This window comes from Mus caroli, unplaced genomic scaffold (assembly GCF_978045245.1).
Source record: "Mus caroli unplaced genomic scaffold, Mus_caroli_1 scaffold_3, whole genome shotgun sequence".
Lineage (NCBI taxonomy): Eukaryota > Metazoa > Chordata > Mammalia > Rodentia > Muridae > Mus > Mus caroli.
Window position 1 is genome coordinate 76,936,393 of NW_028227258.1, and position 72,089 is coordinate 77,008,481.

Genomic DNA, 72,089 nt, shown 5'->3' on the forward strand with positions numbered 1-72,089 from the left:
GGGTAAGGGAAGGAAGTTCCACAGCAGCACGGGACACATGGGGACACTGGCCTGGTCCCCACGAGTTAGAGGATTACTGGAGTGGGTGAAGCACAAACCCAGTGAGTTGCAGATGAGCATGTATTGGTTGGAGTGACTGGTTGAACCAGCTGTGAGGTTCTGAGAAGCTGAGGTGGGAAAAGAGCAAGGGCCTTGTCCGTGCTTTGAGAGCTGGCAGGCTTGCATCTGTAAAGCTAATGGGACTTTCTTTTAAGGTCAACGAGAAGCCCTGAAAGATCTGGTTTTCCATTTGAGGTACAAGCTGTAGTGCTGCCCTACACCCCAACCCTGCTTCGGTCTTCAGTTGTTTTAAGAAGAGAAAGCCCAGAATCATGACTTACTGTGTCAGTGTGAAAAATGGGCTGGAAGTTTGAGCCTATAGATGCCTACAAGAGCTATGGGTCATTCTATGTCACAGTGACCCAAAGAGACAGAAGTCAGGAGTGTCACAGGGCAGCAGCCTCCAGGCTGGAACCCCGTTTCTCCTACTTGTAACTTGGCTGCAATTTGATTAGAGGGCTTGGCCATATATCAGCTTGTCCTGCCCGTGTGACACCTCAGAGTGCCTTGTCTCCTAGCTGATTTACCTCTCAACTAGACTGGATGTCCTTTGGGGACAAGAACCCTTTTGATAAATGTAACCGTTAGTCCTTGGTATAGTCCTGGACACAGATGAGCCTTGCTGGTGCTCTGAATGAATAAATGACCACATTTGCTATCTTACAAACCTTATAGTGACAAATCTTATCATCTTAATGCATGAGTCTTGCTGAAATCAAAGACCGTCTCAAGCACGTTCCTTTGGGCTTCTTTGCACTCGCATGCCAAACAAAGCCAGAAACCAGTCTCCATATAATGCCCGGCACAAGGGGTCCATAGGAAGTGGAAATTATGTTGTAATAATAAATCAGTCATAATATTAGTCAAGTTGTGATTGTAAATTAATTGTATGCAAATAGATGTGTGCACCCATGTTCTCCAGCATGCCTTTCTGTGCAGTGAATTAACCGGAGCACCTGGGATGCCTTCTTTCACTTCTTTCCACCTGGCTCTGCATCTAAGCTGGAGTTAGCTTTGTAAAGTCCATTTTTCTCTTCTTTAGACCTTCTGAAGGATTCATGCACCAAATAACTAAATTATAACTTGGTAGCTAAACAAATTATGCAAAATTACACTTCATGAATATTTTATCATTCTAAACCCTGAAGCCAGACTCCAGACAGTTTTATGTCTGCAGCAATCTGTATCATACTCCAATGAATTTGGCTAAAGACAAATGACTTCTTCCTAAGACCTAACTTCCCCACCCCCCCCTTGTTGAATTTTTCTTAAGGGATGCCTCAAAGGTTTTATTGTAAATAACAGCAGAAACCACACTCCACCTTTCTCTTAGCCTGATAAGTGGGAACTGGGTGCCTGGCTTAACTTAACCCTCTAATTCTGCATGGAATCACTTAAGGTAAGCAGTGGCCAAAATCTGGCTTCCCTGGAGCAAAATGAGAATGGACAGCGCCTGATTGACCATGGCACAACTGGTTTCATGATTTTTTTTTTTTTTTAGTTTTTTAGTTTTTTAGGTTTTGTTTGTTTGTTTGGTTTTATCTTAGAAATTGTCTTCTATGTTGAAATTGATTACAAAGTACATTTTTTCCCTCTAAATAATGAAGCATTAGTCACCCAGAGTTAAGAGCCTGGGAGGGTGGGGCAGCGGTGTGTGAGATCTCTGTTAAAATCAGAATTGCTCACACATGTTGAAATTGGTTTATTTCTCCTTCATTCTCTGTTAGCTTTGCTCGTTTCCGTGCCCTGATTCCTTGTTCTAAGAGAAAGAGTTTCTCACAAGGGTCCGTGGCTTTGTGTTCTCTAAGAAGCTAGCAGAAGAAAATGATGCCACTCTCATGGCTTCAAAATGGCCTGGAATTCAAGGAAGGGCAGATTGAGAGCAGAGTCCCTCCCTGCTTTGCCTAACTGCTTTGCAAGCTCAGAGAAGAAACAGAAGACTTCTACATATCCATCCAGAGAGACAGAGAATGACAAGAAACAGAAACAGATGGTTCTACTGTGGAAAACTCTAGAGGACATTGGCTGAATAACAGAAAACACAGAAAGGGATAAACGGATGGCGATGGAGTTGGGACAGTGGAATTCTTGGTGAGTGTGACTCCTCCCCCTCCTTCGGCTCTGTCAGTTCTGCTGGAAACACACAGAAACATATAGTTTTTATAAGGACACTGCTGACTCATGGGCCTTCAATAGAGGTTATGGAATCATTTTAGTCTAATCAGCAGCCTGAGTTTCCAAAGATAATGTTCCCATCTTTCCCAGAAAAAGGCAAAGAGAGAAAAAAAAAGAGCAAAAAGACTTGCTATCCTCAGGCACAGGGAGATCCCAACTGGCCCTGAGAAGCCAATATCCTGGGCACAAGCTCTAGAATGTGTCCTGGACTGGGTTACAGTAAAAATTAAAAAGCATCCACATAGGGTGCTATCCCTCACCACCCCGTCAAGCAAAGGACGTGAAAGAGTATGGAAAGTGTCAGCTCTTGGTGGAAAGATCGAGAAGCCAGACTGCTTATTAGCCGAATGACCGGTAATGAATGACTTCAGCCTGACTGTGCCTCTGCATTTTACTCTTAAGAAGGCTGTAAATATGCCTCCTTCCAGGGTTATTAGAAGATTGGGTGCAGAGCCATACCTCCCGGAATGAATGCACCTGCGCACGTCTTAGACAACTAAATTGATTAATGGCCTGAAGTTGGCCCCATCACTAAGGGGCTTTCCGGCAAGCCCCGCCCCCATGATTCTGTTCTTCCCAAGCTGCCCTGCAGATGCCTCCCCCAACCCCCACCCTACCCCGTGTGACACAGTTACATATCACCTCAGCACTCTTCCCTCCTCATTTCTTTCCCTTTCTCCATTTCTGAAACACGAATGGGAAGGTATGCCGGGAGAGCTTTACGTCAACTTGACACAAGCCAGAGTCATCTGAATGGAGGGAACCTCAATTGAGAAAATGTCTCCATAAGATTGAGGTGCTGGCAGGCCTGTAGGCATTTTCTTAATTGATGTGGGAGTGCTCAGCCCATTGTGAGTGAGGCCATCCCTGAGCTGGTGGTCCTGGGTGCTATAAGAAAGCAGGCTGAGACACAAGCTCTGGAGGTACTGGTTAGTTCATATTGTTGTTCCACCTATAGGGTTGCAGACCCCTTCAGCTCCTTGGGTGCTTTCTCTAGCTTCTCCATTGGGGGCCCTGTGTTCCATCCTATAGCTCTAGCTCCTCCATTGCAGGGCCAAGAAGTGGGAGTGGGTGGGTAGGGGAGCAGGGCGAGGGGAGGGTAGAGGGAACTTTCAGGATAACATTTAAAATGTAAATGAAAATATCTAATAAATTTTTGAAGAAAAAAAAAAGAAGAAGAAAAGAAAAGAAAGCAGGCTGAGCAAGCCAGTAAGCAACACCATTCCAGGGCTTCTGCATCAGTTCCTGCCTCCAGGTTCCTGTCCTGACTTCCTTTAATGATGGACTACAATATGGAAGTGTAAGCCAAATAAATCCTCTCATCTCCAATTTGCTTTTAGTCACGGTGTTTCATCAAGGCAATAGAAGCCCTAACTAGGACAGAAGGTATTCCACACAAGTGGCAAGGTCAATGGTCACTTTTAGACCATCTGCCACCACCCATGTGGCAGGTGTCAGTAGAAGAACCTCCCCACTATGTCCCTCTTGTGACAGAGGAACAATGCCTAAGAGGAAGGAATGGCTGCTTCTTTCACCAGACTTTCCTTGGCTCTTTGATCTTCACCTCAAAGGCTCACTGTCTTCTGTAACTTTACTAAATAAACCTGTCTGGTGCAACAGGGACGCCAGCCATGCCTTTGTGATCTGTGAGGAAAAGACACGCGTTTCTCCTCTACAAAGCATCCATACTGGGGAATGGGTGCCTAATAAGTCCTTCCTTTCCTAGGAGTATTTGCATTTTAATTGAGAATTCAAACAAAATGATTCCAGCAGTGCAATTTTAGGTTTCATTCAGCTAATAAGGGAGCCATGCCGGCTTTGTTTGTTTTGTCTATTTGCAAACAAGGAATCCTTCAGTGGGTCTTAAAATCCTGCAAATATGAGATTTTTTTTTTTAAAAAATGGCTAGCTGGGTGTATTAGTTGATTGCCTATTTGCTGTAATAAATGTGTGTGTGTGTGTGTGTGTGTGCCACACATAAGCAACCAAAGGAAGAAAGATCTGTTTTGGCCTACAGTTCCAGGGTACATTCCATCATGGCGGAGAAAACATGATGGCAGGAACAGGAAGGTAGCTGGTCACATTGCAGGGGCAGGGAGGCAGCAGAGAACCGTGAATGCCCTTTGCCCTTTTTACCCAGTGCAGGACCAGTCCCTTCCTATTGCAGTTAACCCATTCAACAAAATCCTACTCAGACCTGTCCAGAGGCCAACCTGATCTAGATAACCTTCAATGGCACCATCAGAAGCTCCCATCCAACCTAGGTGATTGCATGTGCTGTCAGTTATATAAAGTATGCCCAGGCCGCTATATCAAACAATGAGTTTATAGGAAACAGAACAGAGAAACATGATGGAGGATACTGAGGGAATGCTGCCCATATAACCCAGTGTCAGAACCTCAAAACGAACCAATGAGAGATTCTAAAATTAGCTACAAGGGAGAGGGGTGGGGCTGGAGAGATGGCTCAGCGGTTAAGAGCACTGACTGCTTTTCCAGAGGTCCTGAGTTCAATTCCTAGCAACCACATGATAGGTCACAACTATCTGTCATGGAGGATCCAATGCCCTCTTCTGGCATGTCTAAGAGAGCAACAGTGTACTCTTATACATACATATATATATATATATATATATATATATATATATATATATATATGCAACAGTGTACTCTTATACATACATATATATATATATATATATATATATATATATACTATATATATACTACACACACACACACATATTAATTAAACATTTATTTAACTAATCACAATGTGTGGACCACAGTTGAAGCCCAACTAAAACTAATACATTGTAAAACTGTTACATATGGGAGAATTGAAAAGTTAAGTGTCACTTTCACTTGATATATGATTACATCAAGGACAACTGTTAATTGACTAAGTGTGACAATGTTACAGTTGTTTCCAAAATAATCCTTTTATTTTAAATTAGTTAATTAATTTTTGGTTTTTCAAATGTTTTGTGGATTTATACATGGTCTGTTGTCCATATCTTCGATATGTGGTCTGAAATAGATACTAAGAGGTAATAGACACTCATTTTGTGAGTCTCCCTGGCTAGGCTGTGGTGCCTGGCTGTTTGGTCAAACAGCAAATAAAGCATTGCTGTGAAAGAACTTTTCAGATGAGGTTCTTGCTCAATGCAGGGGAGCCTGAGGCATGCAGCTATCATTCATAGCCCAAGCTGTCCTCATGTGGGCAGCTGAAAGCCGTTAGGACCAGAGGCTGGTGATAGAGAAGCAACTGTGGTCTAAGACAGTAGCAGAGAGACTCAGGCTGCTCTTCAGACCTGTACTAGTTGAACTTAGAACTTTGACCCATCCAGTATTACCTAGATTTCCAGTCTCCAGTGCTGTACTTACCAACTCAGAGGACAAAAGTCACAGGCCCCTGTATTACTCTCTTCTCCATGCTTGAGGCTTAAAAGGAGGAAAGGGAGTTTGGGGGGTCACAAGTTTCATAGACTTCAGCTCATGATTGGCAGGCCCAGTTGCTTTGGGGGCTCATGGTAAGAACTCTATCTCTCTTATCTCAACAGTGACTGTCACTAGCAACCTCTGTTGTAGTGACAGGACATTTCCCAACCCTCTTGTGCAACCCTGGGGGTCCCTGGTGTTATCTTATTTAACTGTAATCCCATCTAAGACAACCCAAAACCAACAATGATCTCACTTGTAAAAAGAGGGAGGGGACAAAAATGTCCTAGCTACTCTGGGCTGTAACTTGTGAGCCACCAGAACGGCATATATTTTGACACATTGAAGAGCAATTCTTCTTTGAGAAGCCCACACTCACCCTCTCTGGTGTGCCTCCTTATTTTCCTGTCTATTTCTAGTCTGCTTCCTATTGCTGTGATAAAACACTGTGACCAAAAGCAACTTGGGGAGCAAAGGTTTCATTTGGCTTTCACGGCCAGATCACAGTTCATTGTTTATGGACACCAAGGTAGGAATCCAAGCAGGCCAAAAAACTAGAGGCAGAAACTAAAGCAAAGACCATGGAGGGATGCTGTTTACTGGCTTGCTCCCCCCTGGCTTGCTCAACCTGCCTTCTTATTCAACCCAGGACCATCTATCCCACAGATGATTCTGCCCACAGCAGGCTGGGCTCCCAAACAATCATTAATCAAGAAAAATCCCCCCACAGGGTTTCCTATAGGGCAATCCGATGGAGGCCTTTTCTCAGATGAGGTTCCCTCTTCCCAGATGCCTCTGCTTGTGCCACACTGAACGGACTGCCCACATCTCTCTCTCTCTCTCTATTCTCAGAGGGTCCACTTCTGCTTTGTACCAGCTCACCAGGAACTCTCCTCACATGGTGTCGCCAAGGATCCAGCTTTGCCTGAATGGCAGTCTCTGAGAAAGAGCTTCTCCGGCTTCCCTGGGCCATAGTGTAGAGCTGAGCCTGCTCATCTGACCACAGTGTTAGTATTGGGCCGCTATTACTAAACAGATCTCCCTCCTTTGGTGACATTGTCATGCATTTTATTTTCTTTTAAAAAAAAAGTTTGTGTCTTTATCTCTTGTTTGATCACTGATCTGTCTCTTCTCTTCTAAAAGAAAAAGAAAGGGATGGACAGCTTTGGAGGTATTTTAATTATCATAATTTAAAAAATACTTGTGGCACATGCATGTTACCCATAAATAAGATACAGCATCATTACCAAGCCACTTGATAATTTGGCAAACATTTTCATATCCTTAGCACCCTGTGTGACTTACTTTGGAGGCTCCACCATGTTATCAGGGTTCTCTGTGCTGATACACATGACCCTCCTTCACCTGTCTTCTTACACCTCAACTGTGTCCCGTTGTGTGAATACAGCAGGCTCTACGGATCCTTGCCTCCTGCCACAGAAAGTTAAGCTATTTCCAATTTTACAGACGAGGGGGGATGAATAGCCTTGTGGTTTCCTTGCACCATCAAGAGCCTTTCTCAAAGACTTTTTCTTTTCAACCCCCACCTCCCCCTCTGTGCTCCATGCTCTGTCTCTCTGAGCTCTAGGGTGACATCTTGCAGCTGGCTCACACTCCACCATTGGTTACTGCCGATCTCTGCCTCCCCGGGCACAGTGGAGAGAAAGATAGAGTGGTTATTTAATGAGCCCAGGAAGGCGTCCCTCAGTGACTGACTGTCTCCTCCTGGGGTAACACTGTAAGAATGAGTTGGGGGAGCTTAGATATCTGAATAATTGCCCTGTCTAGACTCAACTGCCACCTCCCTGACGTTCTTGGCACTGTCCAAAAGAGGTCAGCATTAACGGAGCGCAGTTAAATATAGACATCGAGGAATAAAAGGCCTAATTAAGAACCAGGAAGTTGCTCTTGGGAAATTAGCAAAGTTTGCCAAGGCATCTTTAGGTGTGCCAAAGCCCAATTTGGCAGAGAAATGCTGATGAGAGACCCGAGCTGGGAGGTAAGAAGAACAGGCTCGTCCCCCCAGTTCACTAGGGCTGGCTGGCTGACTGGCTGGCAGTGCACCATGTCCCCCAGGCCACACTTGCTGTGATAGGCAAAGGGAAAGCGCAGCTCGGAAGCTGGAGGTGCCTTCCCCCAGTATCAAGCTTCCTCCCAATTATGAAGTTAGCAGAAGAAAAACAAACTCAAGCCTGGAAAAAAACTTTATCATTTGAGATACACTTTTTCTCCTTCAGACCTGGGAAGGACTCTCCGTGAATTCTCTCGGTGTTTCATTAGTGCTGTGTGATGAATTCCTCATGCTGATCTGGCTAGGTGGCCATGTGTCTAGGAGATTCACAGGGGTTAAAAATAAGCTTCAGTTAGGGCTATAGATGTACATAATATGAAGTCACCATTTGTATCAGGTCATGGAGGCTACAGGGCAGAATCCATAGCCGTTCTGAGCCATTGCCTTCAGTGAAGGTGTTCACGGTGACCTCTCCTGTAAAATGGGGTTATCTGCCTCCTAGGGTGCCTGGCCAGATCAATGGGGATAATGTACTGGAAAGCACTTTGACAAATACGAAGTGCAATTCAAATGGATTATTGACAGCCCTTTGTTAAGTGTTCGTTTGATTGCCGAATGTCCTTGAACGCAATGAAGCATCATTTCTTATAAACCGTTTTATAACTCAGACTTTTTTTTTCTTTTGCAAATTCTGAATGACCTTCCCTCCAATCAGTTCAGCTCTTGTGGTTTTCTTCTAAAGCCCAGCGAGTCGCTGCATGGAATCATGAGAAGTGGAGGAAAAGCTTTCCAAGTCACCTAGTGTGCCTCCCCCATCCCTGCATCCCCACAGACAATGCCTGTGCCCCTGGCTAAGAGGTTCTAACCAGAGAAACTTCTGTGGAGCAGCCCTGGACTGATAGGCTCCTCTCCCTAACCTGTTTGAATTCAGAGGGTCCAGAGCATTTCCACCTGCCAGCTCCAAGTTGCTGTCCATACTAGGAGTTGGCCTACCGTGGCCCTCAGGTTGAATCTAAACAGAATACTGTTTTATAGTCAGAAAGCTAAAATTGATGTCTCAATTTAAAATATGTTTACATTTTTAAGGTGTTAAGAACCTTTTACGCAGGGTGTGGTGGTGCACATCTTTAATCCCAGCACTTGGAAGACAGAGGCTGGAGGATCTCTATGGGTTTGAGGCCAGCCTGGTCTGCAAAGAGAATTACAGAACAGCTAAGGCTGTTACACAGAGAAACCCTGTCTCGAGCAAGAAAACCAACAAACCTTTTTTACATCTTAGGAAACTTTCATGACATGAAGCTACATTAGATCCAAATTTCAGTATCCATAAATGAAGTTTTATTGAGACTCAGTCACACCCAACTGTCTCCATGTTGTCTCTGACAGCTTTTGCTCTACAGTGTCAGAGCCCAGTAGAAACAGAACTTCCTCCACAGCCTGCAAGACCTGGTATTGACTGCCTGTATCCTTACAGAAAAACATTGCCAACCCCTACGTCAGAATTACAAAAGTAATCCTGAACCTCTGTGAAGTCTGAGCAATATCACTATGTCAACAGTTCTCCCTAACAAACCCTTGGAAGGGCCTTTTAGAGTCCAGTAGTTGTCGTGGGCACTAGAAGCATTTTAAAACAGCATTAGTAATACTAAGTGGTCCCAAACTTCAAGGATCCAGGACAGGTAGAGAGCAGTTACGATGTAAGCAGTACTTAAGACCATAGACCCCAGAGTCAGACTGCCGAGGCTTGGAGAACAGCTCTGTCCAAACAGCAACACCATGTTCATGAGACCTGCCTTGGTCTCAATTTGCTCTGTCTGAGAAGAGTAGTTGGGCATAGGACTCACCCAAAAGGACTGTTGCTGGACTAAGAGGCTGTGCAAGGGTCACACAAAGTATCGGTTGGGACAGAATGTTCAATGAACACCCTCATCATCATCATCATCTACACACAAAGAAGTATAATCAGCATTTCTAAGACTGTGGTGGAAGTCTGCGGGTGAAAGTAGAGATGCCCAGCAGGAAGCAGAGACATCAGTCTCTTAGGAGGAGTCTATGAAGAGCTTCATGAGTGAAAAGACCTTCTCTCTTCTCCACCACTGTCACCTTCAACTCCTCAAAACAAAAGACCTGAGGTCATCTTTGTTCCCTTTCTCCAGCAGTACCAAGTCACCTTCACCCTGCCCTGCACACAGCTTGTCTCTATCTACATCGGTTCCTCCCTATCTCTTTGCATCTCTGCTCTCCTGTAATCACCTCTCCCTGCTCTTGGGATTAATTCCCACTTCCTGAGTATGGTGGTTTGAATAAAATATGGAAGTGGTACTATTAAGAGGTGTGACCTTGTTGGGGTAGGCGTGGCTTTGTTGGAGGAAGTGCATCACTAGGAGGTGGATTTTGAGGTCTAAGGATCTCAGGCCACACCCAGTGTAACACTATTCCTGCTACCTGCAGATCAAGAGGTAGAACTCTCAGCTCCTTCTATAGCACCATGTCTGTCTGCAGGGCACCATGCTTCTCATCTCTCAACCTTCATACATTAACTGCCTTTCTTTCTAGAATATTCTTTCTTGCTCCTCATCCCCAGTCATCCTCAGTGGTAATGTCACTTTCTCAGGGACACACCCACCACCCACCCCATGGTCCTTGTGCTGAGCTGCTGCTCTCCCTGGGTTCTGGTACTTGTCACAATCTAGACTGATTATTACACATGACCTCCTGGTGTAAACTCCATGAAAGCAGAGATGTTTTTTTTACAAGTTTTTTGTCTTGACTGCTGATGGAGGCCCAGCTCTGAAAACAAAGCTGACACTTAAAAAACATGTGTTGAGTTCTCAGCCTGTGTGTTGTGACCCTGTTGGCATATCAGATACCTCGAATATAAGATATTTACATTGCAATTCGTAACAGTAGCAAAATTGCAGTTATGAAGTAATCAACCAACTAATTTTATAGTTGGGTCACCACAACATGAGGAACAGTGTTAAAAGGGTCACAGCATAGGAAGGTTGAGGGCTACTGATCTGGAGCAATGTCTAGCATGACATAGCTCCACACCTGCCTGCCCAGCTCCAGCATGTTTTAAACTATGAGTTACAACCCATTAATGAGCCAGGAAATCATTTCATGAATGATCTGGGCAAGCACTTTTAAATAGCTTTGATAAAGACCAGAATTAGACAGAATAGATTAGAATAGAACAGAATAGACCAAACCAAAGCCACTTCAACCCAACAATGGTAAGTGATTTTTCTGGAATGCTTGTTTCAGTAGCCTATGTGTGCTTATGTATAGTCTGGGTGGAGATGCAGCATGTAATTCTGACTGTAGGCAACAGTCAAGTCTGAAAGGCATGCTCCTGGAAATGCCTTTCCAGTTCCTGTCTTTCCAGTGTGGGAAGAGCGCTCCAGGGGTCTCTGAAGTTCGCCCTTCCTAGCTGAGTGCAGGGTCATACATTTGTTTCCTGAATGGTGGTAGATCCTGGATGTTTTTGCTGAGAACACTGGCTCCGCTCCTGTGGAAGAGCGGCCTCCAAGAAGTCATGGTTCCCAGCATCCTCTCCTGATGACTTTCTCCCACCATGGTTGAGTCTTAATGTGTTCCTGAAAATAAGACAGACAAAAAAATTGGGATGAGGAATTCTGCCTCCTCTTGCTAATCCATCAAATTATGCTAATGAGTCCAAATCCCTAGCTAATATCTTCAGACCAACTAAAAGCTAAGGGTTGTCTCCTCCTATTTTGGCTTCTGTCTGTCTCATGATGCTATTGTCTCAGATTAAGCTTCCTGCCACCCGGGTCTTGCTTACTCAAACAGCCAAGCTCTTCCATTCCTCCCTATCCGTATGGGCCTGGGGTCCTGTGGTTAACCTTACTCCAGGAGCTTCAGTTTGCTCAGTAAAATTGCTTCCTGTTTCAGTTGTGACCCTGGAAAAACCACGCTGGCTCTTCCTGACCTCAGCCCATGTCTTCCCCATCTGCCCTCTTTCTGCAGCGAGCCCATCAATGTAAGTAGACAGCGGTGGCTTGGGACACAGGTATTCTGAAGCTAAAATGCCAGCATCAGACTCCGTCTAGTCACGCAGGTGAGAAAGTTGTTTAAACATGTATCCTGACACACAGTGGACTTGTAATAAATACTAGAATAAAAACAATAATATAAAAAAATGTTTGGGCAAGACAATGAAGAAAGAGGTAGAAACCGTTAGAAATGCACTTCCTGCTGGAGATTGCCGATTATGGGTTCTCGTTAAGTACAGTCCTCCTCACAGACTCTTTCCACCCTCCGTTTTTGTTTTTTGTTTTGTTTTGTTTTGTTTTGTTTTTTAAATCATTCTTTCCCTCAGCAACAGCATCATGAGAGACTTCATGAAATCTACACATACAGTTCAGTTGACCTCTGGGGACCCTAGGCCAAAGGAGATCAAAGGAATAAAAGAAGAAACTGGGACCCACCCATGGTGGTTTGCCTTACAGGCTGTCCTGTTGTCCAGGGGGCTCATCAATTATCCAAACCATAACCTGTAGCACAACCAGCAAGACCACCTCTATGTAAATACCAGGGCCCAGCGCAGCCGCAAAAGCACCTCCTGCAGGAGGACCTAATTGAGGACTGCCTGAGAGACCAAGGATTGCTGGTGCGGACAATGCTGGCCAATCGGGAACTGCTGTTTAGAAGAGATGTTTTCTTGGGACCAATGGGGCAAGAGTGGAAGGTATTAAAGGAGCTTGCCGTGTTTCTCACTTGCTACCACAGTCTGTGTGGTTGACTCCGTGCCACCTCACTTCCAACCCCCAAGGGCAAGTAGGGTCAGGCAGTGATAGTTCAGGCAACAAGAACCAATTTCTACCCCAGGTGGACAACCAGCTTCCCTGCCTGTGATTCTAAGAGCAAAATCTGTGAGCTCAACTGCCTCTCCGTTTCTAAAAATAAGCAACTGTGCTCACCAGCGTTTCTTTTTCAGCTCCTCTTCCACTCTCTGAGATTCTTCCAATTTCAACCAGTAATGACTGCAGAATCTCATTTGCAAGTTGCCTGGGTACATAATTCATTCACTGCCGCACTCTGCACCCAACTGTGAGCTCACCCATGATGCCCCTTAAAGACTCCCTGGCCCATTGTCATTTACCAATGCCCTGTATTCCTAAATGCTGTTCCATTCCTCCGTGATTCTTGTTGGAGCAAACAGACAAAAGTACTTACCACAGGGCTCTGACTTCTCCATATAAAGAGTCTACCCGTTTGCCATCCACTCAAGCCCCGGTTGGCCTCTCCCTCCCCTAATCTTGCCTACGACCTGTTCTACTATCTTATTTTTGTGTTTTGCACGCTCAGCTTCTTTTATACTTTCATCCTCCTGACACTTCTCTTGTAACCATTCCTGGTCTCATGCTTTTTCTCGATTTTCTGCAGAGGTCTTTGTAAACTCTGCACTCATTAAGTCCATCACAGCTTCTTTAAACCCTTTGCAAATTCCCTCCCAGTCTCTCATCCCTCTAAAGAGCTTTGTACTGACAGGGGGTTCTTCCTCAGTGATGGCGCCTCGCTGGAGCACACAGTAGCCCTGGGTTCTCTCCAGACTTCCTGATAGTTGCCTTCCTTTATGGCTTACATCATTTGTGACAAATATGAAGCCCACAGTTGTGATTTTCCATTCCTTTTTGTGTTGGGACAGCAGTACACAACCAAAGCGTTGAGTAGCAAACCGACCACAGCGAGAAAAACCACGCAGCTACTTAGGAGCTCTCCATTTTGCCTGTGTAGAAGAATCTTTTGTGTATAGTAAAGTATTGCTGTTAAACCCCTGTTAACTCTTACTGAGCGCTGGTTTCTGTGCCAAGCAATCTCCTAGGCACATAGCATAGATACATAAGGGCTATCATCTCACTTAGTACCCCAGCACCACTTTCCAGTACGATCTATGATTAATTATATTATGAATTTCCATTTTGTAGATGAGGACATTAAGATGTTTAGGACTGATGCAGTGTTTGCATGCAGACAAAACAATGGCTGGAACATGGGACTGGAACATGGGTACCCCCTTGACCCAGGTCTTGACCCGCTGTGTCCTGGTGGAGGTCATCAATCCATGGTTTTCAATGCCACATACATATTGACATTAAATATCATCTCTGCTGCCTTCTATGACTTAGGACTTATAAATGTTGTCTTGGATTCTATAAATTCCTTAAATGCTTTCATAGTTCTGTCCCAAACCTCTGCTTTCTGTGTCTACCCCAAACCTCTGCTTTCTGTGTCTATCTCTATGATGGTTAGTGGTACCATCCTGCAGTTTGATTGTTTGTGTATTTGTGAGCTCCTGAATATCGGGGGCTATCATGTCACCTTTGAGGCTCTTATGGGAAGGAAGGAATAAATGAATGCTGTGTATTTATTTGCATTAGCTTTAGAATGCTGAGGAGACAAACTCTTAGGTGGAGGCAACAGCACTTCTTGTTGTCTATGGTACTTGAGACTGAACTCAGGACCTTGCACCTGGCAGGTAACCACTGAATCAACCAAGCTCTATCCCCAGCCCAAGGCACCGGTTTCACTCCAAGGACTACTTCACTGCAGGGCTTCCTTTCCCAGGTGGGCTGCCAGGTGGAGAGCCATACAACTCCATCGTGCCTACAGTTCCACATCAGGAGATTGTTTTCCTGCCTCCTGGTTTGTTTGCTTGTTTGTTTTCCTGCCTCCCAAGCTACCTAGACCTCAGTATCAGTCCTCCAAAGAAGAATGATTTCCTGGAACCTAGAACACGGTACACAAAGGCCATGAGCAGAAAAGCACCAGGACTTCCCAGAGGGTCCCAGAGCTGTCACTGTGCTTTTGATGGAGGTGTGGTTTCCATTAAGGCTGCCCTTGCATAGTACAAGGAAGGCTTCAGAGTTAGGCGCCTCCCAAAGCACTTTTGACTAAGATGTAGGTTGATAATCTTTGAATCAGACCTTCTTTAAAATTAAAAATCATTATCAAAACAACTTTTCAGGAAGTAATCTGAAAGGCCTTGTAAAATGTAAGAAATTAAACCAAATGGGGTCAGTTCTATATGTGGTGTGTGTGTGTGTGTGTGTGTGTGTGTGTGTGTGTGTGTGTGTGTGTCTGGGGGGGGGGAAGGTCTGTGTGTGTGTCTGTCTGTCTGTCTGTGTCTGTCTGTCTGTCTGTCTGTCTGTCTGTCTCTCTCTCTCTCTCTCTCTCTCTCTCTCTCTCTCTCTCTCTCTCTGTGTGTGTGTGTGTGTGTGTGTGTGTGTGTGTGTGTGTGTGTGTGTAGGAGAACCAAACTGGGTTGTACTTATCAGCAGAACACTGAGTCAGGTGAAGAGCCAGCTGTACCCCAAAGTGGCCACTTCTGAAAGCCAGAGCCTGTCTCTAACTTTAGCATGGCTCCTGCCCATCACTCTCCTATGTGTATTTCTGACTTCCCAGCTGTCCACACCCAGGGATGCCATCGTCTAAGTGTGTGTTTTAACCCTTACTTAGGCATTTTTTTTTTAAAGGCCTCCCTGGCCTTCATTGGTCTGAAGACTCTCGGAAACTCAGGGCTGCAATTTCAGCTCCCTCTGCCTCAGTTTCTGAAATTGACTACAGGTAGGAGAGGTGGGGGAGGAAGGAGTGATGGTTACATGAGCAATGGACTCTGCACTACTCATGGCTCCATTCCGTGCACCAGCCTGCCTGCCTTCCTTTCTCACTGGGATATTTTGAGGACCAATGAGGTAATGTGCTTCAAGTAGCCAGAAGAACCTTGAAGAGAGAGCTAGTGCCCAGGTCACTGGCCTCACTCCCTCCTCAGCCAGGTCTAGATATCAACCATTCTCACTCGATGCAATAAAAATTAATTGGGGTTTTCTACCCCACTTAGATCACTTAGTTCCCAGCTAAAAGACACAAAACTTTTATATCTATAATAAGTCTTATAAGCACTAGAGCTGGGCAGATATCAACCCTCTATGGCTATTTTGTCTACTTCTCTGTCAATAACCCCAAAATATGATTTCCCATGCTCTGCCTGGGACACTCTTACTCCAACTAGCCAGCCCTCATGGCCAGGTCCCATGACCTTTTACCCCATGGTATTTTCCTCTCTCTTCCCCTCTCTGTCTTCCTGGCCTCTGACTCAGACCCCAAGCCCAGGTCCAACTTGATTGGCTGTAGGCATCTTTATTGACCAACTAGGGATAACCTAGGGAGAAAGATTACATAGCATCATTTGGTGAAAGTGAAGATTTTCTCCTCACTGGGGGCAACCAGAGCTTGGGGGCGATACTTAGCATTACAATACACAGCAACTACCTCATCACTCACCTGCCTGTAGACCAAAGGAGTGACTTTAAAATGTAATACTGCAGCAAGTCACACAGGCAATAGTGACACATTCCCTACCAGTTCCTTTTGAATCCTCAAAGCAAATAAAGACAGCAAATATACAACAATCCTGGGAAAACCCAACAATTGTATATTTTAAAGTAATAAATAGTAATAAATAGCAACAGATAACCACTGGATCTGTTTGTGTGCAGGAGGAGAAGGAGTAGGATTTTAGTAAGGAGTGCTCCTCTGCCTGAGGCAGGTGCCTCTGAAGAGTTTATTTGGAACTGTAGAACATAAAAGGAAAAGAGAGCCGGTTCCTCAACAACCTCCTAGAGATCAGCTTAATTAACTGATCAATTTGGAGTTGGGGCAGGTTAGAAAAATCCATTCAAGTTTCTCTGAGGAAATTGACAAGTGATTTTGGTGTAAATGGGGTGTGGTGGAGGGAGGGATGGGGGCAGATGTTCCCGAGGGGGCGGGTGCTTTGAAAGCTTCCCTTTCCAGGTCTTTGATTGGTTGGTTTTAAGGACTGCCTCCTCTCCAGCTTCCCAGACTAGCACATTCTAAACATCTCCCTCTTCGAAATCCTTCCTTTCAGAATCTGCAAACGATTTTTGTCTTCTGTTCGTTTGTGTTATGAATTCAGAGACCGACACCAAGCAGCGCGGGCTGTGGGAACTGGGGAAATAACGTTAGAACCACTTAGATTTCTGCTTTTCATTCTACAAATATTGGGGATAGACTTTAAATATTAGATGGAGCCAATGAAATATGGATAAAGAGATAGTCAGACTGTCTTTACGGAATAGTAATTGCAGACCTTTCCCAAGGCATTCTCCTAATTGTGCCTTGAATATTGAGGTGGTCCCCACACCCTGTCTTTATATTCACTGCAGGTTCGAGGTAGGGAAAGAAGGGAGCCTTGCGGGCTCTGGCTCTGGCTCCGCCCTAGGGTCCTGACAGCTGGAGAGGTTGTTGTGAGAACTCCATTACAAATAATGAAGAATTGAAACTTATCAATGATTTATTATGCAGCCCTTAAACAGACCATCTCAGCATTCTGACCATATAAGGATACCCTCTGTTCACCCGAATTCCAATTTGATTTTACCTTCTTTTCCTTTCTTTCGGACCAGAGATTCACAGGGCTGAATTAATTCTGCTTTCCAATGCTACGTGCCTGATAGCTAACAAGGCCTTCTTAAATGTTATTGTGTGCTCGTCCATACCATGACCTCCACCCCCACCTGCCCCCACCAGCTTCTCTAACCCCTTCACTTCTCTTCATTCAGATATATGACTCCCCTTGAATAATAGATGATACTCCTTTTGCTTTGTGTGTGCGTGCCTAATTGACAATCATTCTCATTATCCTTCTTTTTTTTCCATGCTTCCTGTCATGTTCAATATAATTATGGCGGCCAAGAACTCTACCTTCCCCCAGTGGCATTGCTTGGGATCCTGGCCAGGAACACTTCTGCCTGCAGGGACACAGGCCACTGCACAGGAACCCCTTGTACAAATATGCCCTGTGGCTGCCACCTCTCCCGAAGTCCCCAGAGATTTGTAAAATCTGTCTCTGGAGCAGTTGGATGCTGAAGTGCTGTATAGAGTTTTCCACACACACAGCAGTGCCAGGCTCAGTCTCTCTCTCTCTCTCTCTCTCTCTCTCTCTCTCTCTCTCTCTCTCTCTCTCTCTCTCTCTGTTTTCCACATTCTCCTCTGCACTTGAAACTTAGTACAATCTTCCATTTGTATGAGTCTGATGATTTTGAAGTGGATCAAAATGTAACTTCGATGTGCAGTTCTCTGATTACCAGGAAAAGAGTGTCTCTTCATATGCTTATCAGCCGTTGGGTTTCTTCTTCTGTAAACTGCCTCCCCATTTGCCCTGTTTTCTGGGGAGCTCCATACCTTTCTCTCCACAGTCCATGGGAGTCCCTGGAAGCCTCCAGTCCTTATTGATTTCAAGCCCAACAAACATCTTCTCTAACTCTGTCTGTCAGGTAGGTTAACTCTTCCGAACTGAAATCTCTAATTTTGACTGTATGTAGCCAGTAATTTTTCCTTTATAGGTTTCTATTGTTTGGGTCTCAGATAGGAAATTGCTCCAAGCTCCACAGTCACAAAGACTACACCCCCTTCTATACGGCTCCTGTCTTTCTGTCATACACAGGGTCATTAGTCCATTGGGAATTCAGTTTTGTCCCAATTGAGAGGTAGAAATAACCTTTTTTTTTTCCAGAGTGAGTCATTTTGCTCAACACTAACCTGTTCAGCCATGTCAAACCTTTCCACACTACAACGCAGCAACTTCATCTACAAAGCTCACACGAGAACCACACAATTGAATCTCTCTCTCTCTCTCTCTCTCTCTCTCTCTCTCTCTCTCTCTCTCTCTCTCTCCCCGTTAGTCTCCATCTCCCTCTCCTCTTCCCTTTCCCCTCTCCCCCTCACTTGCACACTAAACAACTACTTTAGTGTTTACACAAATGGAAACAAACTTATAAAGCGGTCAATGATGTTAGTTATGATTCACATTATTATTAAGTGTTATTTCATATCTTTCTATTTATACAGAAAAAGTGTCCATAAAGTTGTAACTTAAAATCTTAACAATATTTCTCTCTAGAAGACAGGAGTATGGATTTTCCTCCTTCTTTTTGCTGATTTGTGTTTTTTGCTAAATTTTCCATCCATGAAAATGCATTGATCTCCTAATAATTAGTAACAAGTTTTTTTTTTAATTTGTGGGGGGGGACGATTTTTGGGGTGGGCGTTGAGGTTAGCATCCCTACAATCGAGAGTGACTCACATGTATACTACAGCCTGGAGCCCTACGTAAGCCGTCGGGAGGCACAGGAGAGAGTTGCACTCTGCGCTTTGTGTCTTGGTGAAGGACTCACCTGGGCGCACACAGGATGCAAGTCTGTGAGGGCTCAGGAACAAACACTCACTAGAGTCTTGCAAGGCGCTGGATAACTTCCCATCCATTAACAACATCTGCAGTCCTGCTGAGCAGGCCAGCGCTGGGGTCATTAGAGACCTGCCTCTAAGACAGATGAGGACCCGGGAGACAGAACATGCTTACCCAGTGGGGTAGCACCCAGAGGGGCAGAGCCCTGCCAGATAGGACCCTACCCCATCTTGCAGAAGAGAAGAGCCAAACTGACCCCTGGGCAGATTCTGAAACTGCAGTTGTAGGGGCATCGAGGGGCTGGTGTGTAAAATGAGCCCGGGTGTGAAGTGGACCACATTAACCTCCTGCGGGGGAATGTTTTTACGTGTCCCACACTCTGGGGAGTAGGCTCACGGAAAGATCAGGCCAAAGGACTGTGCATTCTACTGCATTGTTACCCAGGGTCACCAGCAGTGGTGACATACTGTGAAGAGGTTTTCAATCACCAGAAATAAGCAGTGCTTGTTCGAAGAGTCCATCATTCTTCCAGACAAGCAGCCTGTGAGCACAGACTTCCTGCCTTTCCTTGACTCTAAACCACATCGGGAAGTTCAGCTCTTTAGTCAGGGTAACTAATATGTCACTAAGAAGTACAAAGGTTAAAGTAAAGATTTCCATCTAGATGAGCCTCAGACAAGCTCCTGTCTAGGAGACATCCCCCTGCACCCCCAAAGGGAGCCCACAGAGACTCCCTACAGTGGCTCTGAAGAACTTGCCCTGGTCACTTCCCCTCTCTGACTGCATCCAGCCCAGACTTCCACCTGAGTTTGCTCTGTTGGCGATTTCAGACTTCCTCACGTAAGAGTGCACAGTTCTAAAAGAGACGCCTAAGCAATATTTATTCAAACATCTTGAATTTCTCCAACCCCCCCCCCAAATGATAGCAAAGGAATTGAAAATGTTTACAATTACACCAGAAACAAAGGAACAAACAAACAAACAAACAAACAAACAAATAAATAAATAAAAACCCAGAGAAGAGTTCTGTTCTCTGGCTGACTAGAGATGTTAAATAAACATACAAGCTGGGCCGGGTTTAGGACCTCCTTTTCCAGAAACATGACAGCTGACTCATCCATCCAACTCAAATGAGAGTCTACGTAAATTGCGTTCTGAGAACATAAAGAGGGAACAGATGGAAAACGTGAGGGAGAGGCCAAGAGAGCTAGAAGGTGAAGCAAGGGGACTGGCCAGCCTGGACTGGCGTGACATGGAGATGGGGGAGGGGGCAGGGCCGTGGCACTAATGAAAAAGCTCCCGTTCACTCTCCTAGGAAGCAATCTCTCGCAGGGGAAATTGTCTGATATTAGCAATGTGCTGGCTTTCAAATTGGATGGTAGATGTGCTGGTGTCCATTTTAGCATTAGGCTTTAACACACCTAATGTGACGTTCGTTCTTCCTCAGTGTATTGTAAATGGCATAACTCAACAGATAAAATTGTTTGGGTAAAGTGGGGTCAGCTCAGGCTTGAGCTCTCTGAACTTGGCCATGTCTCGTCAAAGGCGCCCACAAGTGAGTGTGTTCAGACACGGGACCATGGAAAGCCTTAGGACTTGGAAACATCATATAACCAAAGAGAGAGAGCTAAACTCTAGACTGGAGTAATTGGGTCAGGACTCCTTGTCCTGGCAGACTCGGCTGGGTAGCTCTCCTCCATAAAACTAGATGTCTCTCTGGAGAAACTGAGTTTAGAATGATTACCCATTATTCCAGAAGGCATTCTTAGCTGCATATAAAGGTTGAGGCCAACTTGTACACATGAGACATGCAATGTAAAGAAAAGAGAGTGGGGTCGGGGGTGGCAAAGAGGAGGCTGTGGCCTTGCAATACCAAACCTGACAACATGCTAGATCTTATGAGATACCTGCTCCACCAGCATTCACACCCTAACTCACAGAGAGACCGGGAGTTTGGTTTCTAGAGAAATGGGCTGGCTGTCTCCTGATACACTAAGGACCTTTATTCTAGGGGGTTCCCCAATGAAGCCAGCAAGCACCTACTACTTGTCTTTTGGAAAATGAAGTTGACCTTTTCATAAGCCCTGCTTCTCCTCCTAGAGTCTCCAGACATCTATCTGATATCCTCATCTAAAGTGTAAGCTTAGAGCCAGGAGTCAACAGACACTTAAAGTTTCCAGTAAGAAAGTCATGCACTAGAATAGACAGATGCAGGAGGAAGGAAGGGAATTAGGAACCAGACAGGACAGAAGAAAATCAGACCGATGAGCTGCACTTAGTACTGAGGAGGAGGACATGGTGCATTGTGAAATGAGAGACTCTACATCCAACAGAAGAACTGGCTTTTCAAAATTTAAAACAGAGCAAACACTTAAACATTCAGTAAAAGGTATTTATTATATGACAAAGTTAAAGCCTCTTCCAAGATATAAATTAAAAACAATGGGAAATTACAGAGGAAAGATAAGGAGATATGACCAACAATGAAGATGTTCAAAATACAAACAACCGATATTTCAAAAGAGCCCCACAGTCAAGGAGGGAGAGATTATTGAAGAGATCATTCAAATTCCCCAAATTTGTTTATTCTGATGTATGGCCTTCTTATGGGAAGGGAAAAGGAGAGAAGTGGGGGTTGCGGGGGGTGGAGGAAGGAGAGGGGTGGGAAGAGAAGGAGAGGGAAGGGAAGGAGAGGGGTGGGAAGAGGAGGGGAGGAGAGGGAAGTGAGGGGAGGAGGGGAGGAGGGGAGGAGAAGAGGAAAGAGAGAGGGAGGGAAGAGGGAGGGAACAGCAGGCTGGCAGGGAGGCAGGCCAGCCATCTTGTTTAGGAATTTGGAGGTGACAACTGAAAGTGGGAAAACACCTCAAACACTTGCAAGTGTTCACCTTGAGATGATGAAAATGGAGTATACATGGGGAAAATACAGCAGTTTTTATCATTTGACATATTACTATTTGATATTTAAAATCTATATTTACATTTTATTTCTTATCTTTAAGTTAAAATATGAAGGTCAAGGCAAATCTAAAACATCCTCGACTCTAGGCCATGTTTTAAATGTTAGGCATAGTTTTCTTTTCTATATCCAGAGTCATGAAGCGCATTAGGGAAGATGAGAGAGACAATAAAGAAATAGACAAAAAAGACGTTACCCAGAGCCCCACGACTCTTTACAACCATCCTAACCATTCTACGCATTTCCTCCCAGTGTCTCCATCACAAGCGAGAAGGTAGAGAGGTGCAATTAGCATAAGGAACATTATATGCCATCACACAATGTTTGCACCCTGAATTTCTAAGTATTATCTAAGCTTATCTCCCCAGGCTGCTCACCTGTGGGACTATCTTAGCTGAAGGTCAGGCCCAGCCTATAACGGAAGTCTCTGATTTGAGGGTCAGGATCCTGTAGGAGACACTCCAGTCACAGGGCAGATCAAGGTGGCATCTCTTCAGATGTGCAGAGCAGAGCGTTGCTCTTGGCCTCTGCTCACATACTGCAGTGGACATCACAGGGTTCTAGGACTGTGTCTGGTTATCTTGAGTGAGTGATGTCACCGGGTTCTGGTTATCAGGTGCATCCTTGGGGATTCCGACTAAGCTGTTTTCCCATGTCTAAAAAGTTTGGTTTTTGTTTTTGTTTTGTTTTGTTTTTCTCTATGTTCATTATGGTCTCCATGTGTGGTTTCACAGCTACAGTCAAGGCTTGCTTCCATTCGCTTTGGTCAGCGCCTAGCTATCTGGCTGAATGGCTTTTCAGTAGCCTTTCTAATAGCTTGATAAAACTTGTTGATATGTTCTGTTCAACAAGTTATATCGACTCTACATTCATCAGAACGCACACACACACACACACACACACACACACACACACACACACAAGAAGATTCATTCTGAGAAGTTGGCTCCTGCGGTTTTGGAGAGCTGAAAAGCCCTGTGCTCTACCATCTGCACGCTGGGACCATAGTTGAGCCTGAGATTCTTAGAGCCAAGGGATTGGGACATAAACTCAGGTCTGCAGGGAGAACCCAAGCAGGGGTCTAGGAAGCTGAAGAGCTAAGAGCTTAGACCATGCCACCTTCTGCTTTTTTGTTCTTGTAGGGTTTTCTGTAGGTTGGAAGATGTCCATCCACACTACAGAGGGCCGTCCTCTTGGCCTATCTAACGATTTAGACATGATTTTCATGCCTATGCACCCTCACAGATGCACCCAGAATCCAAATAATGAGAAACCTGGCACAGAATGAGCCATCCAGTCTCTTCACCTGCACACTGTTCTTTTACAATGTTTTTGAGACACTCCAAGAGGAGTTCCTGCACACATGCTCTTCCCAGCAGCCATGTCCCATCACCCCTCAGCCTTCTGCCTACAGACACTCCCAGGGCCGTCTGGCCCCCAGGCTGCACTGAACTTTTTTCTTTCCTGGTAGTTTTCAGTCTAATCGTTTGTCTATTTCTTGGTTTGATTACTATGGTCTGTCTCCCTCAAGAGACTATAGTCTCTGAATTCAGGAAGGGGATCCATCCTCCAGTGTATTCTATATCCCAAGGAGAGCAAAGCCTGGCACAGAGGAAGCATCAACAAATGTTTTGGGATGAATGAATGACTGAATGAATGACTACCTCAAAATAGAAAGGCCACTGAGAGAAACCCAGAGTGGAGCTGGAATAGTGGAGAGCTCTTTACAAACTGACTTGGGACACCTGCCCTAGTCTAGGCTCTCTGCTAATTAGGTACATGTTGCCTTCCTTATGCCTACCTCTCTACTTTAGAAATAAGAAGATTAGGGTGCCTCCATCCCTTCTTTCCCCAACAGGCACTATGTATTTGCCAAAGCTTTTGGTTGAGACTTTTAGAGAATAACATTGGTTTCATTCCACAGGATGATGGATGAATAGAAATTTCCATCAGATACATCCTTTCTCTCCATGCATGCCAATAAGCAATTAGTCTCCACTTTCCTTGCCTCTGCTCTTTCTCTGATGAGAGAGGAAGACTGACTCGTTGTTCAGGTAAATGCAGCAGCCTGAAACTGAAGGACGCCTGTCTCTTGGAAATGTCCTTGGGAGTTGCTATGGTTCCTACAGTTTGTATCTCAAATGTCTGCACTAAAGGCTTGGCCCCACTTTGACGATTTGAAAGTGATAGATGCTTTAAAAGGTGGGACCTACTGTGATGGTTTAGGCTGTTTGGGGCATGCGGGATCTGTGGTGGTTTGAATATGCTTGTCCCGGGGAGTGGCACTATTAGGAGATGTCCTCTTATTGGAATAGGTGTGGCCTTGTTGGAGAAAGTGTGTCACCGTGGGGGCGGGCTTTTGAGATCTTCCTCCTAGCTGTATGGAAGACAGTCTGCTGCTCCTGGCTTCCTTTGGATGAAGATGTAGACCTCTCGGTTCCTTCTCCAGCACTATGTCTGCCTGGATGCTGCCATGCTTCCTGCCATGATGATATAGGACTGAACCTCTGAACCTGTAATCCAGCCCCAACTAAATGTTGTCTTTTATAAGAGTTGCCTTGGTCATGGTGTCTGTTCACAGCAAAGGGAATCTAACTAAGACAGTACCATAGTTTCTTCCTCCTTCTTGTCCTCACAATTTTGCTTCCAGGCTGCTGAGAGGTAAGCAGCTTACTTCCACCACAACCCCCTCAGCATCTTTCACCAGGGCAAGCCGTAGGACCAGCTGACTGTGGACCAATGCCTCCAAAACTGAGCCAAAATAAACCCTTTTACTTCTTCATTTTTAGAAATGACATTGCATCCATTTATTTTGTATGTATAGCTCAAGGAAGCATCTGCCACAGTGTGAGTGTTGAGGTCAGAGGACAACAGCAACAATTGGTTCTCTCTTTCTGTCTTATGGGTACCAGGGATAACTCAGGTCACCAGGCTTAGTGGCAAGTGCCCTTGTCCACTGACATCTCCCTAGACCTCCTGCTTTCTTCATAAGGTGATTGCCTCAGGTATTCACAGAGAGCTAACTAACACACTCCAGTGGAAACTAGTATTTAGTAGACAGTGCTTGGAATCACATAGTCTAATGGCAAGTCTGTTCCAAATGTCTTTGTATATGAACTCGCAGGGTGCCTAGTCTGAAACAGTAGCATATACAGCAATGTTAAAGCTAAAACTTCTGGCTTAGGTCTGCCATGCATAAGCTTTGAAACCCTCAGGCCACCGTCTGAACTCAGCAGACAGTGGAATATATAAGGAAGCATTCACTTAGAAGATTGTTATAAGGACCAATAAATTCCAAATTCACAGGGTCCTCTGGACAGTAACACCAGGAACTTAGATAGTCTCACTGACTGGGTCCACTGCTGTGGTTGGATGGGTTCTTATGAACTCTTTCTCCATTTGTTTCCTTGTTCATTCAACAATGAATAATTCCCAAGTAATCTGAAGACATATCACATTACTTCATTAAATTTTGATGGAGCTTCTGAGTCATGTTTTTTTATGTCATTAGTCTCTGACTTGGAGGGGAGGGGCTAGTGTCTCTTGCTATAATTCTCAGATATACTTCCCTGGCAATATCTCTGAGGGGGTAGGGGGGAGTTGCCTTCTGCATGTGTGCTCATCGCCAAAGCATTCTGGTCTCCTCTGTCCTGTTGTGAGAAGTGGGAGATGCACCCTGCTTCTTAGTGTCACCTTTGCTCAGTCCCTGTATGAGGCAGAACAAGTAATGTTATCGTTGGTAGGAAGAAGAGAGAGATTTACTCAAAGGTGGAATTACAGGTGCCTGAGAAGGAAAAAGCTGAACAACAAAATATCAGAAGTTATCTTAAACCAATAGAAGAGGCAACAAGCAGAGATGACTTTGGGATCTGATGGATCTCTGTCATTTCCCTTACCTCCTCTCCTGAGGCTATTTCTGGAGTTTGGACCAAGGACAGTAGGCAGATTATGAAGTTGTTTTGAAATTTAAAAAAATGGTAGCTTGGAGGTATTGTCAAAATTGTGAACTGCATATCTGTACCCTTACACCTGGGATCCTTGAAATTTTAAGTCTGTGATTAAATAAAAGAAGATCTTGAGGTTATAGCTATGGAGTGATTCCTCAACTGATAAATGAAGCCTGCTGGTACGTCTTTGTACAGCTTGGGTCCCAGAACCCTGACTAAGACCAATGAGGGAAGGAAGAAATGGCAGACACACGATTGGGTAGACTGGTCTGACTAAATGGAGAATCTACAATCTCTCTGAAGCTCAGTGATACAGAGTTATTGCATGTAGATGAACAGGGGGTAGGGTTATTAAACACACATAAAACAAGCAGGCAGGCTTACTATGTAGAGCTGAACAAAGAGGCAGGTTTTGCTAATCTCAGTAGGTGCAGTTTCTGTAAGGAAGCCATCTTTAGACAGTAACCATCAGGGGAAGAAAATGATGGTGGACATTTCCTGCACACTGTCAGCATTCACACTCAGACCTGAGGAAAGCTTTGGCAACTGTCTGAGCCTCACCCAGAACAGGCTTGCTCAGTCCCGTGTGGCTGAGGTATCAGGACCTTTGACATGGCCACACTCATGTCAACATACACAAGACTCAAGACTCCTCTTCGTCCTGACAGCCTGCCCTTACAATAGAAAGCACCTCTCTCTTATTCTATACTAAGAATTGTTATGAGTGCCCATGTTATGACCAGTTGCCCTTAACTAGAATTTAGCAGAACGCACAAGTTTCTCCTTCAAGAACAGATGGCTTCCATATTCCCTATCCCTTATCCAAATAAACCATAAAGCCTTGAGAGCTGCCCACATGCCTATTTTGTCAATGTCTCTAAAATAGAGACTTATCTACTTTTAACACCAAAATATCTCTCAAATTGATGAATTTGTCTTAGCTAAATAGTTATGTTTAGGATGTTCAAAGAAGTACTGAAAAGAAGAAGAAATTGTTAAACAAAAGCAGATAATGCTCTATGAACATTTAAGCGAATGGGAAGAGGAACCAATTACAAAGATCATAAACAAAAAGAATCATTACAATGAAAGAGTCAGTATATGCAATAAAATCTAGATTAGATGCAGTCACCACGGTGATTGGTGACTTGAAGGATGGTAATGAATATGAGATCTGACCCAGGCACACAGCGAGACAGCTTTCCTCAGATGATGGTCCCCTCTGTCTCATACTCTCTCTGGTCACGCATTACTCTTTGGCCAAGAGGTGTCACTTCCATCTCCCCTGGAATCTGTACTGGCTTCAATATCTAAGTTGGTCATGGGATGTGGCAAAGGTGCTGCCTGAGTCTTCCACAGCTATATCTTAAAAGTTCTCAGCCATTTCTGACTAGGTCCCTTCAAGCATTCAATAACAGAGCTCAGTAAAATACTGTGAGAAGCCTGGCCACAGGGAAAGATCATTAAATAATGTAGGGAACAATCTAACATGGGGAACCTGTGTGTGGCTCTGCCCATTAACTTCCCCTACTGAGCTCCTGCTGGGGCTAGCATCAACTGCCTGATACCTTGGGAGAGTCTGAGTCAGCTTGGATGGCCAAGTCAAGCAAGCCTGAGATAATCACAACTGCTGCTGAGCTCCAGCTTCAGCAACACAAGAGACCAAGCAAGTCTAATCAAGGTATAGCACCACGAGAAAGACAATAATAATAAATTACTTTCCATGCATGTTGGCGGTCTATGATGCAGCACTAGATAATCAGAGCTTGTGTGCACTGAGAAGTTAATAGGAATTCTAGAAGTGAATGTGGCAGAGAAATAGTATTTAACAAAGTAATATACATGACATATAACATATTATAATATACATATTACATATTATATGCAATATATAATATATAATTATATATACAATGTATTATATATAATTACACAATATATATGCGATATATAACATCATACATTATATTATATATCATTATATATAATACATATATATATAAGAATATATATATTATATATATATATATAAGAATTTTCCATAATTAAGAAAAGATGCAAGATGTCAGTGTGAAAATGTACTCACAATTTCATACAAGATAGGGGAGGAGGCTCAAATATCCAACAGCATCTTCATATGAAGAGAGGAGTTTCAAAGACACACCAGCACTTGTGTGTGTGTGTGTGTGTGTGTGTGTGTGTGTGGTGCATGAATGAATGTATGTGTGCATGTCAATGTGTGCATATGTTCCTCCAACCAGGTAAGAAACTGAAGGATGCAGAAGGCACCATGTACACTCCAGGCAATTGCCCCCTCATCTGCATTTCAAGTTCCCACAGTTATTCACAGTCAAACTAGGTCTAAAAGTGTTACTACAACACAAATAGGAAGTAGGGAATGATAGAGTGCACATAGTTATAATTGATCTTGATCTGTTTTATTATTTGTTGTTCTTAATCTTTTACTTGCCTAAGTAATCAAACTGTATCATAGAAAATCATGGGTAGGGAGAAAACAGTGAACATATCACAGGAATCAGGCATCCAGAGATGTGGTGGGCTTGGCACACACCTTCCAAGGCTAACGGAACCTCTAGCTTAAGTTTTCCTTGTTTTTGCTCAAGTTAGATCTTAAAAGCCAGCTATTCTGCCCTGCGGAGCCCCTGTCTGTTTTGTAGAATGGATGCTGCGAGCTTCATAAATCATTAATAAAAGCCCATTAGATCCTTAAAGCTCAGTTTGTTCAAGTTCTGTTCTTTGACACCCACACAAAATACACTTTTTTCTCCTATAACTCAATATCTTGGAAATGAGGGAACCTGATGGTGGATAATAAAAAGGTGACCGTAAATCGTCATGTCAAGTGAACACTTGGGTAAACTCTAGGTACCAGTGAGGACACATATAGCCAGCCCCTAACTACGCATCCCTCCTCAAAGCCTGAGGACCTCTGCTCTTAGAAGACTCTAGGAAACAGAATAGCCTGATGGAATGGGAGTGGATTTGGTTTCAACAAGCAGCAAGAATCTCTGAGTTGAGTTTGGAGAAAGGGCCGACCATGGCCAAGGGTTCCAAAATGGGCTGGTGCAGAATTGGAGGAAAGAAATCTCCTCAGGGTACCCTTCTCACCAACACAAAGGAGCCTGGGGGTCTGAGGTGGGCTGGAGAGAGGTGACCAGAAGTATAGGCTGGGGACAATTCCTGACTCTACTCTTGTGTTTCAGGCTCTGGGAGAGGTCTTGTCCAACCCCCAAACTTCCAGTAGCTTCATAGAGTGGGAGTAATGAGCTAGAAGGTTTAAAGAAGGGGAGAGAAACAAGAGGGCCTGGCTGGAGACAAGCCAAAGTGGGGGGTTCAGTGACAACCACAGACAGAAACCAAATCCCCATCCTGCCCAGAGGGGAGACAGGATGGATAGTGTCATCCGCTATGTCCTTCCAAAACCCAACTGGGTCGCTGGCTACTAAAGTCATTTTGGAGTCATGGACAGCTTGGCAGTTTTTCAAGTACTCCTTGCTCCTTCTAATCTGAATGATCAGCCTTTGGGAGGCCAAACAAGGTGATTGTTTACCTGATCAAGACAGGATTAAGATGGTTTATAATGGACAGAATCACCACCACCACCACCACCACCACCTCCATCTCACACACACACACACACACACACACACACACACATACTTTTTTGGTGGTACTATCTACTCACCACTAGGGACAATTATGGTTATGGAAATTAATCAACTATAAATAGGACTTATTTTGTGGAACAATCAATATAGGTCATGAGTTCCTCTTCCTATTTTAATCCTTACTTAAAGTCATTTCTCTTCCTTGTCTGTGGAATTCATTACCTCCCTCCCTGAAGCCTTTTGCCTTTTTTCTAGGCCCAAGCCAGGACTACATTCACCTTCATCCTTATCCGAAGCATTCTTCTTACTGTATCACTCTCTTCCAGGGCCTCTTTCTTCCTTTCTCATCTTCCCAGAATGATTTTATGTGTTTGGACTCAGAAGTACAGAGCCAGTGTGGTAGCACATGCCTGTAACCCCAGCACTTGGGAGCCATAAGCAGGGCGATCTGGAATTCAGGGTCATTCTTAGTTTCATAGCAATTTTGAGGTCAATCTGAGATATATGAGATCCTGTCTTTAAAAGGAGAATGGGTAGAATATTAATGAGAAATTATCTAGATCAGGTTGAGTATGTCTGCAGGAGATGAATGTAGGATGACCTAGCCCACTGTGAGAGGCATCATTCCCTAGGCCAGGCCCTGAACTGTGTGGGCAAAGAAAGCTAGCAAAGTAAGAAAGTAAGCAATTTTTGTTTCTCTCTGCCCTTGACCATGAGTGTACTGAGACTAGCTGTCTCAAGTTCCTGATTCTGCGACTCCCTGCAATGACAGATCATAGGCTGGAATTCTGAACTAAAAATAAACCCTTTCTCCCCCAAGTTACCTTTTTTGTGTTACTTATCACAGAAACAAAAGTAAAACTAGGATACCTGTAACTTAAGATAGTAGGTTACATATGCCATTTCCATTCCAATGCTCAGACAACCCACAATATTTATTTTATGAGACTCTTCCAGGCAGCACAGGTAGCGAGTGGGTAACAAGAGCCAGTAAGTGAAATGCAGCATGATTTCACACTACTAGTCACCCTGCTCTACCTATCTCACTACCTGTATATATATCTCTTCTCGAAGACAGTTTGGTCCCTAGTTTGGGGATCAGAAAGGCCAATGGGTATTCTGAGGCGAGGCAGGCTTGCCTGACCTTTAGAGCGTGCTCTCCCTGTAATTCCTCTTTATTCCTCTTGTAGAGATTCTCAATGCTGTCCTACAGGCCTCCTTCAGCATCCCATTTCCCTGGAGGAAGAAAGTAGAGAGCAGAAATGGCCATTGCCTTGTTTCTCATTTCCAAAAGTGTCATGAGCTCGGCTTCAAACTTTCAAAGACAATAATGCATTGGATCTTTTTATGCCTAGGCAGCATCTATTAATCACTGGAGAAACATTTCCCCTCCCTCTCTGTATTCCTTAACTCAGTTGATCTTTGCAGATCTAGGGTCTCGACTTCAGGACTCATGCATGCTAAGCAGACCCCTTACCAGTGAGCCACAACTGCAGCCCAAGGTGATCGTCTGATGGGAGAAGGAAGACTCTACAGGAGAAAGAGTAATAGACTCAGGGTGGGGATCAATAGATGATCCCCAAAACAAATAATTCCTCATCTTCCACTGAAACAGTGGAGATGGAGCAGGCTCAGCCCTGTCTCCAGCCATCCACTTTTTCTGACCTCAGAATTTCGTCTCTAGCTGTGCATCTCCAAGCTCTTGCTAGGAAGTGGGAGCTAGACTGGTCAGCCCTCACAGGGCTCTGAGTGCTTAAGCTCCTTCCCCCAGGACCTGCCTGTCCACCACTGGAAACAATGAATCAATCTGCATCATTTCTCAGATCCCATCCAAGTTTAAAATCCCATAGAACGGAGAGGCAAGTTGGCTTCTCTGAAGCATCTGAGTCCATTAGTGATCATTAGCCCCTAGATATCAATCACCACTAGGATACGAGCCATTGGTGGTGGTTCCGAGCACTTTTATTTAAAAGGGAAAACAATTGATCTGGCAAGATAGTTAAGCAGGGAAAACCACCTGCTGAGCAGGCCTGGCACCTGAGTGAAGGCTCCCGAGAACCTACAGAAGGGAGCCACTGCTGCCTGGACCCTGTCAGCCCAATGCTGAAATCCAAGAACTTGGGAAGATGGGGTGGGAGAATCCTGAGTTCAAGGCCAATCTGAGCTTCAAAGGGAAACTGTCAAGAAAAAATTGGAAACAGTGCCCACATCTAAACCCCAGCATTCCCGTGGCAAACTGGGAGGAAAAAAAGAGAGAACTGGCTAGAAGCACCTAGGCCACCTCAGCTAACCCAAAGCACACAAAACGGCAGAAACAAGAAAGGCCTTGCCTTCTAGCCAAAGCTACATAATGAGAACCTGTTTCAAAAGCAATATGACAATAATTTTAAAACATAAAAAATAAAATAAAGACCCTATTTTAACACGGTAGAAGAAAAATATGGCTCCCAGAGTATACATGTGCACTGTTGCATACGTGCACCTACACACACAAATAATTATAAGTTCAAAAATTAAGAAAGAAAAGTACTGAGATGTATACATACCCAGTCACATGACTGTATGTATAGCTTGATTGCTTTTCTCAAACCGAGCAACCTTGGGTAGTCAGTATCCCATCCCCTGTCCATTTCTGGACTCTAGTATTGATTAATGCAAATAACAAATTTTGACTTTACAAATAACCTGCCTTCAATTTTGTTACTTAGGCAATTCATAAATAGCACACACCTGCTTTGTCGTGAACAAAGAAGACAGAATAAGCCACATCAGGGTGCTTGGAGCGGTCTTTTACTACACAGAGGAAGGGTTTGTCAGACACAAAAGCGATACACAAGAGCACAAACAAAAAGAAAAAAGACTTAACTCACAACAGCTGTGGCGGGATCGCTGGCATCCATTCACTGAACATCCCGGCCTCCATTCGGAAACGTGGAAAATAACAGTCAGACATTCCCAACACATGCTTGCACAGACACACATGACACACATATGCACATACGCACAAAGTCATGTGAGTCACTAAAGGTCACTGCTTCCTTTAGAAAAAAAACAAAACAGACCTTCAGGGCTTCCTATGGCAAACAAACTCTAGGGATTCTTGGAAATGAATGAAACGCATTATGTATTATGGACTGGACATGAGTCTTTGGAGGAAGGAGGGAAATGATATGGTCTGTACATAAATTGCCCATGAAGCTCAAATGTTGAAGGCTTGGTCTCCAGCTTATAGATCCAATCATTGGGAAGCGATTGGCTCTTGGCATCTCTGACCTAATTAATGGATTGATAGATTCATAATATGAAGGCATTGTTGGGAAAGGAGGAGACTGTGGGTTATGAGTGGTTTTCCATGGAGAGATAGACCTTGTCCTTGGCCACCTCCTTTTCTTTCTTTCTTTCTTTCTTTCTTTCTTTCTTTCTTTCTTTCTTTCTTTTTTTTAAGTTTTTTTTGATTTTTAATATTTTTATTACATATTTTCCTCAATTACATTTCCAATGCTATCCCAAAAGTCCCCCATAGCGCCCCCCACTTCCCTACCCACCCATTCCCATTCTTTTGGCCCTTTCTTTCTTTCTTTCTTTCTTTCTTTCTTTCTTTCTTTCTTTCTTTCTTTCCTTCCTTCCTTCCTTCCTCTCTCTCTCTCTCTCTCTCTCTCTCTCTCTCTCTCTCTCTCTCTTTCTTTCTCTCCTTTCATTTTTTTTGGCTACAATGAAGTGAGTGGCCCTGCCCCACCACTTTGTCTCCCCCATACTACCTTAGCTCACCAAAGGCCCATAGTGATAAAGCCAAATCACTTTGAGCTAAAACCTTGGAGCCAATAGGCTGGCATGAGCCCTCCCTCCTTTGAAGTTGTTTCTCTCTGATGTCTGTCACAGCAACTCTCTATTGAAACGACATCATCCTCACCCATCTCTACTACATCACTCTCTTGTTTGTAGAAGTGTGCCTGTCCGTAGCAACAAGCTAACTCTATCCAAATGAACCCTAGGCCTTGGTTCATCATTGGGAAGAGATGAGATCCTCCTTACCTTGATCTAAAACCTGGAGCTGATGCTGCCTTTTTACTGCGATGAGGGAAGCCATGCTGTGTATCAAGCCAGCGCGAGGGAGATGCTCAGGTCTGAAAAGCCATAGAGATACAAGGACCAAAACCCTGATAAAACTGCCTTTGAGCCTAGGGCCAGGTCAGCTTAGCTAGGAAATCTCCTTTCTTTGAAACGGCTTGAGTTCAGTATACAATTAATTTGCAACCCCATGTACTCTAAACCAAGAGGACCAGCATAATCATTAATTTCTCCAACGTCAATTTCCTCTTTTTTAAAGTGGGATTTAAAAAAAATGTCTCACTTGGCAGAATTATATGTCATATCTTACTTACATAGAGTGCCTACCCCTGTTTAACACTTGATAAACATGCCTTTAGTAGATGGCTTGATTCTCCATTTATTTTCTGCCTTAAAGGATTAGCCATAGTAAGGAAACAAGAGACACTTAATGGATCCAAATGCACACAGAGAGAAGAGAAAGAAAAGGAAATTAAAAGAAAGAAAGAAAGAAAGAAAGAAAGAAAGAAAGAAAGAAAGAAAGAAAGAAAGAAAGAAAGAAAGAAAGAAAAGGAAATTTATGTTGTACATGCAACTCCCTGGCTGTGATGCCCTTATGTGAGAGGACTGAAGTGCCCAGAAACAGGCTGACTCCACGACAGGCTGAAAACTGGTAATTTGGAAGACTAGGCCTGAGTTTCTGTTTCCCAGAACTGGAAAAGTCCAAAACGAGTCAATTCCAGAAAGAAAGAAAAAAAAAAAAAAGCCACCCCTCACAGGCAGCCAATCAGGAGCTACCAGGAACTACACCACCACCTGGCCTGAACCAAGAATAGTTAATCAGCCTCAGTTCCGAAAAGACCCCCAAACTCCCCCAGAACCTTGACCAATCCCAAAGGCACCTATACCCCTGGAGTTAGAGCCAACTAATCAAGTGAAAGAAAGGTAGAAGTTACTCCTACCCTACAAGTTTTAAATTGACCCTGCAAAGTCCACACCTCTGTCTTCCGTTCTGATGTATGGTAGACTCCTGCATGCTAGATCTCTGCAAAATAAACGCTCGCTCTTTGCTATTACATACTATCGGAGTCTGGAGCACCATTCTTCGGCAAACCCCGGGCCCTGACAATGTATGCAGATAAAATGCTCATACAGACAAAAGACAAATTAATAAATAATTTTAAAAGAAAAGGCTTTTAAGGTGACATCCAGGGCTAGAAAGATGGTTTGTCAGATAAAGAACTCATTGCCAAAGCTGCCAACTGAGTTTGACCCCTAGGTCCCTCGTGATAGATGGAGAGAACTGACTCCCACACGTTGCCTGATTTCCCGACACTTATGGCTTGCATGCACCTACACTCACCCCCACCCCACCCACAGTGAGTAAGTAAATAGTAAATACAAGTAAACGACGAGTCTGAGTGTGTGTGTGTGTGAGTGAGTGTGTGAGTGTGTGTGTGTGTGTGTGTGTGTGTGTGTGTGAGAGAGAGAGAGAGAGAGAGAGAGAGAGAGAGTACGCATGTGTTTATGTTCATGTGTCTATAGGTGCACACATGCGTGCCCAGTGTCACTGCTTGATGCCATCTGCTATGAGTTTGTGAACAGTACCTCATTCCACTTCTGCTGCCTGGTCAGGGTAGGATCTGCCTGTCTCCTCCTCCGGATGTGAGGATTAGTTACAGACACTCTTAAACATGCACCAAGAAGAGACAAGTATAGCCAACCCTGAGTGTCCATGGCCGGCTTCCATGGTGTCACCTCATGGACGGTGTGTCACCTGCCCAAGTTCTAGGTGACCCTTGCAGCAGATGCAAAGCATAATACAATTATCAGAAAATGTTTCAGTCTATGAAAGGCATAGGTTCTTTTTTGAGCGTAATTGTATTAACTCTGTCAGATCTAGAAATTAGCAGTGTGAGGAGACAACTTTTAAACTCAAACAGGGGCTGTTATTCTGTCCACCTGGTCTCCCTGTCCCGTTTCACAAAAGCCTCGTTGTTATTTTAATGCTTATTGCTAAGCCAACTAACGAGTAGACAATAACTAATGGGCTGGCATGGAATTTCTCTAGAAGAAAATAAAGAGAATTCATCCACACACCCAAAAAAAAAATCAGATTATTTCAGTACATTTACTGCTTCTAGAATAAAATCTTTATGAAAATCCATTATCAAGCTTTGTTTTATTGCTCTGCGTTTGATATTGTACCAGACTGTGTCAAATTTCAGTGTTGGGGATGGGAATTTGGGGCTTCCCACGTGCTTAACATACACTCATAGTACAGCTGTAGCCCCTGCCCTCGTTACCAAGCTTTAGAGCCTAGGAAGTAATGTGCTTAGAGTATACCCAGTGCAGAGGTGACCGTGGCTATTGGATAAACTGGTTATTAGAGAATGTTGGGGAAAGGGGCTGGGAAAATGGCTGAGTGGTTAAAGAGTTTGCCATGTAAGAGTGAAGATCAGAGTTCAGATCCCCACAACACACCTAACTGCCTGACATGGCGCCCATGCCTGTAATTCCAACCTCAAAAAGCAGACAAGGATAGAGGCAGAGTTTCCCATAACAAGTTTGCTAGCCTAGCTGTGAGCTCTGAGTTTGACTAAGAGACTAATTAGCTCAATAAATATAGTGGACAAGCCTTGACACCAACCTTAAGGCCTCTACATGCATGAGTACACACATGCAAATATGCATGTACACATACATGCACACACATACCACACACCACACATACCACACATCTCGCATAAACGCACACACACATATATGTGTATACATACACATACATATATATACGTATATTATACATATGCATATATATATGCATATATATTCCACATAAGATGTCACCCTCAATTATCTTTTTCAGGATATCATTAGATGTGAAGATGGTGAAGATGGTCACTCTGTCCTTGCACTCTGGCTGAGTGGCTTCATCTGGTGATGCAAAGCGAGGGTGATGGTCATGGCTTGACAACAATATTGATGGGTTTAACAGCACTGAACTGTACAGTGAAAAACAGGAAAGACTTTAAGGTCTACATTATGTGTATGTTACCACGATTTTTAAAAAAAGGTATGAAGAAGATGATTTAATTTAAAAATATCCAGACTTAAACAGATGGAAGCCCTTCTAAGGTGTCATTAGAGAGTAGCATGGCATGTGTAGGGCTCCCCCAAATACCCACACCCCCCCTCATTTCCCTTAGAGCTGTGGGATGCATTAGGATGATGCGGATGATGAGGATGGTGCAGATGATGCAGATGATGCAGATGATGCATATTCCTTTCTATCTCCTAACCCTGAGCACCTGTGTTCAAAGATCCCCTGGCATCCTGATGGCATGACCACTCTCCCAAAGGCGTCCTTGTTTTAAGGGAGATGATCATTGCTTTCTTGTACCTTTTTAAACTGTAACGTTGAAGAGCTGTGCATCTTTATTTCCCGTTCCCAGGAAGCCCAGTTGGTAAACTGGAGGAGGGGTTACATTCACTTCTATTTAAAAATGCATTACTTTGCCTCGAAATAATTTTCTGAAAGCATCATCTGGGATTTGGGACGAGCTATGATGTACTGCTCATTTCTTAATTTCCTTCTGCAACCTGCACCTGTTTTGATCTTTGATTTCCTTTAAATGTACATCGAGGCAAATGTATTCTCTCACCATCACCTTTAATGCATCCAAAATTATACCCCTTGGAATTGTTTCGGTATTATTCATTTCAAAATGGTTTCTCAACATTTCTTGAATTTCATTTATCCAGGTAAAGTCTTTAAGCAAAAGGTTATTTGGGGGCCAGCACACACTGGATCCCAAGCTCACTCAGCCTCCTGAGATTATTTTCTTTGGAATCAGCCCAGGAAAGAATTCAGGTTGAGAGCTACAAAACTCAGCAAAACGGCAGAGAATTAAACAACATAGCTGGATGCATTTGCACTTAGCAGGCAAACCTGAGTAGAATACTTAGAATTTTTTTTCCAAAGACCTATTAGATGGATATGTTTGTTTATTTCATAATCTAATCTTTCAATTGCAAACTTAATATCCAATTAAATCACCCCTTTAAAGCAACGCTGGTTTCAGAGACTAATTAGCATGTTAAGAAAGGAAGTTTGCTCATTATTTGGGGTCTGTATAGAGCTGAAGCAACAGGAATCGACCTCACTAAAAAGATGCTTTCCAGGAGCCAAGTAGATGATTGGTGCGGTAATTATGTTATTTAAGGCCCTTCTCCGGCACTGAACGAGGAATCGCATTTGCATAGGTGAAACAAAGACTCAAATGGGAGAAAACAAAGCAAAGTTGTTTCCCAGAAACAAAGAAAAATAATGCTGCAGAGTGGCTTCTCTTCCTGAAGAGGAGAGGAGAGAAGCCGGTTCCCCTGCTGCCGCCCGCCCAGGCAGGCTGCAAACTGAACCCACGAACCCACGGTGAGTCAGAGAGGGCACGTGGGACAGGTCCCTGAGGCTCCGCTACAGAGTAGCTACAGAGTCGCTAGAGAGCTCCGTCAAGTTGCACTTGGCAGGAGCCAGGTTTAAGAAGACAATAAAATGTTCGCCTGTGTTCACAGCAGCATGATTCATGGTGGCCCAGACACGGAAGCAGCCCTAATGTCCATCCACACAGGAGCTGAAACACAAGACAGAATACGAACATACAATTGTTAAGTGAGCCTTTAAACCGGTGGAGATTGTGACCCGTGTTAGAACACGCGTGACGCCTTGAGCACATGTTGCTAAGCAGAATCACGGTAAAAGGAGCGCACACTACATACAGTTGCCCTTAAATGAGGTTCCTTAGGGCAGTCAACTTTTCAGGGACAGGAAGCAGAAAGGCAATTGCTAGGGGCTGAAGGAAGAAGGAAATAAGATGCTGTCGGTTTGTGAGGACAGTTTCAGCTTTACGGAACATGAAGCATTCTGGAGATGGGTGATGGTCATGGCTTGACAACAATATTGATGGGTTTAACAGCACTGAACTGTACAGTGAAAGACAGGAAAAACTTTAAGGTCTACATTATGTGTATGTTACCACGATAAAAAAAAAACATATGAAGAAGATGATTTAAAAATATCCAGACTTAAACAGATGGAAGCCCTCCTAAGGTGTCATTAGAGAGTAGCATGGCATGTGTAGGGCTCCCCCAAATACCCACATCCCCCCTCATTTCCCTTAGAGCTGTGGGATGGATAGGCCATTTCAGCACTGCTGACATTGATTGAGGTCAGGACTGGTTTCCCTGGGTGATGACCAGTGCCAGCCCTGGGGCTTCACCAGATGGTCAGTGACCCAGGTCTCCATCTTGAAATTCCTAGCTTTGTGACTGTTGACCTGGTGTTTGTCATGAACTCCAACTGGACAACGGAGCGAATGTAGAGGAGTTAGAACCTCCATTACCACAGTTCTGCTGCCTCCCCACCTCTCCAGGGACGGCTTCCCAGCAGCCCTCATCCTGGCTCCGTCCATTCACCCTGACGCCCACTGCTGGGCATGTTGTTCTGCATTCTGTCTCAGGTATGGAGATGTATTGACATAGAGAACACAACACCTTTGAAGGCCACATGTCCTTGTGGACAGACATCACGTTCCATGCTCTGAGCTATGCAGAAGCATCTGGCCCTTTTCTGAAAGTGTGCACCTGCATCTGACATGTCCCTATGCTAGAGGATGGGTCCCTTCCATGGCTGGGAGACTGTCCTTCTTTGCCACCTTCCCAGTCTGCCTGTGTTGTTCTCTTTTAAGTAGCTGCACAAAAATATGAATTGTGTGATTTCAGTGATTCTGTATACAAGTTAAGTGCTAATATTTGCATTTAAATGAGGTTTTGTACAATGCAAAGATGAAAGGTAAAATCATGTTAATAAGTGGATTTTTAAATTTTTTCTTTACTTCAATGGCACTGACTGGCCAATTTAAAAAAAAAAATGTAACAAACAGAAAGGCCTAGAAGGAAAGAAAAGCTCTACCTTTTAGTACTTCCCTTAGCACTACTCCTCTCCCTGTATTTTAAACAAAGACCAGGGAATGCCACTGGTGGGGTGTGGCTTTCTCCAAAGAAGATGTTTCTATGTGACTGTGTTACAGTAAGGTGAGTAATAACTTTATTCTGTCAAAGGTCAGAAATAGTACTGTAATATTTTAAGCCTTGCCCCGTTCAAATGCTCTTACCACAATGAACCTCCCACCATGCCACAAAAGCAGCTGTAGACAACATATAAACACTTGAGTACAACAAGTGTTCAATAAAGTTTTATTTAAAAATGAATATGGCGGTAGGCCACAGTTTACCAATTCCAGTCTTAAGAAAAAGAAAGGCTCTCTCATTTTCTCTCACCACCTCTAAACACATCAAGAAGGTGCTACCTTGGGAAGTTGGTGTAAGACCTTCCCCCCACACCCCCTAAGGAAGAGACAGAGATCCTAAGTCAAGTTTCATAGCAAGTACAGTCTAGAAAACTTGGAAGGCGAAAGGCATATTTGAGGGCTCCTGTGATTTAATGTAGTGATGTGACTTTAGTGTGTGGTTAGATAGCAATGGTACAGAAACAGGCCCAACTCCTTGAAACATAATATGTGCTAAAGGCATGTAAAGATGAACTGGTTAATAGCTGGGTTAACTGAGAACTTGTATAGAAAGGAGAAACTTGAATATTTTATCCACCCAGTCACAATCAGATGAACTTCATTCTGGCTGAAAAGGCAAGGTGTGGATCTTCCTGGGGAATACTAGTTCCAGTTCTGAGGTAAGAGATTAACAAAGAGAGAGTTTTGCTGTTTCAGACAGCAAATGAGTAACCTCAGACTACAAAAACCAGGCAGCAGAGGTCAGAAGCCAAGTGCAGGAGATGCCTGGACCAGAGATCAAACAAAGTGATCATCAACACAACAATAGGCCAGGCCAAGTGGCATAGATTTGGAATCCCAGCCTTGGAAGGCTGAAGTTTAGGCTACATACTGAGACCCAATCTTCAAAAACAAAACAGCAACAATAACAGCATAGCTTCAATAGATTAAAATAGGTTTAAATCCAAGAACTGAGACAGAGAAGCTCATTGGCCACATTAATGAATACTAGAAACCAACAATTTTGAACCAAACATTCATCTTACATTGCCTATATAAACTATTCTTTATGGTAACCAAATAACTGATCAAAGGTTAAAATTACCTCATTTATGAAGCGGTGAAATTAGATCATCACCATGATCAGTCCTTTGAACCATCACCCCTCTGGGCAGCGATGGTTGGTAACCATGAGTATCACCCACAGGAAGACACAAAAGCCTGTCCTGCTTCTCTGCTATACAAGGGCCTGTTGACATGTGGGCATGCCTGCAACCCTGCCCCTCAGCAGCCAGGAGGTTGAACCTGAATCTGATTGAGAGTCCAATCTAGATATAAAAACCGATTTAGTGAACTTGCAAAGCATAAAGGGACACTTTAAATAATAGAAGAGATGTGGTCAGCAGAAACCAGAGTAGGTAACTCCTGGACAGCAGGCCTCCTCGACACAGAAACTGTGAGGAAAGAGCAAGAGGCAGGGAAAAGGGACACACAGACGTTGACTGTTAAAACAGAATTGATCTCCCACCCCTTACTGTGAGCTCTTCAGTTTGTTTGAACTTGATCCAAAAATAGAAATCATAACAAGGCATTGATAAGGCATTGGGAGAATTAAACACTGGTATTTGGCAATGTTAAGTAATTAATAAATTTTTTTCTTGTAATGATGACATTTTGGTTATATTTTTAAATAATTATCTTTTAAATTAAGTTATTTAGTAGAGGTGTGTATGTTCACCTGTGTGAGTGTGTATGCACAGATGTGGCACACATGTGTGCCACAGCATATGTGTCAGAGAACAACTTCTTGGAGTACAGCTTCTCTCCACCATGTGTGTGTCAAGGATTGAACTCAGGTCACCAAAGCTGGGAGCAGATACTTTTACATGCTGAGCCATCTCAGTGACCCTTAAAATAACTCTTTTTTTAAAGTATACACAGCACAAAACAATATTCCTAAATGAAGCCATATGATATCTTGAATTTGTTTCAAATCAGCATGAGGGAAGAGACAATAAAGGAAATGTGTGATCCAAGATAGGTCCTAAGGTGATCATTCTAGAATCTTGTTGTGGGTATATGGGAGTCTCTAGTGCTATTTTCTCTAATTATGTGTATATTTGAAATTCGCCACAGAAAAACACTGGTTTTTTTTTTAAAAAAAAGATAAGTTGTTTCCTTTTGTTTACAAAAAGAACTTGCGCAATTTCAGACCAAAATATTAGCTGCAAGATTGTATCTTCTACATAGGACAAAGAAGGCACTATAGTCAAATCTCAACATTATGGCTTCTTAGACAAGACCTTAACAATGGCAGCACAAGTCAACATGCCAGTGTGGATGGGGGAGATTTCACAGGGGTTCACCCCTAACTGAAGAGCTCTATGCAATTAATAACAGCTGAGAATTAGTCCTCCCCAGGGAGGAGCGTGTATTTGTTACTTTTCTGCTGCTGTGACAAAACACCATGACTAAAGCAACAACGTATAAAAGAGTTCATTTAGACGTACAGTTCCAGAGGGGTGAGAGCCCATTGCCTTTATGGCGAGGAACATGGCTGCAGAGGGACAGGCTGGAGTGGCAGCTAGGAGCTTACATCTTAATCCACAAGTAAGAAACAGAGAGAGCTAACTGGAAGTGACATGTATCTTTTGAAACCTCAAGGCCCACCCTACCCCCCTCCTGGCAACATACCTCCTCTGAAAAGACCATACCTTGTTAATCCTCCCCAAACTAGGAACCAAATATTCAAATTCCCGAGACAAGGGGGACAGCTAATTCAAGCCACCACAACCCCCCCAGCTGATTATTCAGTAATAAGTACATATAAGCAGCACCAAACAGACTCGGCAGGTTGTATTTATATTTTTATATGTATTTCACATGTAACAATGATGATTAAACAAAAAATAAATATGTAAAAGGACAAAAATATTTTTAAAAGAACTGAAACTTTTGGGGAGATTTACATTTTAATTTAGTGTGTGTGTGTGTGTGTGTGTGTGTGTGTGTGTATGGCCTGTGTGTCTGAATGCAGGCATGTGCATGCCACAGCACACGTGTGGAGGTCAGAGGACAACTTTTGGAAGAGGAGCCTCTCCTTCCACTGTGGATTCTTGGGACTGAACTCAGGTCATCAGGTTTATGTAGCAATTCTGTTAAGTGAGCCATCTCATTGGCCCTATTGAGGGGCTACTAGCTTTGGTATGGCAGAAGCATTCAGCAAGCACTTAATGAGCACCCTTCAGGGACTCAAAGATCAAAAGACACAAGTAGAATATATGGAGGACCAATATTCTAGAAGTCTAATGCACAACTTGAGTTTTAAAGTAAAGAGTGTTGGGCTGTACTCAGGATGGTCCCTAATAAGTAGGTTTTCTTTGTTCTTGCTTTAAACACATTGAAACAGCTAACTATGTGAGTCCAGTTAAGTTAATTTGCTTTGCTATAATAAGCATTATATTATCTCTCTGTACCCCTTAGCATCACGTTGTGTATCTTAAATATACACACTATGCATTGTTTGGTGAAAGACTGTTCAAGTGAAAGGTACTGTAGAATTATCACAGCAGTGGTAGAAATTGGAAAAGAGGGGCTGTCTCTTTATTAGGGAGAATGTTAGCCACTGTGAAATCTATGCAGACGCCAACAAAGGAACACTGAGATGAGCTTTATTTAATGTCCTTGGAAGAACCAATGAGCATACCAATTGTCTGAACAGACAATGGGGTTCTCTATTTGAATGGAAGTTTAAGTTCTTTGAATTCTATTAGAATCAAATACCTTGAGAATTTGCATCTTTTTTTTATTCACTTCAGTTCGGAAACCAAGCGCACCATTGCAATTTACAAGGTCTGTCCTATTATTTATAAAATAAAAGGATGACAAGGTTTCTTGCAGAAAAATTAGTGGTGATTTCCACATCGATGTTCCTGCATTCCGTCAGTCATTCCTCCTCCACCCGACAGCACCTCACTCTACACTTAAGAGCATGGGAAGAGCTGCCCCTGTCTAGCTGCCTCAAGGACAGGGGACGGCTGGGAAACTGTGTGGAGACTATGGAACATCAGTGGCCAGAGCAGCACGTGAAAGGGACCAGTTCACTGCAGCCTCTTTCTCTGGCAAAAGCTCTCTGCCCACTGCCCACACTCCCTTCTAGTAAGTTCTGTTCAGACTTCTCTCACTTGGTCTCTTGGAGCAAGCTCCATCTCTTGGCACCAATTACATAACTGTAGTTTTTTAAGTTACAAATAAAGAAATATGATTGGCCCAGCCTAGTTTCCCCTGGTAACTTGGCAGTCTAATCAATTAGCCCTTGTTAAGCACCTATGTTTGTCACACCAGCCATGACCAAGAGTAGAGTCACATGGTGTAAAAATAATAACAATAATAATGGATGCCTATCACAGTCACACACAACACCTTTACAAGAGACCACAGGGCAGCCAGGGCTATATAGATGGTAGCATGTGCTACCAGCTCTTGATCTACTGTTGCTAATTTTGATATGAGTCTGAAAACCAATTTAAGCTTATGTTTATTGTACCCCAAATTCTAATACAACTCAAGTGAAAAAAGGACTGACTGAGGGATTAACAACCTACTCAGGAAAAGCTACTCAGGACAAGCCCCTCTACACACACACACACACACACACACACACACACACACACACACACACACAGGCATACATGCACATGTGTGCAATCACACAGCAGGAAAAAAAGTATGTATTATTTTCAGTGCACGCAACCTCTTTGCTTTTTAAAAACAAAGGAATGTTAATCCAGAAACATAGCTCTGTTGGCAAGGGATCACATCCAAAGACCTAAGTCTAGGCAATCTGGCTGGGATACAGACATGCCATGCACCTTTAATGGCTCTGGCTGGAATATAAACACACCTTTAGCACATTCCTTTAATCCCAATCTAATTTAGGCTCAAAGTGAGGAATCAAACAAAGATTTGACAGAATGAGTCTCAGATAAGATAGGCCCAGCTCTCAGGAGAACAGACAGGAAAGAGGAAACGTAAGAGCATCACAGAGTGAGCCAAGAGTGGAGGGCAGTTCAGTGGTGCAGTTCAGTCGAGTTCAGGCAGTGCAGTGGAGTTCACTTGAGTTCAGTTCAGTGCAGTTCAGTGCATGTCCGCTGGATGCAGTTGAGTTCAGTTGAGTTCCTGTGGTTCCACTCAGTTTGTGCAGCCACTGCAGTTCATATCATAGATTTCAGAGGCAGCTTTTCTGAGCTGAGCAAGTGGAAAGCTGAGAGAAAGCAGCTTGGGGGAGAGTTTGAGCCAGAACAGTTGAATTGAACCAGCCAGCCAGAGTTCAAGAAAGAACTAGAAGGGGTGAGCTTATTCAGCAGTAAGCCTCCGAGACAGCAACTACATCTGGTGAATAAAAGTTACTTTTCTTGGGCACTGGAGAAACACCTGGGAGCTATAAATTTCAGTATTTAACAGTGACTGAAAATATCAATAATTTTTAACAAGCTATAGCTGGCTAAAAAATTTGTTATGTGTTAGCAGTGGTGGTGTTTATGTGTTTTGTTGAGTTTACTCCTAACAAAGTAGGGACAATCTTTATTTGACAGACAAGTAAACTGAGGCTTAGAGGAATGTGTAAGGTCGTATTAGTTATTCATGATAGCTCAGACTCTGAGCCCTGAATTGATGCATTTATCAATATGCCCTAAGGTCTTCATGCTGGCTTCTGTCACTGCTGCCCTGTGACCCAGGAAGGCCACTAAACTTTCTGTTTCAGCCGCTTCATCACAACTTCAGTGAAAAGAAACGCATATTCTGACCACTGTCCTGTTTTTCTGAACTTGTCTGGACATGGTAAGAAGCTCAAATAGCGGTCTCAAAATGCCCTCGCTCATCCCAGGGACAAATGTCCTCAACTTGGCAAACTACTCCAAGAAACGCAACATTTTCTGAAAAGGAGGCCTTAGCACGCCAACAGTAGGCAAATGTATTTAAAAATAAATTCATTTCTGAGCCTCTTAAGAAGAGTTCCAACACAATGAGGTTTTTGTGGCCCTGTTTATGACAGGAGCTTTTGGGGTCTTCCATTACCCGAAGCGGTCAGGCAGTGGGGAACACGAGCATGTTAAACGACTATTGCACATGTTGAAGAAACGAGAGCAGGTTGATTGAATTTATTAGATATGTGTTGCTGGCATCTTAAGATATAAAGCATTTATCACAAAACGATGATTTCTTCACTTAAGCTCATTAGAAAATCACACATCAATCATGCATAATTACAGAGTAATTTCTGCTGCTCCCCACAAATCATTACCATGTTTGCTAAGTCAAATGGACTTTTTTTTCATGACTTGGAGAGGTGGGTTCCTCACAGAAATCAATGGGGAGTGGAGCCACTTCTCCCCCGGGGCTCCTTTCTCTGAAAATCAGTCCTAGGAGAGAGGGAAGACTCTGGGGCCAGAGAGCCACTTCAGGCACACACTGTTGAGTCTAGAGAGTCTAGACGAAGCGTGATCTGTACTCTGGAGAAGATCGAAAAGGTTAAGAGAGTGGTTCTCAACCTTCCTAAGGTGTCAGCCCTTTAATGCAGCTCCTTACATGGTGACCCCCAACCAGAAAATTATTTTTATTGCTATTTCAGAACTGTAATTTTCCTACTGCTATGAATCACAATGTAAATACTTTTGGAGACAGAGGTTTGCCAAAGGAGTCACGAGCCACGGGCTGAGAACCACTGTTCTAGAGGCTAAGCAATAGCATTGATAATAGATTGCAATGTTGAGGGGGTCTGTGAGGCTCTTCGTTAGCCTCTGGTGTCTAGGAGGGGCATTGCTGCCGTTTGTAGGTTAATCCATTTTGACTCTCTATGTTTGACAAAGAGACCACAACCGACAAATTGAGAACTGCTGGTGAACCTCAGTTTAAGACCTTTGTGGAATCTGGACATTAACCAATAGCAAACGAGCAAGGGTGCAAAGAAACCAAGCGCCTGGCAGCCGACCAGAGGAGGAACCGCCTTCTGATGTTGTAAACTGCGTACTTATAGTCCACTCAATGCTGACTTTTATTCCTTTGGCCTTTACATACAAATAAAATAATGCAAATATACAATGAAGTAATAAGATAGAGAGGGGGATAATATAAGACAGAAACTGTTAGAAGAAAAATGAACTTATATAGCAAGAATCATTGTTTCATTTTCTCAGCAATAAAGAACTCTTACTAGTCAGGAAGAAAAAAAAGGCCAATTGTCCATAGAAAAACAAAGATCATGAGAATATAGTGCGTGAGAAAGAAATCTGAATGGCTTCCAACAGGGAATATACTCATATTATTTCAAACTGAATAAATGAACTTAAAATGATAATAAAATGTAACTTATCAAACATATCAAATATAGAGAGATCAAAAACTTAAATAGTGTACTATCCAGTTAGTTCTTATTATCAGCTTGGCACAACCTAGAGTCATGTGAGACAACCTTAACAGAAGAGTGGCCTATGACCATGGCTGTGAGGGATTGTCTTGCTTGGTTCGTATGAGAGGCTGGTACCATCTCTAGGCAGCAGGTCTGGATTGTTTAAGAGAGAGAGACAGGGAACTAGCCAGTGAGCAATGTCCTTTTATAGTTAGATGGAGATCTTTATGCTCACAGATTAGGGGGATCTGGAATGTTAAACCCAGAGTTGCACCTTAAATGGAAGGAATGCAAGACCAACTGTTATCTGTCCAGAAGGCTGGAGGTCGACATGCTTTCTGACCTGGTGACCTTTGCCCTGTCTGTGTGTCTAGAAACCACACAAAACCCTCTTCCAGACCCTTATCAAAAGCTTGTTTTTCCCAATCTATGGAACTTATGGAAGGTGCCACATGTACTTTATAAAGAGCTATGATGTAGTCACATCCAGTTTTTATTCAGCTTCCTTTGGTTCCCCCGAAGATTTATGAATGTTTTGTTGTACACTTGCGGTAGGGTTAATTAACATCAGAAAAGATTTTACCAAATTGTCTTCTGCTTGAATATGCCATTTGGGGGTCAGACTTTGGAAGTTTGAACCAATGCTGGCTACTGAGGCATTCTGAACCAAACTGCTTTCTTGAGTCCCATAAACAGACTCTCTGCAGGCCTGTGAAGGTCACACACACACACACACACACGTTCCTAGATTTATTTCATCTGTAATAAACCCTTCCTTTCTGAACTGAGTTGCTTTGGGTCAGAAGTTTTATCACAGCACCAGACCAGAGATCAAACTAGGACATGCACCACGTTGTTTAGATGACATGACATAAGTGGTGGGGTGACATGACATGACATGACATGACATAAGTGGTGAGTTGATGAAAACAGAGGATAGAAATTGCCCATCACTTTAAGGTAAAGGACCCACAAGGCTAATAGTTTCATTCTTGTCCTTGGCCAGAAGCTGAAAATGGCTTTGATTTTTGTCTGGTCAGAGGCCAGGGATGCCAGAAGGGAGTTTCACTTTCTTACCTCTTTTTCCCGAGTTGGCACCCCTACTTGGAAGTTCTTCATGAGCCCAGGCATCAATTCCTCATGCTAACAGAATGGCCTCGAAGTTGAATTTCTGGATGCTCAAGGGTTTTAATTGGTTATATCATCAACTTTGCCCCATAGTCAAAGTTATTTTAGAGTCTCAGTTCATGAAGTTAGACTGTTATATAGCTACATAAGATTTGGTAACTTTGGTGGACATTCAAGATACGTCCTACACTCAAGGTTGGCTTTGGCCCCTCACCTCCTGTTTCCCTGGCAACACTAGAAAGGGAAGCATCGATTGAACCTTAAAAGAAAGTGGAGCTATAAGGGCTTTGTTAAGGCCCTATGACATTAACTTTTCCTGGAAAGAGAAAACAAACATCCAACCACTCCATATGGGCACTAACAAACTAAAGTATGATTATACTGCAGGCCAGCACAATAAGAGTGAGTTTTGGGGGGTTTCATATATGAGGTGTTATGTACAAGAACACAAGTGACCCCCAAACCACTGCATCATTACAAAGTCCCACCCCATCGTCGATGGTGACCTTATGTAAACTGCATTATAGAATCCTGCTTTCTTCTTATAAAGTCTAGTATTTCCCAAGATCACCTGCATCCAGGGGAGAGAGTAACAACTGGGATCCCAGTCAAGGCCTCTTGACTCCCTTGGGAAGACCTGGTTACCAGTGGATTGTTCTACACCAGTTGCCATAGCTCTGGGACAAAGCCTAGAGTGGCATCTTGTCCTGAGCCTAGGGAAAAGCACCATACAACAAACTCATTAAGAGAAAGTTACTTCCTTCTCTCAAAAGAATAGAATTGACCTCTGGTCTTCAGTGGAGACGTGACTTTCTAGCTTGATCCAAGGATAAGATCGTTCTTATGCTATGTCTCTCCTCCGAAGAGTTCATCTAGCTGGGTCTGTCAATCACATGGCCAGGAGACAACCATCAGGAAATCTGACTCAGCTGAAGAAATGCGAAGGCGCTGGGAGGAGTAATCGTCCCCTTGTGGAGATGCTGTACTTTGCATCCTTCACGGAAGCTCTTATCCCATGCAGGGGTTTCCTTCCCAAGTTACTCAGGACTTGTCCTTCCCTTGTCTATTCCTAACAGACACGGATCAAAGGCATATGCATGCTTTCACTGAGAGTACGGCTTTCTCATTTCCTGAAGGCGTTCCTCCCTCACCTTCTCCCATGCAGCTGCTCGAGTCTAACTGGGAAGGACATGGCTTTTCCTCTTTATGTTCTATCATATCCTCCTGCCCAGCATCTGTTGAGCTTTGCAGTTTGCCGGCTCTGTTAATTTTTCTCTCCAACCCTAATAAAATTGTCTTCAAGTTTCCTCTTGAGTCTATTTCTAAATTCTTTTTATTAACAAGGCTAAGAACTCAAAAGAGAATCCCAAATCCTTGGTAACACCGTGTAATATAATGTGCTTAGGATGTAAAATTCATCAGTGTGTGTCAACCTTGAAAGTGTGTCCTTTAACCCAGCAATTTCACCTGTACAAAGTTATCTCATAACCATATATATATATATATATATATTGACAACTTAATGAAGATACCCACTCTAATATTTGATAGTAAAAGACAGAGAAACTTCCAAATTTTTCAGCAGTTAGGAACTAGTGAAAAATATTTTTGCTTACTTAGCATTATGTGGTCTGAATTCTATCCTTGGTGTAGCAAAATGGGAAAAAATGGAAAAGGAAATAACAACCAGAACTCTCACAAAAACAAAACAAAACAAAAAAAAGTAAGGTATATTCTATTCACTCCAGATAGGGAATCAGACTAAAATTAAAATGATTCTACTCAAGTCTAGCCTGGTGAAGTGATGGATTTGATTAGAATTGGTTACAGAAGCATAGGAAAGAGTTTACTTACAGGAATATGGGCAACTCATGGACAACTGCACAACGGAAGGAAAATTTTCTCTCTCCATCCCAGACTATTCTTAGCAAAGGGTGTGGGTGGCTTCATGAGTCTCTCTCCCTAGCAGCTATTAACCACCTATGCATATTGAGAAGAGGCCGGAGTCCAGAAGCCCCCTTCCTTCTCATTGTCTAGTTGTCTGTAAATTCTTGATGAAGGACAGGACCTCATGAGCCTTTCCCCTTCCACTGAAAAGTTAATGGGCCCAATCTTGAACAGGTCTCCTTCAAGTAATAACAGCTGCTGATAGTTCACGAGGGCAATGGCCATGCTTGGAAGACAGCATTCTCAACATAATGCTGGCCTTTACATAAACGTACAATAACATATGTATGCACATATACATGAATTTGTGTTCTATGACTATTGCTATGGTTAGCTTTAGTTTTCCACTTGGCATAATCTAGAATAACCTAGGAAAAGTGTATTGGTGAGAGATTATGTAGATCAGGTTGACCTGTGGCCCTGTCTATGAAGGTTACTGTGGGCCTGAGTGCCAAAGGCTTTCCACAGAGTCTCTGGCCAGGCCTGGTATGAGAGTTTCAGTGAAGGGAAGTGAGTGCAGGCAGGGAGGTGAAGTCTCTGCCATGTTTTCCAGGTCACTCAGTAACTCTGAGCCTGCACTAAGTGGGGTCAGGCTGGGCTGAGAGGCCGACTATCCAATGAGGAGTGCAGTGGAGCCTCAGGTGAAGCCTCAGGCTTTGGAAGATCAGATCTCTTCCCAAGAGTTACAGCTCTAGGAACAAAAGGCTCAGATGAAGGAGTAGTTCTCGCACACCTTTGATTCCCTGGATAGGATTTATATACAGTTCTGGGGGTGATTCAGGGTTCGACAGCAGGTACCTCTCATTGGCTTGGACTGAGAGCTTGGGGGAAACCTTATGCATGTGGGAAGGCTTGGTGCTGCTCCTATGTGACTGATAGCCACATACCTCTCCTGCAGGGGGCTGTGGGGGTAGTAACTTCAACAGGAGCCAAGGTCCCAGGAGACATGATCGAACACCTTCCGTCCCATGTAGGTGGAAATCACCACCCATCAGGACCCTGAGGTTCCAGACCTTTGCTCGACTGGAGACCAGGCTGTCTGTGCACAGTCCGCTGCCCCACAGGATATCTTGATTATGTTGAGATGAGCAGACTCTCCCACTGTGGGTGGCATCATCTTCTAGAAAGTACTCTGCTCATGACTGTGGATGTGATATGGTTAGCTGCTTCAAATTCTTGTCACCTTGACTTTCTCACAGTGATGAAATGTAACCTGGAATTGTGACCTAAAAATCCCTTTCTTTCCTAAACTGATTTTATCTGAATATTTTACCAAATACCATATAGGATATAATTTCAATTGAAGACTAAGATTATCATTGCCCACCCCAAACCATGCCTAGAAATTATAGAATGTATTCAACATGGTTCTGAAGGCTTTTTTCCTTGTTAGAAGAATAACTTTTAAAATTTGAGCTCTGTGTGTGTGTGTGTGTGTGTGTGTGTGTGTGTGTGTGTGTGTGTGTGTCAGACATATTTATGCATTTCTAAATAGTGTGGTTTTGGACAAACATCAAAGAGTAGTAGCCTCTACAGGAAATGACCTAGGTAATTTTTTTTTTACTATAAACTAATCCATAGTATATTTTAAAATCAAGTGTCTACAAATTATATTTTTTTAAGACAGAAAACAGACTTAGCAGGGCACTCCTCATGATTCAAACAGCAATGGGACCTATGAGAATTATTTAAAGCTGGGAAAGTCACAAGTTAGTTTGGGAAGCAGAAAAGCCCTCCTCTCGGAAGGAAAGACGATGACAAGTTGAGACTGCAGCCTCAAGTGGGGACACCCCAGTCATCACAGGTCACACTGGGCCTCCTAAAATAGGGAAAGTTTTCTCAGCATGTGAGTGTCCCTCAAAACCCCATGAGGTAGAGGCTAGATCCCCTGACTGAGTAAAGCCATGTGGGCAGAGGAACGTTCTGAAGGTGGAGACTAGTAGGAGGTCCTCATGTTGTTGAGAGTATGACCTGAAAGATTTCAGAGGTCACTGAGACAGCTTCCTGGAGAATTGGAAACTTATTGAAAAACTTATCAAGGCCATGGATAGACAGGCATACAGCATGGCAGAGGCTTTGGGGCATCAGGCCTCAGAACAGACTGCATGGTGGAGTCTCTAAAGAACGGGATCAGAGCCCAGAGGACATAGGTGGGGTCTCCCTTTTTGTACCCTTCTGAGGATGGGAAAGTTTCACAGCACAGCCTTCAGCCAGATCCTCTGATGCCCAGCAGGAGGCAGAGACCAGGGTGGAGAGTAAGATGTGGCATCAAATACCTTCTTTGATGGAATCTCACTTCCCAAGTGAGAGATCCTGGTACTGGGCAGTCTTCACACCAGAGACTCAGCCGGTGCTCAGTAGGATGGCCGTCAGCATCTGTGAAAAGGAAGAGAAGCAGCTGGATTCTAACATCACATTCTCAAGTGCCTTGAAGGAAATGGCACAGTCCTCACTTGCACATCCAGTCATGAGAGAAGCAGTTTTATTCTACTTTGTGCTTCCACTACAATACGCCAATGCCAGCCCAAAGCAATGTGGTCAACTGATTAAACTTGAGATCCCCAAAACTGTGAACTAGTTGATCATCTCCAGTACTTATCATAACAACTGATAACAGCATCCACTTCACCTCAGCCAGGTGATGTGTTAAAGATAAGGGAACCTCATTATGAAGTGCTTCTTAATGTCTTCTCTTAGACAGCTGATGGACAATAATCCCCTTCAGAGAGCTAAGCAGCCCACGGACAAAACTGTTTGCAAAGGAATGAATGCAAGTCAAAAGCCTTCAGGGAAAACTGCTTCCCTCAAAATCTCCTCAAGACCTGCTCTTACAGGTGGTTCCAAAAGCTAGAATTTCTCTTCCCTTTGCCTTAGGCTTTAAAGGATATTTGTGCTCCTCCAGCACAAAGTTCAACACCATTAGCCTGCCCAGAGTCCTGCTGGGAACACAGGTACACATTCGGCAGTCCCCATATCTTGCAATGCCCCCAAAAGACCACTGTGATGTTTAATAATGTCTGCCAATGTGACAGTATCTAGGATCATCGGAGGGACAAGCCTCTTGGCTTTTCTGTGTAGTATTATCTAGATTAGATTGGGTTAATTGAGGTGAGAAAAGCCATTTTAATTGTGATCAACGCCATTCCATGCCCTGGAGCCTAAACTACATTAAGAAGGGGGAAAGCTCACTTTGCAGTGTCAGAGCGCCATTCCTCCATTTCTGATTCCTGACTCAGTCACCACCTCAACATTCAGTGTGACCAGCCACCTCCAGCTCCTGTCCACCATGATGGGCTGGACCCTTGAACTCTGAGCCAAAATCAACCTTCCTTAAGCCACTTTCCTTGGACATTTTGTCACAGCTACAAGAGAAGTCATTATTATTCACATCTTCACTCCAGATGGGAACACTCAGTTGCTGTTTTTTTTTTCTTGCTTCCCAGGTACCAGGGTTGAGTCTCTCTTAGCCTTCTGGGCCTCCTCAAGGTTTTGAATGCTCTTATCCCAATCCACAGAAACCAGATACCCACTAGAACCTTCCACTTCAGAGCTATACAAAGCTTATGTAAGAAAACAGAAGCAGCACTTTTGTAAAACAAAACAAAACAAACAAACAAACAAAACAACAACAATAAAAAGCCCTCAACTCTCTGTGATTAGACAGGCAGCCCAAATAGTCCAATAATCCAAGGTATTTTTCTCTCATGATCGAGCTTTGCATAATGAGGCCGCTAGCCTGGCATCTGAACTGCTCAAATCTGATAATCCAATAAAGAAAATCAAAAGGAGGTGGAATCGTGTGGGATCCTGAAGTCTTCTTAAAGGATAAGGTGAGCTGATCCCTGCTCTCCCCCTCTCCCTCTCCCTTTCTCTCCTTCTTTCCCTCCCTCCCCTGCCTCCTCCCTTCCTCTCCCCCTCTCTATTTTCCTTCTTCTCTCTCTTCCTCCCTCTCTACCTTTCCTCTTCCCCTCTCAAGTCACCAGAAAGGTGAGAGTAAGGAAGAGATTCCCTTGCTAAGAATAAGAAGTGCAGCAAATCTTCGCTTCGTTTCAGGAGCAAAAGGCAGCAGTGAACGGAGGCATGAAGCCTTCTCCTCCTTTGGGGTAAAGAATAGTTTTAACCTTCAAGTAACTGCAGAGGTTATTGCAGCTTATTCAAGGAAACTCTTCAGAAAGACAGGGACATGAATCATGGGTTGTTTTATCTCCACTTTAAAGCCCTGGAACACTCTCATTCCCTAAAGAAAAGAGAGCGGGTGGCACAGATGATGGGATCTGATGGATTTATTAATATCCCCAGGGCCAGCCCCGGAGGTGCCTTCCTTTCTGCTGGTGACACCAGCAGTGTTTTTCTCCCCAGAGGCTGAGTCACACTTTCCCAGTCACAGGGTTGAGGTCACAGGAGAGGGGAGTGTAGGCCACGCTGTGTGTGCTTTTTAATTTAATACACTCTGGAGAAGGTCCACAGAACCCGGCAATGGGAAGTCGTGTGCTGGGACAGAGTGGTTTGGCTCAGGGAGTTTGATGAATATCTAAGGATTTCTGTTCACAATCAGAAGGCTCCAGGTGGCAAATTGAGAAGAAGCAATCCAACTAAGAGCCTAAAAAGGCCCAATACAGGCTGCTGGTGCACTTACCGCCCCTTGGGGTCAATGGTTACTAAGGACACTGTGCAGGAGATGGCTGGCCTGGCTCCCCAACACATGAAGTGTTACAGGAATTGCTACATCTCCTCTTCCAGTGGCATCCATCATGGGCTGACATTTATTTGACATTCTTTCATATATTCATGAGCACAAAGCCTAAGTCCAGCGTTGTTGTGGGACAGTGAGGACAAACAGGATGGACGTGCCCCTGCGCTAGGGGAGCTAGTGGGCTCCTGGGAGACTCACCAGGGAGGGTTGCACTGGGGTAAACACAAATATGGGGTCTCTTAGCAGCTGCCCTATAGGTTAAAGGTGTCATGGAAGAGGCAGTTGGCTCTAAGGAACTCAAGAGAAGTGGCCTAGGTGAAGAAAGAAAGCAGGATATACAAAGACCAGCACCCTGACAGAGGTCCTAGTCTCTGCGTTCCCCACCTTACCTCATCTTTCTGGGATTTGAGCCTTCAGGCTACTCAGAACCTACCAAGCCTCACCACCATGTCTGTGGTACAACCCGTGTTAAGCAGTTCCAGCTGCAGACAGCCCAGCTGATAACTCCTTCCACCCCAGATCAGACAGCCTCCATCTAAGTTACTACAGAATGTTTTCTCTCTTTCTCCTCCATTTACCTCCCTCTCAAAGAAAAAGACACAGAAGGTAAGAGGCTTGTCAGGATCAAGAGCCAGTGAAATAGACTCTGTAGATGGTTTTTACGGGAGCACATCCTATAAGCCCTTAACAGCACCCCACACCACTCCTGAGGAACCGGGGCACAATTCCAAGGTGCTTCTCCTTGGGACAAGAGGAAATTCCAGCTAACAGCTATACCCATACGCCCGTCCCCACCTCCTCCTACCCCCTTATAGCCAAATATCCCTTTAGAATGACCTCCCATCAAATTGCTCAGATATTTTTTTTTTCTGCCTTGGATTCTTGGATACATGAGATATTTTCAATTAAATCGCAGTGGACTTAGATAATGGCCTCATCTCATTCTTTCTATTCCCGTCATGCCTCGCGTACTCATGACATATTGTCAACTGAATGAATGGATTAAAATGGCTCCTTGGGATAAGTCTGAACTTGTTCAAAGGCAAAACTCGAAAAGACAACCTCTCTCATCAGGGCAAGGTTAATTTAGTTTGTAGAAATCACAGATGATTCCCCCCCACTCAGGAGATAGAAAAGAGGGACTCTAAACTTCCCTAACTCACAGCTAATGGGATCAATGCCCAGCTGCTTACTGAGAGCAGAACACAGCCAAATTGTATCAACAAAGTAAACTCTGCCCAAAGGTATTTCATCTGTTAAAACTTTCCAAGCTCGTGTTTCTGTGTGAGACACAGAACTGTGGGAGAGGAAAACAGAGTCACTTTGTGGTGCAAATGTCTAAACCAATAACCTAGGAACATCTTGATGCTTCCTCCCAGAACTTCCCCACCACCACATATACCTCTTGCCTAACGGGGCCATCACTTTTGACAGATTTGTAAATCTACCCTCAGGATCTGCCACCACCACCACCACCACACACACACACACACACACACACACACACACAGCCTGACTTACTATACTTAAGGGAATTTGAATCTGGAATTCAATCCAAGAGCATTACGCCAGGAAAATCAGAACGATCACTAGAACTATACCCACATCTATGGTGTGAGGCCATGACAAGTGTCCCCAGATGCCCAAACATTTTTTTTTTTAATCTTTAAGACTTCAGTGCCCTTCTGCTTGGGTTGGGAGTCAAGGGATGTCCTAGTCTGGTTGTGTGGTTTCGCCTTCTCGACTTTGTGTAGAAACTGGGAGGTTGCACAGGTAACTTCTAGGTTGTGAAATTCTTGGGAACCCCCAATTTCATAATTTCTTCTCAGGACCTAGACAGTAAGCAGGCGGTAACATAGCAAGCTTGAGGTATGGAAGTCTTCATGGTCTAAGGGACCACCCATCCATGCTAGCACGTAAATGACATCGGCTTTATACAACAAGATGGGAGACACACGGACCACAGATGCTGGGTTAGAGAGCCAATCACTTCTCTTCTTTCTATCTGCAAATATCTTAGCAAAGCCAACTCAAAGGAAGAGGACTTCTTTTGACTCCCAGTTAGAGGGTGAGGTCCATCGGGATGGCGTGTTCTAGTTTGCTGTCTATTGCTGTGGTTAACACCATCATCAAAAGCAACTTGGAGAGTTGGTGGGGAGAGAAAGGGGTCATTTGGCTTACACATCCCAATCACACTTGATCACTGAAGGAAGTCAGGGCAGGAACTGAAGCAGAAGCAGAGGTAGGAACCATGAAGGGGTGCTGCTCACTGGCTTGTTCCCCATGACGTTCTCAACCTACTGTCTTATACCAACCAGGACCAGCTGTCCAGGGGTGGCACTACCCACAATGGGCTGGGCCCTCTCACAACAATCATTAATCAAGAACATGCCCTACTGGCATACCCACGGTCCAGCCTGATGGAGGAGTTAAGATTCCCTCTTCCCAGAAATGTCTAGGCTTGGATCAAGTTGACAAAACTAACCAGTGAACCATTGCATGGGGAGTAGGGGGGTGTCAGAAAGCAGAAGTTGTTCCTGGCTGTGGCAGTGGGAACCTGAACATGCTTGTTCCCATCTCAGAACATTAAGAAGCAAAGCCCACCCCTGCAGTGACCCACTTCCTCCAGCCAAGGCCCCACCTCCCCAAAGTACCACAGCCTCTCAAAACAGCAGCGTTGCCTAGGGACCAAGTATTCAGACATGTTAGGCCTGAAGAGAGACATTCCGCAGCCAAATCAAAACACCCCAAAAGGGAACTGTGAACTCTTAGCATGTGCAGATTCAGGGTCTCTGCTACAGAACAACCTCTCAGGCTTAGTTGTTCCCAGGTGGAAATTGACCTTCCTCCCACTGTCTGTAACAGTAATGGCAGCAAGACGGGAAATGGCCTTCCGGGAAGTCTAGGAAGAGCTTCCATGCATGAGACATGGCACAATAGATAAAAAACAAACAAACAGGCCATCCAGGAGTGACAACTGGGCATCAGTCTGAGTCCCTGTTGAAATCACTTCTGAAGATTGTTGTATTCTCTTTGAAGGCGGGAAATGGTCCCTGGAGAAAGGCAGGAGACCCCAGAAGCACACCTCCAGGAAGCACCCTTCACCTTTCATCTGGGTTTCTTTAACTGCCAGAAGCTTGGCCAACACCCCTTGTGTCTGTGTGAGGCTCTCCACCAAGCCAAAGAAGGTGTTTCTGGTGCAGAACAAGGAGCAAACAGTGGCCAGGAGCAGCTCTCTAACAGACTCTCAGGTGCTGCCAAAGCACGAACAGAGAAAAGCTCTCTGCCCTTGTTGTGAGCATGTCCCCTCCCCTCTGAGGTACCTAACTCTGCACATAGGCATATTAATCACTAAAGGAATGCGTCTAACCTATCTCATCCCCCTCCAAGGCGCAAGAAGAGAAATGAGTTATCATCTTCAGTCACCTTGGATTCCTGAGGCACAAAACCTCACAGGACAGACCATCGCCAGATGGGGATGAGCTTCTACACCAGAGCAGACATGAAATCTGTAATGAGCCAGATGATCTGGCCAAGCGATAACAGCCGCATGGACTCTAGGGACAATGACCTTACAGAACCGGAAGTGAGGCAATGACCAGCCAGGCAATACCAGGGCAAGTTGACCAGGGCAGTTTAATTATTTCCATCTCACCCGTCCCCTGCCCTATTCTTCCGCTGCTTAAAGCTCATGTCAGCATCTGAACCATCCGACTCCCTTCATCTGTTCCTTCACATTGATTTGGTCTCCTCTTTTTGTTTATCGCCCTTACTCATCTCTCTAATTAGCACATTGGGGCCAGTGACCAAGCCTAGACTAAAACTCCAGTCCCAGATCTACCAGTTTACCCAACATCTTCCTGCCATCCCAACAATGCTCACTGCCTCAATATTATGCTCACCTGGTTCTGTCAATCACAAGAGAAGTAGGGAGTATGGGGAAGAAGGCAGAGTGTGCCTCTGTTAAGGTCATCCTTACAGACCCTACACTGGGACTTTTTTAGGGATCTTCTGTGATGTACCTATGTGTCTGCTCTGGTGTTATGCAGGACATGGCCTTTATACGAGTGCTTCAGCCTTCCACATAAGACCAGGCCTTGGTATTGGAGTGTGTACCATCAAGTCCTAAGCTATCCTGATGCTAAGGAGTCCTTAGAAGTTGTGGCTTGAACCTTATTGATTTCAGTATGAACATACTTGGTCCCTAGTTGGTGGCCCTGTTTGGGGAGGCTTTGTGGGTGTGGCTTTGCTGGAGGAAGTGTTGACAGTGGAAGGATTTGAGAGTGGAAGGGCTTGCACTGAGGATGTGAGCTCTCAGCTTCCTGCACTAACTGCTACACCTGCCACTAGCTCCCACACTCCACCATTATGGACTCTTAACCATAAGCCAGAATAAACTGGTTCTCTCAGAAGGTGCTCTTAGTCATGGTGTTTTATCACCAGAAGGCTAACTAATATACCAGCCAAGGGGACCAGAGCAGTCAGGTCAACCTCCCAAGGGCATGGAGGGCAGAGGACACATGGCCCTCTTGAGGACATCAGAGCCATGGGGATGTGGCTCCAAGTGTGCTTTTATTACTGCTTCCCACTTAGTTCTTAGAGCTACCCGCTATCCCCAAATGTACCATTCTGAGAGAGTGATATCTCCCAGGTCGGGACATAGGAACAAATTCCTCATCTGCCAGCTGGGACACAGCAGCCTAGGGACACACGCTTGTCAGTGAAGTCAACTCAGCTGGAAATAGATCTTACTACACCAATGCCTGGAGCCAGATCCCCTCTGCCAAGATAGTAAAGGGCTCCTCTAGGTGCAGCTGTCAGCAGCTGGAATCCATAGCCTCAGCAGAGAGGGGAGCCAGGGCCTTCACATTCCACAGCCCCTGCTTCTCCCTTCTTTCTGAATGAGGAAGAGCTATCACACAGGCCTATGCTGCAAAGCAGGTGGCAGTCACCTCTCAGATGTGTCTGGGATATCCTGATCTTTGTGCTGCCTGCCAGAGCTCATTCTGATTTCACTTGTGGGGCTGTTCGGAGAGTCTAAGTGAGGACTTTGTCCACATCCTTGCATCTGGGAGCTTACTGTATCTAAGCTCACATCCCTGCAGATGTGAGGACCAGAGATTTCACAGGAGAACAGAGACAGAGAGAGGCAGAAGAAAATCAAAAGGAGGGGAAAAAATGCAACTTCATACAAACCTTCACAAACATTTGCCTACAGTTAGTCAGTGTGAAAGAAAAACCGTAAGTTTGGCAGATCCCTTCTCTTCCTCAACACTGCTTCTCGAGTTTCCTGTGCTGCCAGGTCCTGTTCTAATTGTCCCCAGGTCACATTGCATCAGCCAGGGCTCAACTGCACAGACCTCATCAACGTGGACATCTCTAAGTTAGTTTGTGATTGTTGTTCCCATAGCAACTGCCTTCCAGTCTCTAGTGGACAAAGTCCAGCCAGGCTTCCTTGTGAATGGTCAGCATCTCCTGCAAAGGTCACAATGGCCATGATTAGAAAACGGAGTGATTTGTGCCCAGCTAGAGGCTCAGAAGCATCAAAGAAGTTCCCCCAGCCCTTCTCCAGGTCTAGAAAGCTTGCTCAGCTCAGGTTCCTCCATTCAGTGCCTCATGCCCTGGACTCCACAGGCAGAGACAAAGAGCTTCCTTCAAATAGGGCCTATACAAAGAAGCTAACTCACACCACTGTGAGAAAAGAGGAGGTGTGTGATGGATTCTAGAGTTTTAAAGGAAGGGATTTCATGATTCAGTGTTAGTTTCTGTTATGTGGAGGAATCTTTATAGTGCCAGAAGTGCTGTTAACCATAAAGAATATTAACTAATTTTATAGATATCTGAGGTAAAGGCATAAAACAACTGCTAACCACCATTTTATTTCATTGACAAAAATAAAATAAGATCTTCGATGGGTATCGTATATTAGACTCAACTTTCACAGATAACTATCTCCCAACCCCAGACCACCTACTTTTACTATGAGGAATACAGAGAGAGAGCACACTCAGGCTCCGGGAAATTTCCATATTGGATGGAATGGGTTAGGAAAAAACACTTAACAAAGAGATGTTTCCAGTGGTGGTGCTAGAGTAGTGGAGACGGTAACAATGACAATGAAGATGGTAACGATAATAAAGGTGACGGTAGTGGAGAAGGTGGTGGTTGATAATAAAGGCAATGATGGTAGTGAAGGCCGTGGAGGTGATGGAGATGGTGAAATCAGAAGGAAAATAAGTCACACATAATATGGGATATTCCGAAACAAGGGCTCCAAATGCAGTTCAGTTGGAGAGTGTGTTCTTAGGGAAGGAACCAAGCTTCAGGTTCCAACAAAATCACAATCCCGTGCTGCAACAAGTCTCACGCGGGAGGTTTGTTAGAAGGGATGCAGAGGCTGCCTCTGGGGAGGAAGCGAAAGAAGAGGGAGGGAAGAAAAACATAGCTCTTTTATAGGGACCACAGCACATGCACGAGAGGACATTTCTTTAGGGGCAACCATAGGAATGTGTTGCCTCTGAGCAGCTAACGATGTGTTTTGTTGTCAATGGTTGTCTGATGGCCCCATCTACTCAAGGCAGGGCTGACGGCAGAGCTTGCCTGATTGCTAACATTTAGCACACTTAAGGCTCTGAGTTCAACACCCAGCAGCAGTAACAAAATAAAAGTTAAAGTAGCCTTGCTTAAGAACTCAGTAAGAGAACCACAAACTAGTTGAGCCCTTCCATGTCTTCCTTCCCATTACACCCAGAGTTTATTCTCCAGGTGCCAGAGTCATTTCAGGATCTAAACTCAGAGAAGGGTCCAGGCAGAGGTCGACCCTCACTCCTTCCAGACATCACCCAGGAGAGCAACTTGTAGTTTGCTAATAAGTTTACTGCCCTAGCTATTAGTAACACTTTCCTGATGATCCTGACGCCCCTTTCCTCTGACCCACACAATACTAAATCATTAAGACCCAAATGCAAGCCAACTAAACACTGAAAGGGGGAAAGTAACGAATATAAAGAGTGTCACAAATGTTGCCTTTATTGATTATATCATTGGTAAGAGTTTCCACAGACATCCAGTCACTCAGTGAGTCTGTCAATGAAGCCTCAGTCACTCCTCATTCATTCTGGTACCTCCTAGCATTGTGTGCAAGGGAAATAGGAAGCCAAAGACTCCCGCCTTTCTCCCAGGAACCTAGACTCTGTAAGAGCTATTTGTCTATTCTTTACCCAGTACCCTGCTAGCCTTGTTATTGTAGCTTGATAGTCTTGACAACAGAGAACGTTTGTTTTCCAGCTTTGTTCTTCTCCTCCAATAGCATGTTGACTAGTCTGAGTCCTTGGATTCTCCATAGAAACTTTAAAATCAGTGACTTGGTAACTACAGACAACTTTCTGGGGCTTCAATTGAGATTATATTTGTTCTTCTCCTCCAATAGCATGTTGACTAGTCTGAGTCCTTTGAGTCTCCGTAGAAACTTTAAAATCAGTGACTTGGTAACCACAGACAACTTTCTGGGGCTTCGATTGAGATTATATTGAGCCCAGAGAGAACTGTGGAAAGAACACAGATCTTGAAAATATTGACTATTTATGTTCAAGGATGGTCTCTGCTTTTACATGGTTTTTGCTTGATTCAATTAGTCTTGCACATTTTGTTGACTTCATACATAAGCATTTCATTTAGGATGCTGCTGTAAATAACAGTAAATATTTAATTTTAAATTTCATTTAAATTTTTGATTTGTAATTGATGATAATATATTTTTCTAAGTGGCTAGTTTTTGCACATCAGCCTTGTCACTTCAGCTCTAGAGGTGTTTGTTGATTTGCTAGGTTTTCTACATAAATGAGTATGTCATCTATAAACAAAGACAGGTTTTTTTTCTCTTCCTTTCTAATCAGTATACTTTTAATTCAGTATTTTTATTTTGGTCTTATGGTATTAGCTAGAGTTTATAGGAACATTTTGAAAAGGAACAGTGAGCAAGAGGGATATCCTTGTACTTAGTGAAAAAGACTCAAGTTTCTTATTTTGAGTATGATATTAGCTATTGGCTTTTTTGCCCATCTTCTTTGTTCCTAGAGGAAGTTTCCCTTCATCACTAGTTTACTATGAGGCTTTTTTTTAAAGGAAAAAAACATGAAGAAATGTTTCATTTTGTTAGATTCTTCTCCTACCTCTGCTGGTAGAATTGTATAGATTTTCAGTCTTCTGGTATGATAGATTGTAGCTATTGACCTGTTCAGTTGACCAGTCTTATATTCTTAGGACCAATCTCATTGGATTATGGCTTACAGTTATTGTTTACATGGTGTTGGATTTAAGTTGCCTAGATTTAGCTGATAACATCATTGATAGTTGAGATACAGAAGTTAGTCTTCCAGTTTCTTTTCATACATGCCTTTTAAACATTAGTATATGTCTGGCCTCAGGGAGCCACTTAGGGAGTATGCACTCAGCTGCTAGGCTCTAAAGCTGTAGAGAACGAACAGTATAACATCTTTATATGGCTGGTAGGATTCACTCGTGAACCCATTTGGGCCTTGTACTTTTTGTTTTGTAAGGTTTTCCATTACTGATTCGATTTCGTCACTGACTATAGCCCATTCAAAGTATTTGTATCTTTTTCTGTGAGTTTCTGCAGTGTGTGTCCTTCAAAACATTGGTCCTTATTACCTGGGCTAGCAGGTATTTGTATAGAAATAGTTGTCTGTGGTTCTTTTTTAAATTAACCATTTGTTGTCTGTGAGATCTGTAACGATATCCCATCTTTCATTATTGGTATTGGCAATTTATCTCACCTCTCTTTTTAAACTTATTAATCTTATGCATGTATTCAAAGAGCTAGGGCTTTTGTTTGTTTGTTTCATTGATCTTTCTTTAATGATCTCCTAATTTTAATTTCTACTCTAATTCCAATCATTTCTTTCTTTCTTCCTCCTCTGTGTTCTGCTTTTCTTGTAGAACTTTACTGTTCCTAGTGTCTACAATGGAAACTCAGATCATTGCATTCACTCCTTAAACAATCTCCCTGGTAAGCGCTGTTTGGCTGCAACCTGAAACCTGTAACAATTTGTACTTTGTTTCCACTTAGTTCAAAATGTTTTTAAATTTCTATTGAGAGTTATTCCATGCCCTGTATGCTGGTAAAGAAGAATGCTTAATTTTTATGTACTTGGAAACTTTCCAGTTGTCTTTTTGATATTGACTTCTAATTTAACTCCATTGTAGACTAAAAGTACACATTGTGTGACAGTTATTTTACATTGTCAGTGCACATTTTGTGGCCCAGGATTTGGTCCATCTTGGTGAATGTCTCATGTGAACCTGAAAAGAGGTTACAGGAGGGTGTACTTCTAGACATGAACAGTTGATTGGCAGTGTTGGAAATGAATCCTCTAGATTTATTGCTAATTTGTATTTTTTTTTACTCTTGCTTTTATTTCCACTTTTATTGTCAAGTGTTGTTTTCTTATTATTTTAATTTAATTGAACATTTCTATATTATTCCATTTTCTGTTTTTAAAGTATTTATTTATGTTCATTCATCTGTATGTATATGCGTACACGCATGCATCCTCTGTCCATGGAGGCCAGAAGAGGCTGTTGGATCCCATGGAGCTCGAGGTACATGTGAACAGCCCAATATGGGTGTTGGGAACTGAACTTGGATCCTCTGCAAGAGCAATGCCGTCCTATACCACTGAGATATCTCTCTAACCCCTCTCTCTCCTTTCTTACTGTATAGTTAGGTTTTATTCTTTTACTTTGTAGTAACTGTCCTAAAATTTGCACTATGCATTTACAATTATCCTCCTTAAACAACACTATTCCAATCTCAAAAACTACCACACCACCTCATAGGTTGGGTGGGTGCCTGTGATAACAAGATCTCCCTAATTATTCTTTCTTGCTTCTTATAGCATGATCTTTTTTTCTTCTCTCTTCTTGCATGGTTGCTTGAAATTATAAATTAGGTATACAGCTTGCCTTTGGCACTCACTGTTGATCTAGATGACCTCTAATCCAGCACTGATACGCTGTGCAATTTTTAGACAGATTAATTAAGAGTTGACAAGAGGAGCTAGTTGAACTCGTTTGGGCTCAAGGCTTTGACCTCTGGCCAGGACCAGCCAACTTTTAGCAGGAAGTCCCACCCACCAGAGGAAGACTCCACAGGGAGAAGAGATGAACTCTGCAGAAATGGGCCATGGCACTGCCTCAAACACTTTCCAAAACAGGTTCTAGCAATGCTGAGTCACTAAAGAATCATTTTTCCAGGCTACCAGTGCCCATTCCTGGGGATCCTGTTAGATCTTTCCTGGCCAGTCTATACACGCTGATTGTTTCCTGGGCACTTTGATATTCCTGGCATAGTGTTTTTAAAGTGAATTTATTTCCAGAAAGACACTAATTGGAGATGATATTTGAGTAAAAGGAGTCACTCTGGGTTTCGTTGTTGTTTTTTACTTACCAACAATGAAATTTTTTTTCTTTGTCTTTTGGGGTGGCAAAACCAAATTTTCAAAAATGTCTACTCTCTGCTGGCTGTACGACTCTCTGCTAACCTGAAACAAACGTCCATTTCACGGACCATGTGTGAACTCCAAAATCACCATGGTTTTTCCTTTCCCTTTGCTTATTATTTCTTGGTCCTTGTCAGCCTGCCTCGTTGATCTTGGTCCTTCCCCTCCTCTGGACCCTGGCTCCATTATATTCCTCCATTCTCTGGTGACATCTCCTGCTGCTTCCCTTGTTCTTCCCCAGCATCCTACCTAGTATCCACCCAGGACTTGGCTTCTCTTCTGTGTCTCTATGCCATCCACTCCAAACCTTGCCTGTGTGTAAGTGGCACACAAAATCCTCATCCCAGCTTGGCCCTTCCTCTGAACTCCATGTGACTCTCCATCTGTTTGTTACCTTCATGTCTAGTGAGCATCTCAAACTGAACCCTCGATGCTCCCAACTACTGACCTGCCCCTCCGGAAGCTTCCCCTCTCTTCCTTAGAGCTGCACCATTGCTGTTGTTCAGGCCAATCTCTTCCTCATCTGTGCCTCCTTCCTCCGGAACCCATCCCACTTGTTAGCAGCACCTGCTGGCAGTCCCTTCTACAGAGGAAGACTGTCATTGCTGCCATCCTCCACTGCCACCATTAGGGTGTATAATGGACTCTTGGATGCTCCCCTGCTTCCACCTCTCACCATACAATAGGCAGGGTAAGCCTGCTGTAACAAGCCAGAGACGAGTTCACTTCTCTGTTCTCTTACGGTGACCCCTGACTTTGACCTAAATGTCCTGCCAGGACCTGACCTCTAGCCTGCCGTTGTGTTTTGCTTTTTCTTTACAGAATACCTAAAAGACTTGGCATGGCAAATTATCTCCTTTGCCTTGTGCTTCCTTTATCTAGAACATAAGGGTCTTGAAGGTAGAAGCTGTCTCTTTGGTTCAATGTCATTTCTCAGCAGTTAGAATGGTACAACAATTCTGATAAATTAACGAGTAGCAGGTGTTCTGTAATGTGAGTCAAAGGACAAGGACCAAGGACAAGTGAGTGATGAAATCAATTAACACATGACACATGCCTGCATGATGTTCTACTTTCAACCTTGGGAATCCAGGATTTAACCTCTTTGCTTGGACTAACATGAAGGAGAGGAGGCATTAATGAAAGAATGGTTTCTTGTTTACCCTCCTTCTCTTGCCTGTGCATTTCTGCATCCAGTCCTATTTACTGATGGATGTGCTAAGCCCAAAGCACACACTCATGACCTCCCATAGGCTACAGTCTACCCAGAATTCATGCCAAAAAATGACATTAGAGATGGATAGGGGTTATCTCAGTTAGGGTTGCTATTGCTGCGATAGAACACATGACCAAAGCAACTGTGAGTGGAAAGGGCTTATTTGGGTCACACTTCCATGTCACTGTTCATCATTGAAGGAGTCAGGACAGGAACCCAAATAGACCAGAAACTTGGAAGTAGTGGCTGATGCAGGAGCACAGAGGAGTGCTGCTTAGTGACCTGCTCCTTATTGATTTGCTCAGTTTCCCTGGAAATCCAAGAGCACCAGCCCAGGGATGGTCTCATCCACAATGGGCTAGGACCTCCCACATCAATTACTAATTAAGAGAATGCCCTGTTGGCCTATCTACCAGCCCCTATGTTATGGAATCATTTTCTCAACTGTGGGTCCATGGTTTCCAATGACTGTATCAAGTTGTATCAAGTTAACATAAAACGAGCCAGCACAGGGACAGAGGCTGAAGGGTTTCTGAGCACCATGAAAAGGTGGGAAAGCCATGAGAGACCAAGAAGGTTTTGTCTGTGGGGTTGCAAATGAGATTGGTCCTGGAATGATAAAAAGAAATTCTTCATGGTGGCAAAGATAAAATAGAATATGAGGAAACAGAATAGGAGAGACAGAAGACAGCAGTGCACTGCTGAAGGCCATGCAGGCATTGACACATCCCGAGTTCAGAACAAGAGTCAGAGTTAGCTCTGAGACACAAAGCTAGAGAGGCCAGCAAGGGAGGCTAGCAAAGGGCTTGCCTACAGGATAGCAGGCATGCTCATGTTCTCCAACAATGTGAAGGATTAAGTAGATTACAAGGACAAGGAAAGAATGCCATGTAAACCCATGAGTGGGATGGGAGCAGCCTTATGTGTGGGGTCCTGTCCGGGCTGGAAGCAGAAGCAGTGCCCACGCTCCTAGTTTCGAGCTGGTGGCAGAAAGGAATCAGGAAGTGACACGGCATCCCTTGGAACACAAATGGGAGAGCCAGGTGGACAGGAAGGATGAGGCTTTCCTGAGAGAGGAACAAGAGGTTTCAAAGTCGGTCTGTAAAACGATGCGGGGCACAGCTGAGTCCCCATCGCCCACATTAATACTATGTCCTGAACCCTGAAGGGGCGGCCCAGATCCTTTCACTATTCCATATTGCAGAATCCTCCTTCTACTTGATCTCCTTTGTGAAGCCAGAGAAAAGCTGGAGGGCATCTTTGAGTGTGTCCAATCTGCCTTTTGACTCCCTTCTCAAATATCCTCAACAGTAGGAGAAAGAGCATGAACAATTTTTTTTGACACTGCCCTTTCTATCCTTTTTTAAAGCTTACATTTGCATTCTGAGCAAAAAAAAAATGCTAGCATTTGTTTTAATGTAAAAACTCAATTTTCCTTCAAAAATTTTATGTCATGTTGATCTTCCTCAGGAAGCTGCATCACCTCTGTTCCCTGCCACCTTACCCATGCCACACCCTCAGGTGTGACAGGACCTCAGGGAGCCCCCTTACAAACATAAGAGGACCCAGGGGCCAGTGAGAGGTGATGTCTACCCAGATTGTAGCTAGGGAGGTACAGAGAAACCTGAACTTGGGCTGCAGCTCTACCTGGGCCCAGTGCTGGGCTCTGCCTATACCTGAGGCCATACTTCTCCCTGGACCCAGAGTCTCAGCACTCTCTGTGCTCAGACCCAGGCTCCCTACCCCTCCTTGGCCCTCTGCCTCCATTCAACAGTGCAAATATCTTCTTTCCTGCTGATTCTTATCTTCCTTCTGGTACCCTGATTCCACTGGCATTGTCCTGCTCTGGCTTCTTTATTCTTCCTATTAGAGATACAGGGGCTCAGAGGCAGAGGGGACTGAAAGATGGGATCCTACAGGGACAGACAGTCACGTGAATGAGAGCAGGGCACAGCCTGCTTGCCAGACTCTGTGCTGAAGCATCTTGGCTCGTGCTTGTGAGGAGTGGCCCCTGGCAGCCTCAGATACAAGCTAAGGGTTATGAGGGCTTTCGGGGATGTTCGTCATTAATTAATGTCTTTGCCTCCTGAAGGCACTCAGATCTTCCTAAGGTCTGCCTGCAGTAGAGCAGAGGAACCAACTGTCCTGCCCTGTCCTAGAAAAGCCTCTAGTGCCTGTCCATCATCTGTGTCTCCAGCAGCACCACCCCCACCTGAGTGGACATACCCAGACTTCCCTCCCACAAGGCAGAGAGCTGCTGTTTGGAAAAAGCCAGAGTCATTCTGCAGTTCCCTGAGCCAGGCCACTGCAGTAAGAATGGCTAACAAGCTTATAGTCAGTCTGTCTTTAAAACAAACCTGACGTGGGCTTTCCCCCTACCTAAAATCTGTCTGCAGCTACTACTGTTCCCAAAATAAAAACATCTCCCTAAAAGGAAGTTTAGGGGCTCCATCTGCCCCAACTTTCTCATTCGAGACTCCACCTGCTCTTCTCTAATCGCTCTGCCCACCCCAGCTTCAGAGGTCCTAACCATTTCTCCTGAGAGTCCATAGTTTGGTTGTAGGTTCTCAGAGCCCAGGACGTTCATTCACAGCTATCAAAATCAGGGACTCACATTTATGTAAACCTTTGTGCTGTGTGTCCCTCCCTCACACAGAGCTGCCTGAGCCTCGTGTGTGGGGTCCACACAGGGCTGGTTCATCTTCACAGCCTCTTCGTTAAACAGGCTGCCTAGAGTGTAGCTGATGCTTTTGTCAACTCAAAAAATGCAATTGTCAATTAAAGAGGGACTGTGTCTTCTGAAGCCAAATATGAGTGCTCATGACCCAAGAAGGCAATTTAGATTACTCCAGATTCCATGGTCTATCATGATAACAGGCCAGGGAGGGGTTTACAGTAACAAAACAAGAAAGTCGTATTTTAAAAACCCATTACTAAATACAGTGGCAGAAACATCAGGTAGGTGGCTTACAACAAAGGAGAGAAATCTCAGCCATGGACCTTGGATAACGTCTGGGGACATTTTAGCCTTTTAGCTGGTGGAATACAGGATTCTGTTTCAATGTTCCAAATGATTTACCTAATGAATAGTCACCAAGATGTTAGGTCACATACAAAGCAGGCCAATGAATGGCTATTAATGGAGGCTAAAGATGAGTCCAAGATAATTTGACCCTACATTTGCAATATCTCCACTTCTACTCAATGCTGAAGGTCTCACCAGTCAATCAGCCTTGCAGAAGGCTCAGTGGAAGGTGTGGTTCTTCTTTCCAGGAACTTCTGTTCAGGCTTTATCAGAAAAAAATGCTTAGCTGATAAACTAGATAATGAATAAATGTAAAACTGAAGATTCGGAAATTTTCAATGAAGAACTGGTGAATGAATAAACACAGCTGCCATTGGTTCAGGAAGGTCACATGGCCCAGGACTCAGCTGCCATTGGTTCAGAAAGGTCATAGAAACCAGGACCCAGCTTGGTCGAGGGATGCACTAGGGAGCATGTGTTACAGGGTGAGCAGTACTTGGCAGCACCACTTCAAGTTGTTTCCTGTTATGTCATCCATGCCTACCCGCCCCCATGAGTGACACTGCTAGAAACTCTCCTGGACCCCTACTTCTCCCATTGTGTCTCTTTATTTCTAGTACCAGAAAACCCTGTTTACCTCTTTCCAAGACATATTAAATTCTATCAGATACATAAAATCTGATAGAGTTTGTCACCAACAAGCTATCATAAAAGGAACTTTAAAAGATATACTTTGGAGACTGATAACATAGCTCAATTGGTAGAGTGCTTGACTCACATGCACAACACCCTGGGTTTTATCCCCAGCACGAAATCAAACAGGTGTGGCGGGCGGTTCACAGCTATAGTCCCAGCTTGTGGAAGTAGATGCAGGAGGATCAGAAGTGTAAGGTCTTTCCTGGTTACCGTTTGAGGCCTGGTTGAACTCTGTTGTGGATTGAATGAGAATAGCTCCTATGGGCTAATATATTTGAATATTTGACTCCTGGTTGGTAGACTATTTAATCCTTATTAGGATGTTGGCCTTATTAGAGGAGATGTGCCATTGAGGGTGGGATTGAGATTTCAAAAGGCCATACCAGGCCCACTCTCCTCTGCCTCTCTGTCTTTCTGTCTCCTGTCTACAGTTGATAACGTAAGCTCTCAGCTACAGCTCTAGTGAGCAATACCTGCCTGCCCGCAGCCCTGCTTCCCACCATGACAGCTGTGTACTAACACTCTGAAACTGTAAACAAGTCCCAAGATAGATGTTTCCTTCTGCCACTTGCTTTGGTCATGGTGTCTCTTCACAGCAATAGAACGGTAACTAAGACAGACTTTTTCCCAAAAATTTAAATTAAAAAAAAAATGTAAAGGATATACTTTGGGGAGGAAGAGAGAATTGTCTCAGAAAGAAAAGTTAATATGATAAAGAAACAAACAACAGCATCAAAAAGAGTGAAGTTCTAGGGATAAATTTGATCAAGGAAATGAAGGCCTTCACACTGAAGACTATAAAACATTAATGAGATCAACTGAAGACATAAACAGAAAGCTATTGCAGATGCTGAGACTGGAAGAAGTAATGCTGTGGTCCCTATCAAAATCCCAATGAAGTTCTGCAAGATAGAAAAAAAAAAAAAAAAACCCAAGCCAAAACCACAAAAGAACTCACGTGAAAGGAGCCCTGGTAGTTGGAAGTGACAGCATACAGAAAAAGGAAAGCTGAAGGTATCACCATTCTTGGCTTCAAAATATATTACAAAGCTATAGTAATCAAAATTATATGCTACTATCAAAGAAAAATGGACCAATGGAACCAACTAGAAATGCCAGAAGCAAACAGTTCATACACAGTCAACTAGCTTTCAATAAAGTCACCAAAAATTCCAGAGGTAGACAGCTCTAGTGATCTCATCTGATATATAGCTGTTCTTCATCAGGGTGATATCCACTGTGGCAACTGTATGGACCTGCCTCAAAATTTGTAAAGCAGGATTGCCATGGGATCCAGCAACCCCACTACTAAGGGCACGCTGAAAGGAGGGTTGCTGTCTCCCAGGTCCACTCCAGGATTATTCGGTCAATCTTACAAAGGATGAATAGTACAAGCAGAGCTATATTGGCCTGTGCTGTGGGGCAAGTGGAACTGTATCACCAGACAAAAACTGGGAAGGTTGGGTGCATTCAGAAACCCCAGTAAATCCTCATAACTGAGAATGGTAGGCGTCTCAACTACTCCTGAGCCGGTCCTGTCCTAGAGCATGTGACCACAACACCCTACACGGGGATTGTGACAGCTAGATAGCATGGAGCACAGAGTTCTCCACGCTAATTAAATATCTAGATGGGCCCTGAGGGTTTATCCAATAAGCCTCCCTTCTCAGACATTCCTTCCTGCAAAAGGTATTTGACCTCTGGTCCACCCTGAGTAAGTCGAATTACCCATTTTCCACAATGAACAATGAATAAACAGTTTGGACAAGCAAAGACTATCTCTGTCATCAAGAACTGCCATAGAGGGAAGCCTTCATCATACAGAGCCGAGCTGCCTAAGTCTCCATCATACAGAA

General features: G+C 43.9%; 1 long non-coding RNA gene across 2 annotated transcripts; it reads right to left on the reverse strand.

The window, feature by feature from the left end:
* Window positions 1–7,906: 7,906 nt before the first annotated feature.
* Window positions 7,907–58,309, reverse strand: LOC115030647 (uncharacterized). 2 transcript variants are annotated; one of them, XR_003836248.2, is made up of 3 exons: window positions 58,203–58,309; window positions 52,360–52,459; window positions 7,907–11,325 (listed from the first exon to the last, which is right to left on the reverse strand). It is a non-coding gene; the product is annotated as an uncharacterized LOC115030647 (long non-coding RNA). The 2 variants fall into 2 exon arrangements; XR_003836249.1 differs by lacking the exon at window positions 7,907–11,325 and adding an exon at window positions 36,433–38,166.
* Window positions 58,310–72,089: the final 13,780 nt, after the last annotated feature.